The sequence below is a fragment of the Rana temporaria genome, chromosome 3 (genome assembly GCF_905171775.1).
Source record: "Rana temporaria chromosome 3, aRanTem1.1, whole genome shotgun sequence".
NCBI classification, from domain to species: domain Eukaryota; kingdom Metazoa; phylum Chordata; class Amphibia; order Anura; family Ranidae; genus Rana; species Rana temporaria.
In genome coordinates, this window is record NC_053491.1 from 217,041 (window position 1) to 288,070 (window position 71,030).

General features: G+C 57.1%; 2 protein-coding genes across 2 annotated transcripts; one reads left to right on the top strand and one right to left on the bottom strand.

The window, feature by feature from the left end:
* Positions 1 to 5,211: 5,211 nt before the first annotated feature.
* On the top strand, positions 5,212 to 31,118 carry LOC120931048 (MOB kinase activator 1A). Its single transcript, XM_040342172.1, has 6 exons — positions 5,212 to 5,318; positions 6,749 to 6,915; positions 16,888 to 16,981; positions 19,024 to 19,157; positions 26,202 to 26,365; positions 30,287 to 31,118. The coding sequence occupies exons 1-6, from the start codon at positions 5,305 to 5,307 to the stop codon at positions 30,362 to 30,364; spliced, it is 651 nt and encodes a 216-aa protein (XP_040198106.1). The 5' UTR covers positions 5,212 to 5,304; the 3' UTR covers positions 30,365 to 31,118.
* A 14,671-nt stretch (positions 31,119 to 45,789) lies between these two features.
* On the bottom strand, positions 45,790 to 50,810 carry BOLA3 (bolA family member 3). Its single transcript, XM_040341495.1, has 4 exons — positions 50,701 to 50,810; positions 48,850 to 48,973; positions 47,958 to 48,046; positions 45,790 to 46,012 (listed from the first exon to the last, which is right to left on the bottom strand). The coding sequence occupies exons 1-4, from the start codon at positions 50,731 to 50,733 to the stop codon at positions 45,947 to 45,949; spliced, it is 312 nt and encodes a 103-aa protein (XP_040197429.1). The 5' UTR covers positions 50,734 to 50,810; the 3' UTR covers positions 45,790 to 45,946.
* Positions 50,811 to 71,030: the final 20,220 nt, after the last annotated feature.

Genomic DNA, 71,030 nt, shown 5'->3' on the forward strand with positions numbered 1-71,030 from the left:
TGGAAGGAAAGAATCTGGTGGACAAGAGAGAAACTCCATCTTGTACCCCGAGGAAACTACTTTGCAACCCCAACGGTCGGACAGAAGAGACCTCCACCGAGCCGCGAATTCGCAAAGTCTGCCCCCCACCTGAGACACTGGCGGGGGCAGACCTTCAAGCGGAAGCAGGTTTGTCCGCAGGCTTGTTAGGCTTGCGGTACCAGGCGCGCCTCTGCCCCACAGCGGGGGTCTTAGCACCTTTTCCTGCCGCATGAAAAAAACACTTTGGGGTAGTAAAGGAGGGCCGTTGCTTACGGCGAGGCTCCTTGGCCTTCCCAGACTGCGGGACGCCCCAAAAAGCCGCTCACCCTTAAAGGGCAAATCCACCAAGGCCTCCTTGGGAGGATCGGTCTGCAAACCAGCATTTCAGCCACACAAGGCGGCGTAGTACCACCGCATAGGCGGAGGCCCTGGAAAGCAAGGGAAGCGTATCCAGGGCCGACTCACAGACAAACTTCACACCCTGAACCAATTGTTCAGCCAGGTCCTTGCAGGTCTCGGAAGCGTCCCGTTCCTCCAGCTCCTGCAGCAAGACCTTTGCCCGTTCGGTCAGAGTCTGTGACACCAGAGTCCCGGCCATGACCGGTCTCACAGCCGAACCCACTACTGTGAACATGGAGCGGGCCACAGCCTCCACCCTCCTATCAGTGGGGTCCTTAAAGGCAGGAGCCCCTTCCACAAGCAATGTGGTGGCCTTGCTCAGTCTGGACACAGGGGGTCCACTGACGGAGGAGAGACCCATTTTTTCAAAAAGTCCTCCTCAAAGGGATAACGGACCGCAAAGTATTTTGGAATGGCAAAAACGTTTTGCGGCGTGTCCCATTCCTTGTACAACAATTTGTCCAGATATGGAACACAAGGAAAGACTTTTGTGGTGCGCGGCGGCTTGCGGAACCCAAAAGGCAACGTCACCTCAGGAATGATTTGCGGTCTTTTGCAGCGCTATCACCGTCACAAGAGGCCAAGACATTTCTAAGATGGTGCAGTAAAAAACACAGCCCCCCCGCAACACACGGTCCCCGGTGGCAATAAAAAGACCCCAGGAGGCCCCCCCCCCTCTCACAGCCACTACCCAGTAAGGGAAAGGAGGGAGAGGAAGGGAGAGAGAAAAGTAGGGCGGACCCTCAGTCGACCTCCCAGGGGAAAGCACCAGCAAGACCACCTTACCAACGCAAGGGGCCACTACTTACCTGTCCTGCGACCACCGGCTGGAGGTATCCCAGACAGATTCAACGTCCGCGAACGGCATGGCTGTCGGCCAGACACACTGTGACAAAGCCATAGAGACCGGTCATATGTGTGCCCTAGAACCAAAGTTCCCCGGCCGCCCCTGGAGCAATGGGGCCTGTCGTGGACGTCCCAAAGCTGAGCTGAGGGCCGGCACACGCTCGAAGGCCGAACATGGGGGGACTACTAGGGTCGAGGACCCAGCCTGTCACCCAGTCGGCTGCTGATAGAAGAATCACAGGATTCAAAAATGCAGGAACAAAATAATAAAAGCGAGAAAAATCGCAAGAAAAAAATCTCCAGAGTCCAGGACTCCAGAAGGGCCGACCTCTCCTGATGTTAGGCAGAAAAAGACTGGGGCAGAGTGTGGGTTATACCCGGGGAGCCACGCCCCCTGGGAGGAGCTGCTGAGGCAGAGTGTGGGTTATACCCGGGGAGCCACGCCCCCTGGGAGGAGCTGCTGAGGCAGAGTGTGTGTTATACCCGGGGAGCCACGCCCCCTGGGAGGAGCTGCTGAGGCAGAGTGTGTGTTATACCCGGGGAGCCACGCCCCCTGGGAGGAGCTGCTGAGGCAGAGTGTGTGTTATACCCGGGGAGCCACGCCCCCTGGGAGGAGCTGCTGAGGCAGAGTGTGGGTTATACCCGGGGAGCCACGCCCCCTGGGAGGAGCTGCTGAGGCAGAGTGTGTGTTATACCCGGGGAGCCACGCCCCCTGGGAGGAGCTGCTGAGGCAGAGTGTGTTATACCCGGGGAGCCACGCCCCCTGGGAGGAGCTGCACTGAGGAAAGTGTCGTTAACACTTAAAGTGCTTTTTTTCTTCCTAACTCTCCTGGAAGGAAGCAGATATAACCCTAAGGTCAAAGGCTGCTGTGTCCGTCCATGAACGGAAGAGAAATATTTATAGTGAATGAACACAACGTGTGATTCTCACTCAGAAATGATCAGAGAAAAACGATCGTTTACTTCAGTGGTGTGTTTTGGGGGGGAACAAACAACTACCCCCCCGTCAGCTGGTGGCACCTCCCACTCGGGTCACCTGTACCCCCCTCCACCACGAGTCTCCTCCCTCCTCCTAGGCATCCAATAAGATCGCCTTTCCTTTCAGCCAATCGGATGCTCTGCGCCCAAAGCCACTCTTTTTTTAAGCCAATTAGAGCCTCAGGCTCCAATCACCTCCATTGGAATCCTGCATGTAGATTAGGGGGCCGGACACATGGATGGGGGGCGGAGCCTGAATCGGATTCCCGAGATCATCACACAAATCTGATGCTGGGGGCCGCTGTCTGGGGGGCAGGGCGATGATGTCAGCAAGAACAATTTGGCCACACCCACTTTTCGCTGCGGCACCCTATGCAAATCACATTACTCCTCTCCTTCGGGTGTCCCCGCCCACTAAAGCGTTAGGCTTAAAGAAAAGGTGCCAACCCTATGCCCCGCCCCTAATGGGCGGGCCGCCACTAGTTCACTTCCTCTTCTACTCCCCAAAGGCGGAGCCTCGTCTGCCGAGAATGTTCCTCCAATCCGATCCAACTTCATCCAGATCGTCTCATCAAAGTACAGGGCTTTACCCCTCCCACCTCTGAGTGCCCCCTCCCCCATCTGAGTGCCCCTCCCCTCCATATCTGAGTGCCCCTCCCCCATCTGAGTGTCCCTCCCCCTCCCCCATCTGAGTGCCCCCTCCCCCATCTGAGTGCCCCTCCCCCCCATATCTGAGTGCCCCTCCCCCATCTGAGTGTCCCTCCCCCTCCCCCATCTGAGTGCCCCCTCCCCCATCTGAGTGTCCCTCCCCCATATCTGAGTGCCCCCTCCCCCAAACATCTGAGTGCCCCCTCCCCCCCCATATCTGAGTGCCCCTCCCCCCCATATCTGAGTGTCCCTCCCCCCATCTGAGTGTCCCTCCCCCCCCATATCTGAGTGTCCCCTCCCCCAAACATCTGAGTGCCCCTCCCCCCCATATCTGAGTGCCCCCTCCCCCATCTGAGTGCCCCCTCCCCCAAACATCTGAGTGCCCCTCCCCCCCCATATCTGAGTGCCCCCTCCCCCATCTGAGTGCCCCCTCCCCCAAACATCTGAGTGCCCCCTCCCCCCCCATATCTGAGTGCCCCCTCCCCAAATATCTGAGTGCCCCTCCCCCCATATCTGAGTGCCCCTCCCCCCATATCTGAGTGCCCCCTCCCCCATCTGAGTGCCCTTCCCCCCATATATGAGTGCCCCCTCCCCCCATATCTGAGTGCCCCCTCCCCCATATCTGAGTGCCCCCTCCCCCAATATCTGAGTGCCCCTCCCCCATACATCTGAGTGCCCCTCCCCCATATCTGAGTGCCCCTCCCCCATATCTGAGTGCCCCTCCCCCCATATCTGAGTGCCCCCTCCCCCATATCTGAGTGCCCCCTCCCCCCATATCTGAGTGCCCCCTCCCCCCATATCTGAGTGCCCCCTCCCCCCATATCTGAGTGCCCCTCCCCCATATCTGAGTGCCCCTCCCCCCATATCTGAGTGCCCCCTCCCCCATATCTGAGTGCCCCCTCCCCCCATATCTGAGTGCCCCCTCCCCCCATATCTGAGTGCCCCTCCCCCATATCTGAGTGCCCCTCCCCCATATCTGAGTGCCCCCTCCCCTCATATCTGAGTGCCCCTCCCCCATATCTGAGTGCCCCCTCCCCTCATATCTGAGTGCCCCCTCCCCCATATCTGAGTGCCCCCTCCCCCAATATCTGAGTGCCCCCTCCCCCATACATCTGAGTGCCCCTCCCCCATATCTGAGTGCCCCTCCCCCATACATCTGAGTGCCCCTCCCCCCATATCTGAGTGCCCCCTCCCCCATATCTGAGTGCCCCCTCCCCCCATATCTGAGTGCCCCCTCCCCCCATATCTGAGTGCCCCTCCCCCATATCTGAGTGCCCCTCCCCCCATATCTGAGTGCCCCCTCCCCCATATCTGAGTGCCCCTCCCCCCATATCTGAGTGCCCCCTCCCCCATATCTGAGTGCCCCTCCCCCCATATCTGAGTGCCCCCTCCCCCATATCTGAATGCCCCTCCCCCATATCTGAGTGTCCCTCCCCCATATATGAGTGCCCCTCCCCATATCTGAGTGTCCCTCCTCCCCCCATATCTGAGTGCCCCTCCCCCCATATCTGAGTGCCCCTCCCCTCATATATGAGTGCCCCCTCCCCCATATCTGAGTGCCCCTCCCCCATATCTGAGTGCCCCTCCCCCATATCTGAGTGCCCCCTCCCCCAAGAGATATATTCCATTCTATTCTCCTCTGAGGGAAACAATGTAATAGAATTCACAGACAGATTCCTGAGATATTTCGTGTTGTTACCTGAACAGGAAGTGAGGAGAAACTCTGGAGGAAGTTCCTCTCCTGGGCCGGAAGTGACGTCTTATGTTGGCGACACCAGAGAGCGATGAGAAGACGCTCCTCCCTCCAGACTGATACCGGAGACCCCGCCCACACCACTTCCCCAATACACAGAGACCCCGCCCACACCACTTCCCCAATACACAGAGACCCCGCCCACACAACGTCTCCAATACATTCAGACCCCGCCCACACCACTTCCCCAATACACAGAGACCCCGCCCACACACCCCGCCCACACCACTTCCCCAATACACAAAGACCCCGCCCACACTCCCCACACACCCCGCCCACACTACTTCCCCAATACACAGAGACCCCGCCCACACCACTTCCCCAATACACAGAGACCCCGCCCACACACCCCGCCCACGCTACTTCCCCAATACACAAAGATCCCGCCCACACAACGTCTCCAATACATTCAGACCCCGCCCACACCACTCCCCTGACCTCCGAACCAATCACATTTCACTCCTTGCGCACCACCGTCATCTAACGTTCCGCCCATCCTCCTGCAGAGCCGCGCCCATTGTGTAGCGGTTGGCCAACCAACTTCGCTCATGTCCGGAGGGGCGTGGTTTCTGGTGTTTTCTGCTCCCGCGAGATGAGAGTTGGGCGGGGGACCGGAAGTGATCGGTGAGGGAAGAAGATCGGAGGAGAGAACCGAAAACATGAGCTTCTTATTGTACGTACCGGGGGGGAGGGGACTGACAATCGGGGGTGGAAGAGAGAGGGGGGGACTGACACCCTAAGGGGGGGGGACTGACAATCGGGGGTGGAAGAGAGGGGGGGGACTGACACCCGGGGGGGAGAGGGGGGGGTCTGACAATCGGGGGTGGAAGAGAGAGGGGGGGACTGACACCCTAAGGGGGGGGGACTGACAACTGAGGGAAGAGGGGGAGGGGACTGACACCCGGGGGGGAAGAGAGAGGGGGGGTGGGACTGACACTGGGGGAGAGGGAAGAGGGGGGGAGGGGTCTGACAATCGGGGGTGGAAGAGAGGGGGGGACTGAGACACCGGGAGGGGGGAGGGGACTGACACCCGGGGGGGAGGGGGGGGTCTGACAATCGGGGGGGGGGGTGGGACTGACACTGGGGGAGAGGGAAGAGGGGGGAGGGGTCTGACAATCGGGGGTGGAAGAGAGGGGGGGGACTGAGACACCGGGAGGGGGGAGGGGACTGACACCCGGGGGGGGAGAGGGGGGTCTGACAATCGGGGGGGGGGGGGGGACTGACACTGGGGGAGAGGGAAGAGGGGGGAGGGGTCTGACAATCGGGGGTGGAAGAGAGGGGGGGACTGAGACACCGGGAGGGGGAGGGGACTGACACCCGGGGGTGGAAGGGAGAGGGGGGTGGGACTGACACCGGTGAGGGAGGAGTGTCGTATCTCATTGGGGGAGGGGTAGGTGATGTAGGTTTGGAGTCACTCAGATGGTCTTTGTCTCTGCAGTAGATGGTATGGTGGGTGGGGTAGGTATGTAACCCCCGGAGTGACTCTTCTCTTGCTCCCTCCAGTGGAAGGTAGGTGGGGGGGGGTTAGATAGTAGGTTGGATGGTATGATGGGGTAAGTGTGGGGGGTGGATGGTATGGTGGTGGTGGGTGGGGTAGGTAGCCCCCGGAGTGACTAGTCTCCTCTTTATCCCTCCAGTGGAAGGTAGTGGGGGGTGGATGGGGGTAGGTAGGTAGCCCCCGGAGTGACACTCCTCCTCCTCTTTCTCCCTCCAGTGGGGGGTAGATGGGGTAAGTAGTAGGTAGGTAGCCCCCAGAGTGACTCTTCTCCTTTCTCCCTCCTGTGGAAGGTTGGTGGGGGGGGGGTAGTAGGGTGGGGGGTAAGTAGTAGGTAGGTAGTCCCCGGAGTGACTCTTCTCTTTCTCCCTCCAGTGGAAGGTAGATGGGGGGGGGGGTAGGTAGCCCCCGGAGTGACTCCTCCCCTTTCTCCCTCCAGTGGAAGGTAGGTGGGGGGTGGATGGGGGTAGGTAGGTAGCCCCCGGAGTGACACTCCTCCTCTTTCTCCCTGCAGTGGGGGGTAGATGGTGTGGTGGTTAGTAGGGTGGGGTAGGTGTGTGTAGTAGGTAGGTAGCCCCCGGAGTGACTCCTCCCCTTTCTCCCTCCAGTGGGAATCGATCTTCGAAGACCTTCAAGCCGAAGAAGAACATCCCGGAGGGGTCTCACCAGTACGAGCTCCTGAAACACGCCGAGGCCACTCTGGGCAGCGGGAACCTCCGGCAGGCCGTCATGTTACCCGAGGGCGAGGATCTCAATGAATGGATCGCTGTGAACAGTGAGTACCGGGGGAGGGGTTACCTGTATGGGGGGGGGTACAGCACAGAGCGGTGGGGGGGAGGGGTTACCTGTATGGGGGGGTGTACAGCACAGAGTGGTGGGGGGAGGGGTTACCTGTATGGGGGGGGGTACAGCACAGAGCGGTGGGGGGGGAGGGGTTACCTGTTAGGGGGGGTGGGTACAGGGTTGTGTCTCTGGTGTCGGGTCTCGTGGCAGAGGATGGGTTGTGTCTCTGGTGTCGGGTCTCATGGCAGAGGATGGGTTGTGTCTCTGGTGTCGGGTCTCATGGCAGAGGATGGGTTGTCTCTTCTCCCGGGTCTCATGGCAGAGGATGGGTTGTGTCTCTGGTGTCGGGTCTCATGGCAGAGGATGGGTTGTGTCTCTGGTGTCGGGTCTCATGGCAGAGGATGGGTTGTGTCTCTGGTGTCGGGTCTCGTGTCAGAGGATGGGTTGTCTCTCTGGTGTTGGGTCTCATGGCAGAGGATGGGTTGTGTCTCTGGTGTCGGGTCTCATGGCAGAGGATGGGTTGTGTCTCTGGTGTCGGGTCTCGTGGCAGAGGATGGGTTGTGTCTCTGGTGTCGGGTCTCATGGCAGAGGATGGGTTGTGTCTCTGGTGTCGGGTCTCATGGCAGAGGATGGGTTGTGTCTCTGGTGTCGGGTCTCATGGCAGAGGATGGGTTGTGTCTCTGGTGTCGGGTCTCGTGGCAGAGGATGGGTTGTCTCTGGTGTCGGGTCTCGTGGCAGAGGATGGGTTGTGTCTCTGGTGTCGGGTCTCATGGCAGAGGATGGGTTGTGTCTCTGGTGTCGGGTCTCGTGGCAGAGGATGGGTTGTGTCTCTGGTGTCGGGTCTCATGGCAGAGGATGGGTTGTGTCTCTGGTGTCGGGTCTCGTGGCAGAGGATGGGTTGTGTCTCTGGTGTCGGGTCTCATGGCAGAGGATGGGTTGTGTCTCTGGTGTCGGGTCTCATGGCAGAGGATGGGTTGTCTCTCTGGTGTCGGGTCTCATGGCAGAGGATGGGTTGTCTCTCTGGTGTCGGGTCTCATGGCAGAGGATGGGTTGTCTCTGGTGTCGGGTCTCATGGCAGAGGATGGGTTGTGTCTCTGGTGTCGGGTCTCATGGCAGAGGATGGGTTGTGTCTCTGGTGTCGGGTGGCAGAGGATGGGTTGTGTCTCTGGTGTCGGGTCTCATGGCAGAGGATGGGTTGTGTCTCTGGTGTCGGGTCTCATGGCAGAGGATGGGTTGTGTCTCTGGTGTCGGGTCTCATGGCAGAGGATGGGTTGTGTCTCTGGTGTCGGGTCTCATGGCAGAGGATGGGTTGTGTCTCTGGTGTCGGGTCTCGTGGCAGAGGATGGGTTGTGTCTCTGGTGTCGGGTCTCGTGGCAGAGGATGGGTTGTCTCTCTGGTGTCGGGTCTCATGGCAGAGGATGGGTTGTGTCTCTGGTGTCGGGTCTCATGGCAGAGGATGGGTTGTGTCTCTGGTGTCGGGTCTCATGGCAGAGGATGGGTTGTGTCTCTGGTGTCGGGTCTCATGGCAGAGGATGGGTTGTGTCTCTGGTGTCGGGTCTCATGGCAGAGGATGGGTTGTCTCTCTGGTGTCGGGTCTCATGGCAGAGGATGGGTTGTCTCTTCTCCCGGGTCTCATGGCAGAGGATGGGTTGTGTCTCTGGTGTCGGGTCTCATGGCAGAGGATGGGTTGTCTCTCTGGTGTCGGGTCTCATGGCAGAGGATGGGTTGTGTCTCTGGTGTCGGGTCTCATGGCAGAGGATGGGTTGTGTCTCTGGTGTCGGGTCTCATGGCAGAGGATGGGTTGTGTCTCCCGGGTCTCGTGGCAGAGGATGGGTTGTGTCTCTGGTGTCGGGTCTCCTGGCAGAGGATGGGTTGTGTCTCTGGTGTCGGGTCTCATGGCAGAGGATGGGTTGTGTCTCTGGTGTCGGGTGGCAGAGGATGGGTTGTGTCTCTGGTGTCGGGTCTCATGGCAGAGGATGGGTTGTGTCTCTGGTGTCGGGTCTCATGGCAGAGGATGGGTTGTGTCTCTTCTCCCGGGTCTCATGGCAGAGGATGGGTTGTGTCTCTGGTGTCGGGTCTCATGGCAGAGGATGGGTTGTCTCTTCTCCCGGGTCTCATGGCAGAGGATGGGTTGTGTCTCTGGTGTCGGGTGGCAGAGGATGGGTTGTGTCTCTGGTGTCGGGTCTCATGGCAGAGGATGGGTTGTCTCTGGTGTCGGGTCTCATGGCAGAGGATGGGTTGTGTCTCTGGTGTCGGGTCTCATGGCAGAGGATGGGTTGTGTCTCTGGTGTCGGGTCTCATGGCAGAGGATGGGTTGTGTCTCTGGTGTCGGGTCTCATGGTAGAGGATGGGTTGTCTCTCTGGTGTCGGGTCTCGTGGCAGAGGATGGGTTGTGTCTCTGGTGTCGGGTCTCGTGGCAGAGGATGGGTTGTCTCTCTGGTGTCGGGTCTCATGGCAGAGGATGGGTTGTGTCTCTGGTGTCGGGTCTCATGGCAGAGGATGGGTTGTCTCTCTGGTGTCGGGTCTCATGGCAGAGGATGGGTTGTGTCTCTGGTGTCGGGTCTTATGGCAGAGGATGGGTTGTCTCTCTGGTGTCGGGTCTCATGGCAGAGGATGGGTTGTGTCTCTGGTGTCGGGTCTCATGGCAGAGGATGGGTTGTGTCTCTGGTCTCGTGGCAGAGGATGGGTTGTGTCTCTGGTGTCGGGTCTCATGGCAGAGGATGGGTTGTGTCTCTGGTGTCGGGTCTCATGGCAGAGGATGGGTTGTGTCTCTGGTGTCGGGTCTCATGGCAGAGGATGGGTTGTGTCTCTGGTGTCGGGTCTCATGGCAGAGGATGGGTTGTCTCTCTGGTGTCGGGTCTCATGGCAGAGGATGGGTTGTGTCTCTGGTGTCGGGTCTCGTGGCAGAGGATGGGTTGTGTCTCTGGTGTCGGGTCTCATGGCAGAGGATGGGTTGTGTCTCTGGTGTCGGGTCTCGTGGCAGAGGATGGGTTGTGTCTCTGGTGTCGGGTCTCATGGCAGAGGATGGGTTGTGTCTCTGGTGTCATGGCAGAGGATGGGTTGTCTCTTCTCCCGTGTCTCATGGCAGAGGATGGGTTGTGTCTCTGGTGTCGGGTCTCATGGCAGAGGATGGGTTGTCTCTCTGGTGTCGGGTCTCGTGGCAGAGGATGGGTTGTGTCTCTGGTGTCGGGTCTCATGGCAGAGGATGGGTTGTGTCTCTGGTGTCGGGTCTCATGGCAGAGGATGGGTTGTGTCTCTGGTGTCATGGCAGAGGATGGGTTGTCTCTTCTCCCGTGTCTCATGGCAGAGGATGGGTTGTGTCTCTGGTGTCGGGTCTCATGGCAGAGGATGGGTTGTCTCTCTGGTGTCGGGTCTCATGGCAGAGGATGGGTTGTCTCTCTGGTGTCGGGTCTCGTGGCAGAGGATGGGTTGTGTCTCTGGTGTCGGGTCTCGTGGCAGAGGATGGGTTGTCTCTGGTGTTGGGTCTCGTGGCAGAGGATGGGTTGTCTCTCTTGTGTCGGGTCTCATGGCAGAGGATGGGTTGTGTCTCTGGTGTCGGGTCTCATGGCAGAGGATGGGTTGTGTCTCTGGTGTCGGGTCTCATGGCAGAGGATGGGTTGTGTCTCTGGTGTCGGGTCTCATGGCAGAGGATGGGTTGTGTCTCTGGTGTCGGGTCTCATGGCAGAGGATGGGTTGTGTCTCTGGTGTCGGGTCTCCTGGCAGAGGATGGGTTGTGTCTCTGGTGTCGGGTCTCATGGCAGAGGATGGGTTGTGTCTCTGGTGTCGGGTCTCATGGCAGAGGATGGGTTGTGTCTCTGGTGTCGGGTCTCATGGCAGAGGATGGGTTGTGTCTCTGGTGTCGGGTCTCATGGCAGAGGATGGGTTGTGTCTCTGGTGTCGGGTCTCATGACAGAGGATGGGTTGTCTCTCTGGTGTCGGGTCTCCTGGCAGAGGATGGGTTGTCTCTCTGGTGTCGGGTCTCATGGCAGAGGATGGGTTGTCTCTCTGGTGTCGGGTCTCATGGCAGAGGATGGGTTGTGTCTCTGGTGTCGGGTCTCATGGCAGAGGATGGGTTGTGTCTCTGGTGTCGGGTCTCATGGCAGAGGATGGGTTGTCTCTCTGGTGTCGGGTCTCATGGCAGAGGATGGGTTGTGTCTCTGGTGTCGGGTCTCATGGCAGAGGATGGGTTGTGTCTCTGGTGTCGGGTCTCATGGCAGAGGATGGGTTGTGTCTCTGGTGTCGGGTGTCATGGCAGAGGATGGGTTGTCTCTTCTCCCGGGTCTCGTGGCAGAGGATGGGTTGTGTCTCTGGTGTCGGGTCTCATGGCAGAGGATGGGTTGTCTCTCTGGTGTCGGGTCTCATGGCAGAGGATTGGTTGTGTCTCTGGTGTCGGGTCTCATGGATGGGTTGTGTCGGGTCTCGTGGCAGAGGATGGGTTGTGTCTCTGGTGTCGGGTCTCATGGCAGAGGATGGGTTGTGTCTCTGGTGTTGGGTCTCCTGGCAGAGGATGGGTTGTCTCTGGTGTCGGGTCTCGTGGTAGAGGATGGGTTGTCTCTCTGGTGTCGGGTCTCATGGCAGAGGATGGGTTGTCTCTCTGGTGTCGGGTCTCATGGCAGAGGATGGGTTGTGTCTCTGGTGTCGGGTCTTGTGGCAGAGGATGGGTTGTGTCTCTGGTGTCGGGTCTCGTGGCAGAGGATGGGTTGTGTCTCTGGTGTCGGGTCTCATGGCAGAGGATGGGTTGTGTCTCTGGTGTCGGGTCTCATGGCAGAGGATGGGTTGTATCTCTGGTGTCGGGTCTCATGGCAGAGGATGGGTTGTGTCTCTGGTGTCGGGTCTCATGGCAGAGGATGGGTTGTGTCTCTGGTGTCGGGTCTCATGGCAGAGGATGGGTTGTGTCTCTGGTGTCGGGTCTCATGGCAGAGGATGGGTTGTGTCTCTGGTGTCGGGTCTCATGGCAGAGGATGGGTTGTCTCTTCTCCCGGGTCTTGTGGCAGAGGATGGGTTGTGTCTCTGGTGTCGGGTGTCATGGCAGAGGATGGGTTGTCTCTTCTCCCGGGTCTCGTGGCAGAGGATGGGTTGTGTCTCTGGTGTCGGGTCTCATGGCAGAGGATGGGTTGTCTCTGGTGTCGGGTCTCATGGCAGAGGATGGGTTGTGTCTCTGGTGTCGGGTCTCATGGCAGAGGATGGGTTGTCTCTTCTCCCGGGTCTCATGGCAGAGGATGGGTTGTGTCTCTGGTGTCGGGTCTCGTGGCAGAGGATGGGTTGTGTCTCTGGTGTCGGGTCTCGTGGCAGAGGATGGGTTGTGTCTCTGGTGTCGGGTCTCGTGGCAGAGGATGGGTTGTGTCTCTGGTGTCGGGTCTCGTGGCAGAGGATGGGTTGTGTCTCTGGTGTCGGGTCTCATGGCAGAGGATGGGTTGTGTCTCTGGTGTCGGGTCTCATGGCAGAGGATGGGTTGTCTCTTCTCCCGGGTCTTGTGGCAGAGGATGGGTTGTGTCTCTGGTGTCGGGTGTCATGGCAGAGGATGGGTTGTCTCTTCTCCCGGGTCTCGTGGCAGAGGATGGGTTGTGTCTCTGGTGTCGGGTCTCGTGGCAGAGGATGGGTTGTGTCTCTGGTGTCGGGTCTCATGGCAGAGGATGGGTTGTGTCTCTGGTGTCGGGTCTCATGGCAGAGGATGGGTTGTGTCTCATGGTAGAGGATGGGTTGTCTCTCTGGTGTCGGGTCTCATGGCAGAGGATGGGTTGTCTCTCTGGTGTCGGGTCTCATGACAGAGGATGGGTTGTCTCTTCTCCCGGGTCTCGTGGCAGAGGATGGGTTGTCTCTCTGGTGTCGGGTCTCGTGGCAGAGGATGGGTTGTCTCTGGTGTCGGGTCTCATGGCAGAGGATGGGTTGTGTCTCTGGTGTCATGGCAGAGGATGGGTTGTCTCTTCTCCCGTGTCTCATGGCAGAGGATGGGTTGTGTCTCTGGTGTCGGGTCTCGTGGCAGAGGATGGGTTGTCTCTCTGGTGTCGGGTCTCATGGCAGAGGATGGGTTGTGTCTCTGGTGTCGGGTCTCATGGCAGAGGATGGGTTGTGTCTCTGGTGTCATGGCAGAGGATGGGTTGTCTCTTCTCCCGTGTCTCATGGCAGAGGATGGGTTGTGTCTCTGGTGTCGGGTCTCATGGCAGAGGATGGGTTGTCTCTCTGGTGTCGGGTCTCGTGGCAGAGGATGGGTTGTGTCTCTGGTGTCGGGTCTCGTGGCAGAGGATGGGTTGTGTCTCTGGTGTCGGGTCTCGTGGCAGAGGATGGGTTGTGTCTCTGGTGTCGGGTCTCATGGCAGAGGATGGGTTGTGTCTCTGGTCTCGTGCCAGAGGATGGGTTGTGTCTCTGGTGTCGGGTCTCATGGCAGAGGGTGGGTTGTGTCTCTGGTGTCGGGTCTCATGGCAGAGGATGGGTTGTGTCTCTGGTGTCGGGTCTCACGGCAGAGGATGGGTTGTGTCTCTGGTGTCGGGTCTCATGGCAGAGGATGGGTTGTGTCTCTTCTCCCGGGTCTCGTGGCAGAGGATGGGTTGTGTCTCTGGTGCCGGGTCTCATGGCAGAGGATGGCTTGTGTCTCTGGTGTCGGGTCTCATGGCAGAGGATGGGTTGTGTCTCTGGTGTCGGGTCTCATGGCAGAGGATGGGTTGTGTCTCTGGTGTCGGGTCTCATGGCAGAGGATGGGTTGTGTCTCTGGTGTCGGGTCTCATGGCAGAGGATGGGTTGTGTCTCTGGTGTCGGGTCTCGTGGCAGAGGATGGGTTGTGTCTCTGGTGTCGGGTCTCGTGGCAGAGGATGGGTTGTGTCTCTGGTGTCGGGTCTCGTGGCAGAGGATGGGTTGTGTCTGGTGTCGGGTCTCATGGCAGAGGATGGGTTGTGTCTCTGGTCTCGTGCCAGAGGATGGGTTGTGTCTCTGGTGTCGGGTCTCACGGCAGAGGATGGGTTGTGTCTCTGGTGTCGGGTCTCATGGCAGAGGATGGGTTGTGTCTCTTCTCCCGGGTCTCGTGGCAGAGGATGGGTTGTGTCTCTGGTGTCGGGTCTCATGGCAGAGGATGGGTTGTGTCTCTGGTGTCGGGTCTCATGGCAGAGGATGGGTTGTCTCTCTGGTGTCGGGTCTCATGGCAGAGGATGGGTTGTGTCTCTGGTGTCGGGTCTCATGGCAGAGGATGGGTTGTGTCTCTTCTCCCGGGTCTCGTGGCAGAGGATGGGTTGTGTCTCTGGTGTCGGGTCTCATGGCAGAGGATGGGTTGTGTCTCTGGTGTCGGGTCTCATGGCAGAGGATGGGTTGTGTCTCTGGTGACGCGTCTCATGGCAGAGGATGGGTTGTGTCTCGTGGCAGAGGATGGGTTGTGTCTCTGGTGTCGGGTCTCATGGCAGAGGATGGGTTGTGTCTCTGGTGTCGGGTCTCATGGCAGAGGATGGGTTGTGTCTCTTCTCCCGGGTCTCGTGGCAGAGGATGGGTTGTGTCTCTGGTGTCGGGTCTCATGGCAGAGGATGGGTTGTCTCTCTGGTGTCGGGTCTCATGGCAGAGGATGGGTTGTGTCTCTTCTCCCGGGTCTCGTGGCAGAGGATGGGTTGTGTCTCTTCTCCCGGGTCTCATGGCAGAGGATGGGTTGTGTCTCTGGTGTCATGGCAGAGGATGGGTTGTGTCTCTGGTGTCGGGTCTCATGGCAGAGGATGGGTTGTGTCTCTGGTGTCGGGTCTCATGGCAGAGGATGGGTTGTGTCTCTGGTGTCGGGTCTCATGGCAGTGGATGGGTTGTGTCTCTGGTGTCGGGTCTCATGGCAGAGGATGGGTTGTGTCTCTGGTGTCGGGTCTCATGGCAGAGGATGGGTTGTGTCTCTGGTGTCGGGTCTCGTGGCAGAGGATGGGTTGTGTCTCTCCTCCCGGGTCTCGTGGCAGAGGATGGGTTGTGTCTCTGGTGTCGGGTCTCATGGCAGAGGATGGGTTGTGTCTCTGGTGTCGGGTCTCATGGCAGAGGATGGGTTGTGTCTCTGGTGTCGGGTCTCATGGCAGAGGATGGGTTGTGTGTCGGGTCTCACGGCAGAGGATGGGTTGTGTCTCTGGTGTCGGGTCTCGTGGCAGAGGATGCGTTGTCTCTTCTCCTGGGTCTCGTGGCAGAGGATGGGTTGTCTCTTCCCCCGGGTCTCGTGGCAGAGGATGGGTTGTCTCTTCCCCCGGGTCTCGTGGCAGAGGATGGGTTGTCTCTTCCCCCGGGTCTCGTGGCAGAGGATGGGTTGTCTCTTCCCCCGGGTCTCGTGGCAGAGGATGGGTTGTCTCTCTTCTCCCGCGTCTCGTGGCAGAGGATGGGTTGTCTCTTCTCCCGGGTCTCCTGGCAGAGGATGGGTTGTCTCTCTTCTCCCGGGTCTCCTGGCAGAGGATGGGTTGTCTCTCTTCTCCCGGGTCTCCTGGCAGAGGATGGGTTGTGTCTCTTCTCCCGGGTCTCCTGGCAGAGGATGGGTTGTCTCTCTTCTCCCGGGTCTCCTGGCAGAGGATGGGTTGTCTCTCTTCTCCCGGGTCTCCTGGCAGAGGATGGGTTGTCTCTCTTCTCCCGGGTCTCCTGGCAGAGGATGGGTTGTCTCTTCTCCCGCGTCTCCTGGCAGAGGATGGGTTGTCTCTTCTCCCGGGTCTCCTGGCAGAGGATGGGTTGTCTCTTCTCCCGGGTCTCCTGGCAGAGGATGGGTTGTCTCTTCTCCCGGGTCTCCTGGCAGAGGATGGGTTGTCTCTTCTCCCGGGTCTCCTGGCAGAGGATGGGTTGTCTCTTCCCCCGGGTCTCGTGGCAGAGGATGGGTTGTCTCTCTTCTCCCGGGTCTCCTGGCAGAGGATGGGTTGTCTCTCTTCTCCCGGGTCTCCTGGCAGAGGATGGGTTGTCTCTCTTCTCCCGGGTCTCCTGGCAGAGGATGGGTTGTCTCTCTTCTCCCGGGTCTCCTGGCAGAGGATGGGTTGTCTCTCTTCTCCCGGGTCTCCTGGCAGAGGATGGGTTGTCTCTCTTCTCCCGGCTCTCCTGGCAGAGGATGGGTTGTCTCTCTTCTCCCGGCTCTCCTGGCAGAGGATGGGTTGTCTCTCTTCTCCCGGCTCTCCTGGCAGAGGATGGGTTGTCTCTCTTCTCCCGGCTCTCCTGGCAGAGGATGGGTTGTCTCTCTTCTCCCGGCTCTCCTGGCAGAGGATGGGTTGTCTCTCTTCTCCCGGCTCTCCTGGCAGAGGATGGGTTGTCTCTTCTCCCGGGTCTGGTGGCAGAGGATGGGTTGTCTCTTCTCCCGGGTCTGGTGGCAGAGGATGGGTTGTCTCTTCTCCCGGGTCTGGTGGCAGAGGATGGGTTGTCTCTTCTCCCGGGTCTGGTGGCAGAGGATGGGTTGTGTCTCCTCCCGGGTCTGGTGGCAGAGGATGGGTTGTGTCTCTGGTCTCATGGCAGAGGATGGGTTGTCTCTTCTCTCGGGTCTGGTGGCAGAGGATGGGTTGTCTCTTCTCCCGCGTCTCCTGGCAGAGGATGGGTTGTCTCTTCTCCCGCGTCTCCTGGCAGAGGATGGGTTGTCTCTTCTCCCGCGTCTCCTGGCAGAGGATGGGTTGTCTCTTCTCCCGCGTCTCCTGGCAGAGGATGGGTTGTCTCTTCTCCCGCGTCTCCTGGCAGAGGATGGGTTGTCTCTTCTCCCGCGTCTCCTGGCAGAGGATGGGTTGTCTCTTCTCCCGCGTCTCCTGGCAGAGGATGGGTTGTCTCTTCTCCCGCGTCTCCTGGCAGAGGATGGGTTGTCTCTTCTCCCGCGTCTCCTGGCAGAGGATGGGTTGTCTCTTCTCCCGCGTCTCCTGGCAGAGGATGGGTTGTCTCTCTTTTCCCGCGTCTCGTGGCAGAGGATGGGGGGTGGTGGTGTTTCTCTCCAGTTTTAGTGAATTGAACCGGTTGAGTGACGTGTTCTGTAGAACTCACCTCGTGTTTTCTCTTCTTCTCTGTTTTTCAGCCGTAGATTTCTTCAACCAGATAAACATGTTATATGGAACCATCACCGAGTTCTGCACCGAGACCAGCTGTTCGGTGATGTCCGCGGGGCCCAGGTATGTACTGGTGGGGGCCCTCACATGTGAGGCTGGATAGAAAGTGGAAGGTTCAGCCCCTCTTCAGATGTCTCTGTAATGGAACGTCCCGCGCCCCGCCTGAGCGCTTCCGTCATATAACCCCTCCCCCATATCAGATATTATAGCCGCATATTACAACCAAGAACCAGGCAGGACTCGATTGGCTGGAACTGTTTATTTGAACGAGAATGCAGACTTTATACACTTGAGAAGGAAGTGCCCCCCCCCCCCTCCCCCTTCTGATCATATTGCCTCAACAATACAAACTACAACCAGAAACATAGATCAGTGTTTCTCAACGCCAGTCCTCGGGGTGCACCAACAGGTCATGTTTTCAGGATTTCCCTCGGATGAAACTGCTGTGGTAAATACTAAGGCAGTGAAACTGATGAAATCACCTGTGCAAAATAATGGAAAGCCTGAAAACATGACCTGTTGGTGCGCCTTGAGGACTGGAGTTGAGAAACATATAGATTAACATGAGTTGATTACCTAGTCTAGTCTTCTGGGTCAGGCTTGCCGTCTTCTGGGTCAGGCTTGCCGTCTTCTGGGTCAGGCTTGCCGTCTTCTGGGTCAGGCTTGCCGTCTTCTGGGTCAGGCTTGCCGTCTTCTGGGTCAGGCTTGCCGTCTTCTGGGTCAGGCTTGCCGTCTTCTGGGTCAGGCTTGCTGTCTTCTGGGTCAGGCTTGCTGTCTTCTGGGTCAGGCTTGCTGTCTTCTGGGTCAGGCTTGCTGTCTTCTGGGTCAGGCTTGCTGTCTTCTGGGTCAGGCTTGCTGTCTTCTGGGTCAGGCTTGCCGTCTTCTGGGTCAGGCTTGCTGTCTTCTAGCGCAGACACAAAACACATCAGAAGTGTAAAGACGGGACACCTTCACACAATAGCAGACCTACTTGCAGTAAGCACATTAAGGCCGGAGGCCCCAGGCGGGTGACTTGCTGATGACCTGGTAGAGACCATCATGGCCTCCCTAATAATATCCTTTTGTATTGCATAAATGCTTTTAGCTCCCGCAAACGCCGGGGCCCATAGTGAGTGGGTAAGAGGCCAGCATTCTGTCCCCTCCAAGTCTCTGTCCCGGGTGAGTCTGTCAATTTCTCCCCCATCAAAAGTCCACTAACAAGATTCCCCCCCCCCCCCCCCCCCCCCCCCCCCCAGTCTGGACATGCGTTAGTCAGGCAGAGTGAACTTTTATAGTCAGTCTGCATGATCTTCATTCTTGGCTGCAAGGAGAAGTTGTTGTCGGTGAGTGTGGGGCAGAGGTCATTGACTCGGTCCGGCTGTCCGGGTGGTTTGTAACATTCCGGGCCTCAGTCTGCTGCTTCCTGAAGCTGTGGAGAGACTGTAGGCACTAGGCAGATGCCAGCGGTGCTCTGCCCTGTTGCCTGCAATTCAGCTGGGAGTAGAAGCTTCACTACCTCAGCTTCTCACTGGAGAGAGAGGCCAACTGCCCGGCTCCCTGGAACTCCACAGTTGGTGCTGGGCAGAGGTTGGTAGCACTCTGCCCTGTTGCCAGCGATGCAGCTGTGAGTGAAGCATCCCTACATCAGTCTGGGGCTCGGTCTGATGGGGAGAGCAGCCGATCATCCCAGCTCCATGGAGCCACTGTAGGTGTTGGACAGAGGCCAGTAGCACTCTGCCCTGTTGTCAGCCCTTCTGCTGGGTTTTTGTTAGTGGAGACCGCACTTTATACACTTGAGGAGGAGGCCCGTCCCCCCCATCCCCCATCGTATTACCCAAACAATACAAACTGTAACCAGAAACGTTAATTATCCAATCGTTAAACCAGCCGAGGTCACAAGAAATGTGAGATGCGATGTCACATGACCAGATAAAGTAGCGCAGTGCTGAATAGCAGAGACTGGTCCTGAAGGGGGGGGGCAAACCTTCCAGAGGTGAAGGGGTTAAATGTGAATGAGATCCTCATAGAGGAGCAAATGGAATGTTTCCCGATCATGTCTTCCCCCATCCAGTCATAAACCAATGAGAAGCCAGCTATTTATTCTTGCCCTTCCCCCTCTTCTCCAGGTATGAATATCATTGGGCGGACGGCACCAACATAAAGAAACCCATCAAGTGTTCGGCTCCGAAGTACATCGATTATCTGATGACCTGGGTCCAGGACCAGCTGGATGACGAGACGCTCTTCCCCTCCAAGATCGGTAAGAAGAATGTCCTGCGATTCTCTGTCATCTCCTGTGTGTGGCGCTCTTCTTCGCTATCGGGTGACGAGGGCCGCACTTCGGAGGCCGCACTTCGGAGGCCGCACCTCTTCTGTCTGTAACTGTGGGAAGAGGCGGGATTGTCCATGCAGAGGAGACTTTGTGTCTTCTACGATAAAACGCGCTTCCCTGCAGAAGATTAACGCTCCCCTTCCTAAGATCCAGAACTCACGAGGGGCTGTGAGCTTTCCTGATTACAGCAGGGAGTGTCGGACCTCTGCAGAGAGACCCCTGCTTCCACACAGAGCACCAGTGTCCTCTATAGGGGGGGGGTCTTTTTTGCTCAGGCTGTGGCCCCCTTCTAAAGACAACTTGTCTTCACCCCTTCTGTAGTGCTGTCCCTGGAATGGATTTGGTGGAATTGCATTCCATTTTTCGGGAAGTAGGTCCATCGTGTGATCGGGACTCTCCGATCTTTCCATTTATCTTCATGGTTTCCTGCTGCTGAGCCGGAGCGCAGACTCCTCTATTCATTGACTCCTCTCTGTGAATGGATGTCATTGTGTGGACAGAATAGACCATGTGACCTCTACGCTCTACCCCCGACCTCTACGCTCTACCCCCGACCTCTACCCCCGACCTCTACGCTCTACCCCCGACCTCTACGCTCTACCCCCGACCTCTACGCTCTACCCCCGACCTCTACGCTCTACCCCCGACCTCTACGCTCCACCCCCGACCTCTACGCTCCACCCCCGACCTCTACGCTCCACCCCCGACCTCTACCGCTGACCTCTACGCTCCACCTCTACGCTCCACCCCCGACCTCTACCGCTCTACCCCCGACCTCTACCGCTGACTCCTACAGTCCAACATTTTACCCCTGACCCTGCTGACCTCTATGCTCCACCCCTGACCTCTGTTGACTCCTACGCTCCTCCTCCAACCTCTATGCTCCTCCCCTGACCTCCTCTGCAGTCCAACATTCCTCCCCTGACCTCCTCTGCAGTCCAACATTCCTCCCCTGACCTCCTCTGCAGTCCAACATTCCACCCCTGACCTCCTCTGCAGTCCAACATTCCACCCCTGACCTCCTCTGCAGTCCAACATTCCACCCCTGACCTCCTCTGCAGTCCAACATTCCACCCCTGACCTCCTCTGCAGTCCAACATTCCACCCCTGACCTCCTCTGCAGTCCAACATTCCACCCCTGACCTCCTCTGCAGTCCAACATTCCACCCCTGACCTCCTCTGCAGTCCAACATTCCACCCCTGACCTCCTCTGCAGTCCAACATTCCACCCCTGACCTCCTCTGCAGTCCAACATTCCACCCCTGACCTCCTCTGCAGTCCAACATTCCACCCCTGACCTCCTCTGCAGTCCAACATTCCACCCCTGACCTCCTCTGCAGTCCAACATTCCACCCCTGACCTCCTCTGCAGTCCAACATTCCACCCCTGACCTCCTCTGCAGTCCAACATTCCACCCCTGACCTCCTCTGCAGTCCAACATTCCACCCCTGACCTCCTCTGCAGTCCAACATTCCACCCCTGACCTCCTCTGCAGTCCAACATTCCACCCCTGACCTCCTCTGCAGTCCAACATTCCACCCCTGACCTCCTCTGCAGTCCAACATTCCACCCCTGACCTCCTCTGCAGTCCAACATTCCACCCCTGACCTCCTCTGCAGTCCAACATTCCACCCCTGACCTCCTCTGCAGTCCAACATTCCACCCCTGACCTCCTCTGCAGTCCAACATTCCACCCCTGACCTCCTCTGCAGTCCAACATTCCACCCCTGACCTCCTCTGCAGTCCAACATTCCACCCCTGACCTCCTCTGCAGTCCAACATTCCACCCCTGACCTCCTCTGCAGTCCAACATTCCACCCCTGACCTCCTCTGCAGTCCAACATTCCACCCCTGACCTCCTCTGCAGTCCAACATTCCACCCCTGACCTCCTCTGCAGTCCAACATTCCACCCCTGACCTCCTCTGCAGTCCAACATTCCACCCCTGACCTCCTCTGCAGTCCAACATTCCACCCCTGACCTCCTCTGCAGTCCAACATTCCACCCCTGACCTCCTCTGCAGTCCAACATTCCACCCCTGACCTCCTCTGCAGTCCAACATTCCACCCCTGACCTCCTCTGCAGTCCAACATTCCACCCCTGACCTCCTCTGCAGTCCAACATTCCACCCCTGACCTCCTCTGCAGTCCAACATTCCACCCCTGACCTCCTCTGCAGTCCAACATTCCACCCCTGACCTCCTCTGCAGTCCAACATTCCACCCCTGACCTCCTCTGCAGTCCAACATTCCACCCCTGACCTCCTCTGCAGTCCAACATTCCACCCCTGACCTCCTCTGCAGTCCAACATTCCACCCCTGACCTCCTCTGCAGTCCAACATTCCACCCCTGACCTCCTCTGCAGTCCAACATTCCACCCCTGACCTCCTCTGCAGTCCAACATTCCACCCCTGACCTCCTCTGCAGTCCAACATTCCACCCCTGACCTCCTCTGCAGTCCAACATTCCACCCCTGACCTCCTCTGCAGTCCAACATTCCACCCCTGACCTCCTCTGCAGTCCAACATTCCACCCCTGACCTCCTCTGCAGTCCAACATTCCACCCCTGACCTCCTCTGCAGTCCAACATTCCACCCCTGACCTCCTCTGCAGTCCAACATTCCACCCCTGACCTCCTCTGCAGTCCAACATTCCACCCCTGACCTCCTCTGCAGTCCAACATTCCACCCCTGACCTCCTCTGCAGTCCAACATTCCACCCCTGACCTCCTCTGCAGTCCAACATTCCACCCCTGACCTCCTCTGCAGTCCAACATTCCACCCCTGACCTCCTCTGCAGTCCAACATTCCACCCCCGACCTCCTCTGCAGTCCAACATTCCACCCCTGACCTCCTCTGCAGTCCAACATTCCACCCCTGACCTCCTCTGCAGTCCAACATTCCACCCCTGACCTCCTCTGCAGTCCAACATTCCACCCCTGACCTCTGCTGACTCCTACACTCCACCCCCGACCTTTACACTCCACCTCAGACCTCTGCTGACCCCTACAGTCCAACACTTTACCCTTGACCCCTGCTGACTTCTAGACTCCTTCGCAGTACTACAGTCCAACACTCCACCCCCAAAGCCTGCGGGGGGGGGGGGTTAGGGGAAGACTGCAGAGGGGGGGTTGGGGGAAGTCTACAATGGCCTGTTGGAGGAGGGGGTTGGGAAGTCTGTAGGGGGTGCCCCTTGGCATCTTATTGTAGATGGAAGGTCAGCAATACTTTCTCTCCAGTGTACCCAGCAGCTTCTTCCAGGTGCCCGGCTGCCGCTGTTTCTCATTGGCCAGTGGGGGGTGATGTCACTGTTCACAGGATCTCTCCATATAATGTATCATTGCTGATACGGGGGGTGGGGGAGGTGTGATAGAAGAGGAAGTGAAGTCCGGGCCGGCTCTTCATATGGGGATTATTCTCCGTTACACCAAGGCCCCCCCCACGACACGTATACTGTGCTCTGTGGACATTGGGGGGGGGGGACATATAATGATGTATGGGGGGGGGGCAGGACATATAATGATGTATGGGGGGGGGCAGGACCTATAATGGGGGGGGGGGGGAGTGAAGTGTTTACTCGGAGATTGTGGCGAGTCGGTTCCTCTTTTCCTCCCCCGCTGTTATTTATGTTCTTCCTCCTGTCATGTGACCTTTGCTCGCAGTCCGGTGACACGCATGTGGCAGATGTTGGGCACGGCTTTGCGGTGTCACCCGCTCCTCCCGGATTTCATGTGACTTCTCCATCTACAGAGGCGGAACATGTCCTCCATGGGGGGAGGGGATTGGAGGGGCAGCTGTGCATGGCAACCAATCTGCTTCTAACTTTCAAAGCTTCACTGAACGATCGGAAGTTTACAGTGAGGGGGAAAAGTATTTGATCGGCGGCTGATTCTGTGACAAAGAAACGATCGGTCTCTATCATTTTATTGTCGGATTATTATATAACAGGGAGAGAAAAACAAAAAAAATATCCAGAAAATCACATTTCATGAAAGTTCTAAACTGATTTGCATTTTAGAGTGAAATAAGTATGTACACCCCGACCAATCAGCGAGATTTCCGGCTCCCAGGTGTCTTCTCTACAGGAAATGAGCTGAGATTAGGAGAACTCTGTCTCTGTCTCCCTCTCTCCCTCGGAGTGCTCCTGATCTCAGCTTGTTACCTGTATAAAAGACTCCTGTCCACAGAACCAATCAGTTTCCAATCTCTCCACCATGGGAAGACCAAAGATCTGTCGGGGAGAAAATTGGAGATCTACACAAGGCTGGAATGGGCTACAAGACCCTCGCCAAGCAGCTCGGTGGGCGGAGACAACAGTTGGGGGGAGGAGACAACAGCTGGTGGGAGGAGACAACAGCTGGTGGGATTTATTCACAAATGGAGGAAACACAAAATAACGATCACTCTCCTCGGTCTTAGGGGTTGCCACCTCATTCTTTAAACCCGATCACACATGAATTACACGGGTTCTGAGGATTTAATGCAGATGAGGCACCAAGTGAGTTAAATCTCCACCTTCATCATCCTCAGAACCTGTGTACTTCATGGCTACATTCTCCCCCCACTTCAATTCTTTGGTCCCCAAAGAGGGGGGGGGGATATTGAACATTAATGAAGAAATGGAGGTGATCGGGTTTAAAGGGATGAGGTGACAACCCTACTCAGTCTGGGGCTCCATACAAGATCTCCCCTCGGGGAGGATCAATGATCAGGAGAACGGAGAGGAATCCGCCCAGAACTACCCGGGAGGATCTTGTCACTGATCTCAGCCGGGACCATCGTCACCAAGGAAACAATCGGTGACACACTACACCGGGAGGGACTGAAATCCTGCAGCCCCCGCAAGGCCCCCTGCCCAGGAAATCACATGTACAGCCCGTCTGATGTCTGATAATGAAGATCTGAATGATTCCGAGGAGAACTGGGGGGAGGGGTTGTGGTCAGAGGAGACCAAAATCAAGATCTTTGGTATCAACTCGCTGTGTTTGTAGGAGGAGGAGCCTATGACCCCCAAGAACACCATCCCCCACTGTCATACATGGAGAACACCATCCCCCACTGTCATACATGGAGGTGGAAACATGCTTTGGGGGGGTGTTACGAACCCTCGTCCTCAACAGGACTATGTCCGCTGTCAATGCTTCCTCTATCCAGAACTTGTTTAGCCCCCCCCCCCCCCCACAGTCACCAGCCGTACTTCAGTGTAAGGTAAAACATCAGACTGTTATTAGAACAAGAATACAGACTTCTGTACAGTAGAAGAGGAGGTCCCCCCCCCCTCCGGCTCATATTACTCTAAGAATACATCTGTGACCAGAAACATAAACATAAATTAACATGAGCTAATTAACTAATCCTGTCCAGACTCCGCGATATGACCATTCAGGTCCTAGCCTTGATGTCTCCTGGCTCCCGAACTACAATCCACATTATCATACATATCAACAAAGAACTCCTTCACACAATAGCAGAGTGTCCTCCATCAAGTCTTGGAGGAGAACCTTCTTCCCTCAGACAGAACACTGAAGATGGGTGGGGGACGGGTCTTCCAGCATGACAATCACCCAAAACATATCGCCAAGGCAACAAAGGAGGGGCTCAAGAAGAAGCACATGAAGGATCATGGAGTGTCTCTCTCTGTTATACAACAACCATTAAAATTCCAGACTGATCGTATCTTTGTCACAAAGTCAGCAGCCAATCAAATACTTCCCCCCCCCCCCTCACTATAGAGATCTGGCTACCATGTACAGCTGCTGAAGATTTGATGGAAGTCCCCTGTGTGCCCCCCAGTGGTGGGGGGGAGGGGGCGGTATGTATTGAGGTGCTGCAGGGGGTTGGGATCCCAGTGATTGGCTGAATGTAGACTTCTGAGTCTCTACCTTTCATAGAATAATGGGGGGGGGGGTGCTTTCCTTTTCTGCCATGGCCCCCCAGAGAAGTGTCATCCCAGCAGTTGAGATCACAGGTCAGGATGGGCAGGTCCGTCCTCTTTAGTGTGGGGGGGTCCGCCCTCTTTAGTGGGGGGGGTGGTCCGCCCTCTTTAGTGTGGCTGGGGTCCGCCCTCTTTAGTGTGGGGGGGGGGGGTCTGCCCACTTTAGTGTGTGGGAGGTGGGGGTCCGCCCTCTTTAGTGTGTGGGGGGGTCGCCCTCTTTAGTGTGTGGGGGGAGTCCGCCCTCTTTAGTGTGTGGGGGGAGTCCGCCCTCTTTAGTGTGGGGGGGGGTCCGCCCTCTTTAGTGTGGGGGGGGGTCCGCCCTCTTTAGTGTGGGGGGGGTCCGCCCTCTTTAGTGTGTGGGGGGTCCGCCCTCTTTAGTGTGTGGGGGTCCGCCCTCTTCAGTGTGTGTGTGGGGGGGGGGGGGGTCCACCTTCTTTAGTGTGGGGGGGGGGGTCCGCCCTCTTTAGTGTGGGGGGGTCCGCCCTCTTTAGTGTGGGGGGGGGGGGGTCCGCCCTCTTTAGTGTGGGGGGGTCCGCCCTCTTCAGTGTGTGGGGGGGGGTCCGCCCTCTTTAGTGTGGGGGGGGGGTCCGCCCTCTTTAGTGTGGGGGGGGGGGGGGTCCGCCCTCTTTAGTGTGGGGGGGGGGGGGGGGGGGTCCGCCCTCTTTAGTGTGGGGGGGGGGGGTCCGCCCTCTTTAGTGTGGGGGGGGGGTCCGCCCTCTTTAGTGTGGGGGGGGGGTCCGCCCTCTTTAGTGTGTGGGGGGGGGGGGGTCCACCCTCTTTAGTGTGTGGGGGGGGGTCCGCCCTCTTTAGTGTGGGGGGGGGGGTCCGCCCTCTTTAGTGTGTGGGGGGGGGGGTCCACCCTCTTTAGTGTGTGGGGGGGGGGGGTCCACCCTCTTTAGTGTGTGGGGGGGGGTCCGCCCTCTTTAGTGTGTGGGGGGGGGTCCGCCCTCTTTAGTGTGGGGGGGGGGGGTCCGCTCTCTTCAGTGTAAGGCAGTGATTGGTCTCCATCCTCACCCTCTTCTCTCATTGGCTCTCCCCAGGTGTTCCCTTCCCCAAGAACTTCATGTCTGTGGCAAAGACCATCCTGAAGCGCCTCTTCCGGGTTTACGCCCACATCTACCACCAGCACTTCGACTCCGTCATGCAGCTGCAGGAAGAAGCTCATCTCAACACTTCCTTCAAACATTTCATCTTCTTCGTTCAGGTGAGAGGAACGATCGTCTCCCCCCCCCCCCCACACCCAACATCCCTTCCCCCCCCCCCCCCCTTACATAGAAATGAAGGGTCTATAATTTCTCTCATAGGTGTATTTTATATGATGGAGACAGAATATCAACCAAAGATCCAGAGAGATCACATGATACAAATGTTATACATGGAGGAGAATAAGTATGTGTCCCCCTTAGTAGTTGGGGGAGGTTCCTTAGTAGTTGTGGGAGGTTCCTTGTTGGGAAGCGCAGAGGTCGGACGTTTCTTGTAGTTGGGGGAGGTTCCTTGGTAGTTGGGGGAGGTTCCTTGGTAGTTGGGGGAGGTTCCTTGGTAGTTGGGGGAGGTTCCTTGGTAGTTGGGGGAGGTTCCTTGTTGGGAAGCACAGAGGTCGGACGTTTCTTGTAGTTGGGGGAGGTTCCTTAGTAGTAGTAGTTGGGGGAGGCCCCTTGGTAGTTGGGGGAGGCCCCTTGGTAGTTGGGGGAGGGTCCTTGGTAGTTCCCTCAGTAGTTGGGGGAGGTCCCTTAGTAGTTGGGGGAGGTCCCTTAGTAGTTGGGGGAGGTTCCTTGTTGGGAAGCACAGAGGTCGGACGTTTCTTGTAGTTGGGGGAGGTTCCTTAGTAGTAGTAGTTGGGGGAGGCCCCTTGGTAGTTGGGGGAGGCCCCTTGGTAGTTGGGGGAGGGTCCTTGGTAGTTCCCTCAGTAGTTGGGGGAGGTCCCTTAGTAGTTGGGGGAGGTCCCTTAGTAGTTGGGGGAGGTTCCTTGTTGGGAAGCACAGAGGTCGGACGTTTCTTGTAGTCGGTGATCAGGTCTCCACACATCTCAGGAGGGATTTTCTCTTCTTTACAGATCTTCTCTAAATCCTCAAAGTTTCAGCTCCTCCATACATTTTCTATGGGATTAAGGTCTGGAGACCGGCTAGGCCACTCCATCACCTTCATGTGCTTCTTCTTGAGCCCCTCCTTTGTTGCCATGGCGATATGTTTTCGGTCATTGTCATGCTGGAAGACCCATCCCCCACCCATCTTCAGTGTTCTGTCTGAGGGAAGGAGGTTCTCCTCCGAGATCTTACAATACGTGGCCCCGCCCATTGGCCCCTCAATGCGGCAAAGTCGGCCTGGACCTTTATCAGAGGAACCCCCCAAATCCTCATGTTTCCCCTCCCCCTTCATGCAGAGCTCTGCGGCTGGAGGACTTATCAATGAGAACACAAGTGTTGTGATCGCTGCTCTCAGTCCATTGACTGCCCCGCCCACTGACCACATTTCTATTGGATCACGCACTTCTATGCAGGATTTATTGGTTGTACATATGTGGGGGTCGTGTTTTATATTTTGTGTGGAAGTCAGATTTGGCCTTTAGTGGGTTTTGTGACGTCCTCGGGAGGCGCGGCTCTCTCGCTTTGTGACGTCCTCGGGAGGCGCGGCTCTCTCGCTTTGTGACGTCCTCGGGAGGCGCAGGTCTCTCGCTTTGTGACGTCCTCGGGAGGCGCAGGTCTCTCGCTTTGTGACGTCCTCGGGAGGCGCGGGTCTCTCGCTTTGTGACGTCCTCGGGATGCGCGGGTCTCTCGCTTTGTGACGTCCTCGGGATGCGCAGGTCTCTCGCTTTGTGACGTCCTCGGGAGGCGCAGGTCTCTCGCTTTGTGACGTCCTCGGGAGGCGCAGGTCTCTCGCTTTGTGACGTCCTCGGGAGGCGCAGGTCTCTCGCTCTGACGTCACATGATCTTCTTTTCTCTCTCCGAGTTCTAGTTGAATATTTTTGCTGCAGTTTAATTGGGTCGGTCGCTCGCTCTGCCATCCGAGGGTTAATGAGACAGCGCTCCGCGTTCTACAGGAACGATTACATCAGAGTCTGTAGAATGGGAAGTGGTTCAACTTCCTGGAGTCTCCGCCGATCTCTTGTGTAATCGATGAATGACGTTGTGTGTTCTTCTTATACCAGCCTAGAGCGCCCCCTCATCTGTACAATTCCCCCGACATTCACCGGCCTAGAGCGCCCCCTCATCTGTACAATTCCCCCGACATTCACCGGCCTAGAGCCCCCCTTGTCTGTACAATTCCCCCGACATTCACCGGCCTAGAGCCCCCCCCTCGTCTGTACAATTCCCCCAACATTCACCAGCCTAGAGCCCCCCCCCCTCGTCTGTACAATTCCCCTGACATTCTTATTGGAGATTTACCTCGCGGTGACGTCATTCAGTCCTCTAGCTCCACCCCCTCCCCCCTCCTAATGAACCTTTCATTGGTTTACATTTTACTAAATGGGCAGCAAGTGTGCAAAGCGGAGATCAAACCCGTCCTACAACCCCCAACACCCCCAAAATATGCCGACTCCATGTCCCCCCCCCCCCCCCCAAGAAGTGTCGGCCCATCAGCAGAGTCTCCCTCTCCCCCCCTTGACCAATCCTGTGTCCCATGCTATACGATGAAGTACAACCCGGGGCCAATACTCCCAGCCCCCCCCCTTCTGGACTGCTTATTACAGACCTGATGGATGTAGTAGTTGTCAACTTTTTTTTTTTTTTTTTTTTTTTTTAAGGGGGGAGGGGCATCATTTTAGGGTCACCCATGCGCCACCCCCTTTTCAACAATGTCATAACATTATCCTGGTCAGAGACTGCGGACGTAGTCCAGTCCCCAGCACAAGTAATGGAGAACGGCCGACGGGCCCAGCAAAACTACAGCAGTGATCCCTCCGGGGGGGGGGGGGAACTCTGGTCAGTAGTGTGGCATGTCTGTACCCTGGCAGTGGCTCAGTCTTTCTTTCTCTCTCTGGGGGGGGGGGGACTCTGGTCAGTAGTGTGGCATGTCTGTACCCTGGCAGTGGCTCAGTCTTTCTTTCTCTCTCTGGGGGGGGGGGGGGGGGGGGACTCTGGTCAGTAGTGTGGCATGTCTGTACCCTGGCAGTGGCTCAGTCTTTCTCCCTCTGGGGGGGGGGACTCTGGTCAGTAGTGTGGCATGTCTGTACCCTGGCAGTGGCTCAGTCTTTCTCCCTCTGGGGGAGGGGGGACTCTGGTCAGTAGTGTGGCATGTCTGTACCCTGGCAGTGGCTCAGTCTTTCTCCCTCTGGGGGAGGGGGGACTCTGGTCAGTAGTGTGGCATGTCTGTACCCTGGCAGTGGCTCAGTCTTTCTCCCTCTGGGGTGGGGGGGGACTCTGGTCAGTAGTGTGGCATGTCTGTACCCTGGCAGTGTCTCAGTCTTTCGCCCTCTGGGGGGGGGGGGGGCACTCTGGTCAGTAGTGTGGCATGTGTGTACCCTGGCAGTGGCTCAGTCTTTCTCCCTCTGGTGGGGGGACTCTGGTCAGTAGTGTGGCATGTCTGTACCCTGGCAGGGGCTCAGTCTTTCGCCCTCTGGGGGGGGGGGGGCTCTGGTCAGTAGTGTGGCATGTCTGTACCCTGGCAGTGGCTCAGTCTTTCTCCCTCTGGTGGGGGGACTCTGGTCAGTAGTGTGGCATGTCTGTACCCTGGCAGTGGCTCAGTCTTTCTCCCTCTGGTGGGGGGACTCTGGTCAGTAGTGTGGCATGTCTGTACCCTGGCAGTGGCTCAGTCTTTCTCCCTCTGGTGGGGGGACTCTGGTCAGTAGTGTGGCATGTCTGTACCCTGGCAGTGGCTCAGTCTTTCTCCCTCTGGTGGGGGGACTCTGGTCAGTAGTGTGGCATGTCTGTACCCTGGCAGTGGCTCAGTCTTTCTCCCTCTGGTGGCGCTGGGCAGCGTTGCTCTTTGGTGGGTGTCACCCGGGTGCCCGCACCCCCATCCGATTGCCCATGGTTGTCATGTCGGTGTTCATTCACCTAGAGGGGAGCGAAGAATTCACCAATCCCCCGTCCTGTTATTCAGTTCAAGATTTTTTATATAAAATTGTTTTTTATTCTTTTATAAATTTTATATTTCCGCTTTTAATTTTTTTTCTTTTTCTTTGAAGGAATTTAATCTGATTGACCGGCGGGAGTTGGCCCCACTCCAGGAACTGATCGAGAAGTTGGGATCGAAGGACAGATAGAGGGACGGCAGAGCCGCGTCTTTCCTGTGAAGGGGGCGCCTCCCACCCCCTGGAAACCATCGCCTGATTGGACGGCCACTTACCACTGACCTGGGGGGTGGGGGGCGCTCCGCTGGAAGTCTTCCCTTTACATAGAGATTGCCTTACCTTATTTTTGTATGAACTTTTATAGAAATGCTTTTAAAGGAACACTCCGCCCCCATCCCCCATCCCGTCATTTCAGGGAGGAAAAGGTCCCCAAGGACTCGGCCGCCTCCTATAACGCCACTCGCCGCGCTTCCCCCGCCGCTTCTCATTTTATATTGTTTTTTATGATCTCTCCTGGAAGTTGTGATATTTTTCCTTCGATTGCCTTTTTATCATCTTTTAGTGTGGAAGAGCGGAATGCGGTTTACACAAGAGCCGGGGGAGGGGCGGGGGTGTATTAAGTGCCGCCCAGCCCCCCGCCGCTGTACAAACGCTCACCAATGGGAAGCACCAGCAACCTTTTCCTGTAGGGTGGGCGTGGTTCTTGGCGCGTCGCTCGGCCACATTCGTGTTTTTATTTTTATGAAATTTTAGCCGAGTTCCAGAAGGAATTTTTATTTTTTATGTTTTTTTTTTAGTTTTATTTGAATCCATTTCTTCCATTTTTCTCTCAGCAACGCAGAAGATCTATTTTATCATTTCCATTGCAGAAAGCGCAAGCAACTGGGCTGCAGAAACCAAGAAATTGCTGTTTTATGGATATAGAAATAAAAATCTAACCAGAAAATGCGCGGTGTGGCGTCTTCTTCATCTGTGATCACTTCAGGGTCATAACCCAGGACCCCTTTCCTGATTGGCTGATAGACACTCCATCGGGGGGGGGGGGGGGGGAGTGACAAGTCCCCACAGACCATCAATCTGTCACTAAACCCCCCAAATCCTGAGCCTCATACAGGAGGGAAGGAGGAGCTTGGGATGGGTGGGGGTGGGGTACCATGATGGCATTTTCGGGTCGGTGAAAAGTCGGACCTCCCGCCGAACTTTCTCCTCATTGGATAAACTTCTTCCACGGGTCAGAACTCCTCCTCCTCTGTATCGGCGAGTACTTGAAGTATTTGTACTTCCCGATCAGAGGAACCTCGGATCACGATAATAATCCGTTCCTGGAGAAGCTTGTAATCCAAAGCACTCGCATATCAAAGCGACTTTCCCCATAGAAGTCAATGGAAAATAATTAATTCATTCTGCATTGACTTCAATGGGATGCAATACCGCATGTGGCCAGAGGGGGGCGCCGAAAAGGCCAGAGGACTCTTTGGCTTGTTTCCAGCGCCCCCGTACCTCAGGCCAAAAGAGGTACTGCAGGCCTATGTTTGGCTTTTCTCGGCTCCTGCGCCCCCTGTACCTCAGGCCAAATAAGGTACTGCAGGCCATTTTAGCTTGATTTCTAAATAAACAAAGAAAAGCCGCGCCACAGAAACAGTCTATTTGGGTACACAGTCTGTGAGAGTATAGTTAGTCTGTAATTGATTGGATGGTAATTGTATATTCATGGATTGATTCGGATACACTCCTGACAATGATGGCTCCTACAGTCCACAACCCAGTGATGCAATATACAAAGTGACCCTCCCCCGGAAAGAGAAGCCGCTAGGCAAGCAGTTAGGGCGGATGGCTAAAACCCAGCCCAGGCCTTTAGTCCTTGAAGTTTTCACCAGGAAGCCCTCCGTCCTCCGAGTGTGATATTCTCAGCTCCACCGTTTAGATGCAAACAAGAGAAGAAGCGCACATAGCGTGATACTGCGACATACAAATCCTGGCACTGCGACATACAAATCCTGGCACTGCGACATACAAATCCTGGCACTGCGACATACAAATCCTGGCACTGCGACATACAAATCCTGGCACTGCGACATACAAATCCTGGCACTGCGACATACAAATCCTGGCACTGCGACATACAAATCCTGGCACTGCGACATACAAATCCTGGCACTGCGACATACAAATCCTGGCACTGGTAACTCTAACAGTCCGCACCACCTAGCGACAACTGTGCATAAAGTGACCCTCCGCCGGACACAGAGGCCGCTTACCAGAAGGCAAACGGTTCAGGCGGATGGCTATGACCCAGCCCAGGCCTTTACTCCTTGTGGTGGGAAGTCCTCCGTCCCCTAAGCGTGAAGTTTTCAACTCCCCCGTTTAGATGTGAAAAGGAAAGCGCACATAGCGTAACTCTGAGACAGTACTTCTAATTAAAAAAGGATAAAAATATACTCACAATATGTTGCCAGCCGGCATAACAGGAGCCCTCTCCTTGGCGCGGTGACGTCATAGCCATCCGCCTGAACCGTTTGCCTTCTGGTAAGCGGCCTCTGTGTCCGGCGGAGGGTCACTTTATGCACAGTTGTCACTAGGTGGTGCGGACTGTTAGAGTTACCAGTGCCAGGATTTGTATGTCGCAGTGCCAGGATTTGTATGTCGCAGTGCCAGGATTTGTATGTCGCAGTGCCAGGATTTGTATGTCGCAGTGCCAGGATTTGTATGTCGCAGTGCCAGGATTTGTATGTCGCAGTGCCAGGATTTGTATGTCGCAGTGCCAGGATTTGTATGTCGCAGTGCCAGGATTTGTATGTCGCAGTATCACGCTTTGTGCGCTTCTTCTCTTGTTTGCATCTAAACGGTGGAGCTGAGAATATCACACTCGGAGGACGGAGGGCTTCCCACTTCAAGGAGTAAAGGCCTGGGCTGGGTGATAGCCATCCGCCCTAACTGCTTGCCTAGCGGCTTCTCTTTCCGGGGGAGGGTCACTTTGTATATTGCATCACTGGGTTGTGGACTGTAGGAGCCATCATTGTCAGGACTGATCCGAATCAATCCATGAATATACAATTACCATCCAATCAATTACGGACTAACTATACTCTCACAGACTGTGTACCCAAATAGACTGTTTTGTGGCGCGGCTTTTCTTTGTTTATTTTTCCTTTGTGATTCACACGCCAGCTGCTGCCTAGGGTCAGAGGGGGGGGGGGGGGACACCAGCGCGGTTTTTGTTTTGTGTGTTAGCTTGATTTCTGCTTGTCTTGCGAGTCAACACTCACAAACCGAGTCAGAATTAAAAAAAAAAAAAAGTTGCTTGCAAATCAAAACGCTCTTAAACTGAGGTTCCATTATTATAATGTGACACTGATGGGCACTGAAGAGGCCGCAATGATGACACCCCTGACTCTGCGAGCAAGCTGAAGATTGTTCCGTCCGAATCAGCGACCCGTCATATTCGGTAACGGAAGCGACGCCCTAAAATAAAAAATTGTGCCTTTTATAGTACAAAAAGAGCAAATCTCTCCGTCACACAAAATGACCCCCTTACAGGAGCGATTATGTTTTTTTACCCCCCATTATGTTACTAAACCTCTCAGGCCTGGGTCACACCTCTGTGTTTTTGTAGAAACGCACTTCAGATCATTTCCATGTCTTCCTGTGGGACGCGGTCACATCCTGGATTTTTCTCTTCCATTCATAGACGGACACAGCCTTCTTTGACAGTAGGGTTATATCCGCTTTCACTAGGAGAAGGAGGCTGTGTCCGTCTATGAATGGAAGAGAAATGGATTTTACGGGGAGTACAAAAATCCTATTTTTTTCAGCTGCTACGTATTTGGAAAGGGGCGGAGACTTGTACTATTTAGTTTTTTTAGTTCCCTAGACTTCAACGGAGAAGCTGCAGAAAAGCATTTTTGCGGCAATTTGTGTTTTTTAATCGGCCCGACAACAAATTGGGCCAAAAAAATGCAAATCGCCGCAAAATTCCTTTTTTCTTTTTAAGGTTATTAATCGAAACAATAATCGGCCAACTAATCGATTCTGAAAACAATCATTGCAGCCCTAGTGCCCGGCTCCACCCAGCTTACCTGCCTCTGCTGCCAGCGCGTTTCGCTTCCGGGAGCGACACCTCTTCATTCCGAGGTACCTGGGCAATGCCCGAGGTCAGTGTAACCCTATATACAGGCGAGTATCGCAGGCCCCTCCCATGTGTAGACGGGCGAATATAGCAGGCTCCTCCCATGTGTAGACGGGCGAGTATCACAGGCTCCTCCCATGTGTAGACGGGCGAGTATCGCAGGCTCCTCCCATGTGTAGACGGGCGAGTATCGCAGGCTCCTCCCATGTGTAGACGGGCGAGTATCGCAGGCTCCTCCCATGTATATACAGGCGAGTATCGCAGGCTCCTCCCATGTGTAGACGGGCGAGTATCGCAGGCTCCTCCCATGTGTAGACGGGCGAGTATCGCAGGCTCCTCCCATGTGTAGACGGGCGAGTATCGCAGGCCCCTCCCATGTATAGACGGGCGAGTATCGCAGGCTCCTCCCATGTGTAGACGGGCGAGTATCGCAGGCTCCTCCCATGTGTAGACGGGCGAGTATCGGAGGCTCCTCCCATGTATATGCGGGCGAGTATCGCAGGCTCCTCCCATGTGTAGACGGGCGAGGATCGCAGGCTCCTCCCATGTGTAGACGGGCGAGTATCGCAGGCTCCTCCCATGTGTAGACGGGCGAGTATCGCAGGCTCCTCCCATGTGTAGACGGGCGAGTATCGCAGGCTCCTCCCATGTATAGACAGGCGAGTATCGCAGGCCCCTCCCATGTGTAGACGGGCGAGTATTGCAGGCTCCTCCCATGTATAGACAGGCGAGTATCGCAGGCTCCTCCCATGTATAAACGGGTGAGTATCGCAGGCTCCTCCCATGTATATGCAGGCGAGTATCGCAGGCCCCTCCCATGTGTAGACAGGCGAGTATCGCAGGCTCCTCCCATGTATATGCAGGCGAGTATCGCAGGCCCCTCCCATGTATAGACGGGCGAGTATCGCAGGCCCCTCCCATGTGTAGACGGGCGAGGATCGCAGGCTCCTCCCATGTGTAGACGGGCGAGGATCGCAGGCTCCTCCCATGTGTAGACGGGCGAGGATCGCAGGCTCCTCCCATGTGTAGACGGGCGAGGATCGCAGGCTCCTCCCATGTGTAGACGGGCGAGGATCGCAGGCTCCTCCCATGTGTAGACGGGCAAGGATCGCAGGCTCCTCCCATGTGTAGACGGGCGAGGATCGCATTCTCCTCCCATGTGTAGACGGGCGAGGATCGCAGGCTCCTCCCATGTGTAGACGGGCGAGTATCGCAGGCTCCTCCCATGTGTAGACGGGCGAGTATCGCAGGCTCCTCCCATGTGTAGACGGGCGAGTATCGCAGGCTCCTCCCATGTGTAGACGGGCGAGTATCGCAGGCCCCTCCCATGTGAAGACGGGCGAGGATCGCAGGCCCCTCCCATGTGTAGACGGGCGAGTATCGCAGGCTCCTCCCATGTGTAGACGGGCGAGTATCGCAGGCTCCTCCCATGTGTAGACGGGCGAGTATCGCAGGCCCCTCCCATGTGTAGACGGGCGAGGATCGCAGGCTCCTCCCATGTGTAGACGGGCGAGTATCGGAGGCTCCTCCCATGTGTAGACGGGCGAGGATCGCAGACTCCTCCCATGTGTAGACGGGCGAGGATCGCAGGCTCCTCCCATGTGTAGACGGGCGAGGATCGCAGGCTCCTCCCATGTGTAGACGGGCGAGTATCGCAGGCTCCTCCCATGTGTAGACGGGCGAGTATCGCAGGCCCCTCCCATGTGTAGACGGTCGAGTATCGCAGGCCCCTCCCATGTATAGACGGGCGAGTATCGCAGGCCCCTCCCATGTGTAGACGGGCGAGGATCGCAGGCTCCTCCCATGTGTAGACGGGCGAGTATCGCAGGCTCCTCCCATGTGTAGACGGGCGAGTATCGCAGGCTCCTCCCATGTGTAGACGGGCGAGGATCGCAGGCTCCTCCCATGTGTAGACGGGCGGGTATCGCAGGCTCCTCCCATGTGTAGACGGGCGAGTATCGCAGGCTCCTCCCATGTATAGACGGGCGAGTATCGCAGGCTCCTCCCATGTATAGACGGGCGAGTATCGCAGGCTCCTCCCATGTGTAGACGGGCGAGTATCGCAGGCTCCTCCCATGTGTAGACGGGCGAGGATCGCAGGCTCCTCCCATGTGTAGACGGGCGAGGATCGCAGGCTCCTCCCATGTGTAGACGGGCGAGGATCGCAGGCTCCTCCCATGTGTAGACGGGCGAGTATCGCAGGCTCCTCCCATGTGTAGACGGGCGAAGATCGCAGGCTCCTCCCATGTATAAACGGGTGAGGATCGCAGGCTCCTCCCATGTATATACAGGCGAGTATCGCAGGCCCCTCCCATGTGTAGACGGGCGAGTATCGCAGGCTCCTCCCATGTATAGACAGGCGAGTATCGCAGGCTCCTCCCATGTATAAACGGGTGAGTATCGCAGGCTCCTCCCATGTATATGCAGGCGAGTATTGGAGGCTCCTCCCATGTATATGCAGGCGAGTATCGCAGGCCCCTCCCATGTATAGACGGGCGAGGATCGCAGGCTCCTCCCATGTGTAGACGGGCGAGGATCGCAGGCTCCTCCCATGTGTAGACGGGCGAGGATCGCAGGCTCCTCCCATGTGTAGACGGGCGAAGATCGCAGGCTCCTCCCATGTGTAGACGGGCGAAGATCGCAGGCTCCTCCCATGTGTAGACGGGCGAGGATCGCAGGCTCCTCCCATGTGTAGACGGGCGAGGATCGCAGGCTCCTCCCATGTGTAGACGGGCGAGGATCGCAGGCTCCTCCCATGTGTACACGGGCGAATATAGCAGGCTCCTCCCATGTGTACACGGGCGAGTATCGCAGGCTCCTCCCATGTGTACACGGGCGAGTATCGGAGGCTCCTCCCATGTATATGCAGGCGAGTATCGGAGGCTCCTCCCATGTATATGCGGGCGAGTATTGCAGGCTCCTCCCATGTGTAGACGGGCGAGGATCGCAGGCTCCTCCCATGTGTAGACGGGCGAGTATCGCAGGCTCCTCCCATGTGTAGACGGGCGGGTATCGGAGGCTCCTCCCATGTGTAGACGGGCGAGTATCGCAGGCTCCTCCCATGTGTAGACGGGCGAGGATCGCAGGCTCCTCCCATGTATAGACAGGCGAGTATCGCAGGCTCCTCCCATGTGTAGACAGGCGCGTATCGCAGGCTCCTCCCATGTGTAGACAGGCGAGTATCGCAGGCTCCTCCCATGTATATGCAGGCGAGTATCGCAGGCTCCTCCCATGTGTAGACGGGCGAGTATCGCAGGCTCCTCCCATGTGTAGACGGGCGAGTATCGCAGGCTCCTCCCATGTGTAGACGGGCGAGTATCGCAGGCTCCTCCCATGTGTAGACGGGCGAGGATCGCAGGCTCCTCCCATGTGTAGACGGGCGAGGATCGCAGGCTCCTCCCATGTGTAGACGGGCGAGTATCGCAGGCTCCTCCCATGTATATGCAGGAGAGTATCGGAGGCTCCTCCCATGTATATGCGGGCGAGGATCGCAGGCTCCTCCCATGTGTAGACGGGCGAGGATCGCAGGCTCCTCCCATGTGTAGACGGGCGAGGATCGCAGGCTCCTCCCATGTGTAGACGGGCGAGGATCGCAGGCTCCTCCCATGTGTAGACGGGCGAGGATCGCAGGCTCCTCCCATGTGTAGACGGGCGAGGATCGCAGGCTCCTCCCATGTGTAGACGGGCGAGTATCGCAGGCTCCTCCCATGTGTAGACGGGCGAGGATCGCAGGCTCCTCCCATGTGTAGACGGGCGAGGATCGCAGGCTCCTCCCATGTGTAGACGGGCGAGGATCGCAGGCTCCTCCCATGTGTAGACGGGCGAGTATCGCAGGCTCCTCCCATGTGTAGACGGGCGAGTATCGGAGGCTCCTCCCATGTGTAGACGGGCGAGTATCGCAGGCTCCTCCCATGTGTAGACGGGCGAGCATCGCAGGCTCCTCCCATGTGTAGACGGGCGAGCATCGCAGGCTCCTCCCATGTGTAGACGGGCGAGTATCGCAGGCTCCTCCCATGTGCAGACGGGCGAGTATCGCAGGCTCCTCCCATGTGTAGACGGGCGAGTATCGCAGGCTCCTCCCATGTGTAGACGGGCGAGTATCGGAGGCTCCTCCCATGTGTAGACGGGCGAGTATCGCAGGCTCCTCCCATGTGTAGACGGGCGAGCATCGCAGGCTCCTCCCATGTGTAGACGGGCGAGAATCGCAGGCTCCTCCCATGTGCAGACGGGCGAGTATCGCAGGCTCCTCCCATGTGTAGACGGGCGAGTATCGCAGGCTCCTCCCATGTGTAGACGGGCGAGTATCGGAGGCTCCTCCCATGTGTAGACGGGCGAGTATCGGAGGCTCCTCCCATGTGTAGACGGGCGAGTATCGGAGGCTCCTCCCATGTGTAGACGGGCGAGTATCGCAGGCTCCTCCCATGTATAGACAGGCGAGTATCGCAGGCTCCTCCCATGTGTAGACAGGCGAGTATCGCAGGCTCCTCCCATGTGTAGACGGGCGAGTATCGCAGGCTCCTCCCATGTATAGACGGGCGAGTATCGCAGGCTCCTCCCATGTATATGCAGGCGAGTATCGCAGGCTCCTCCCATGTGTAGACGGGCGAGTATCGCAGGCTCCTCCCATGTGTAGACGGGCGAGGATCGCAGGCTCCTCCCATGTGTAGACGGGCGAGTATCGGAGGCTCCTCCCATGTGTAGACGGGCGAGTTTTGCAGGCTCCTCCCATGTGTAGACGGGCGAGTTTTGCAGGCTCCTCCCATGTGTAGACGGGCGAGGATCGCAGGCTCCTCCCATGTGTAGACGGGCGAGGATCGCAGGCTCCTCCCATGTGTAGACGGGCGAGTATCGCAGGCTCCTCCCATGTGTAGACGGGCGAGTATCGCAGGCTCCTCCCATGTGTAGACGGGCGAGTATCGCAGGCTCCTCCCATGTGTAGACGGGCGAGTATCGGAGGCTCCTCCCATGTGTAGACGGGCGAGTATCGGAGGCTCCTCCCATGTGTAGACGGGCAAGTATCGCAGGCTCCTCCCATGTGTAGACGGGCGAGCATCGCAGGCTCCTCCCATGTATAGACAGGTGAGTATCGCAGGCTCCTCCCATGTGTAGACAGGCGCGTATCGCAGGCTCCTCCCATGTGTAGACAGGCGAGTATCGCAGGCTCCTCCCATGTATATGCAGGCGAGTATCGCAGGCTCCTCCCATGTGTAGACGGGCGAGTATCGCAGGCTCCTCCCATGTGTAGACGGGCGAGTATCGCAGGCTCCTCCCATGTGTAGACGGGCGAGTATCGCAGGCTCCTCCCATGTGTAGACGGGCGAGCATCGCAGGCTCCTCCCATGTATAGACAGGTGAGTATCGCAGGCTCCTCCCATGTGTAGACAGGCGCGTATCGCAGGCTCCTCCCATGTGTAGACAGGCGAGTATCGCAGGCTCCTCCCATGTATATGCAGGCGAGTATCGCAGGCTCCTCCCATGTGTAGACGGGCGAGTATCGCAGGCTCCTCCCATGTGTAGACGGGCGAGTATCGCAGGCTCCTCCCATGTGTAGACGGGCGAGTATCGCAGGCTCCTCCCATGTGTAGACGGGCGAGTATCGCAGGCTCCTCCCATGTGTAGACGGGCGAGGATCGCAGGCTCCTCCCATGTGTAGACGGGCGAGTATCGCAGGCTCCTCCCATGTGTAGACGTGCGAGTATCGGAGGCTCCTCCCATGTGTAGACAGGTGAGTATCGCAGGCTCCTCCCATGTGTAGACAGGCGCGTATCGCAGGCTCCTCCCATGTGTAGACGGGCGAGGATCGCAGGCTCCTCCCATGTGTAGACGGGCGCGTATCGCAGGCTCCTCCCATGTATAGACGGGCGCGTATCGCAGGCTCCTCCCATGTGTAGACGGTCGCGTATCGCAGGCTCCTCCCATGTATAGACAGGCGAGTATCGCAGGCTCCTCCCATGTGTAGACAGGCGCGTATCGCAGGCTCCTCCCATGTGTAGACAGGCGAGTATCGCAGGCTCCTCCCATGTATATGCAGGCGAGTATCGCAGGCTCCTCCCATGTGTAGACGGGCGAGTATCGCAGGCTCCTCCCATGTGTAGACGGGCGAGTATCGCAGGCTCCTCCCATGTGTAGACGGGCGAGTATCGCAGGCTCCTCCCATGTGTAGACGGGCGAGGATCGCAGGCTCCTCCCATGTGTAGACGGGCGAGTATCGCAGGCTCCTCCCATGTGTAGACGGGCGAGTATCGCAGGCTCCTCCCATGTGTAGACGGGCGAGTATCGGAGGCTCCTCCCATGTGTAGACAGGTGAAACTTGAACAATGAGAATATTGTGCAAAAGTTGATTTATCTCACATAAAAGGTGAAAGTGACACATGAGACCCATTCCAGGGAAAGCAGGAGAGTCCCGGCCGGGATTTGTCATCTTTGTGACTTCCAGATCCTGAGAACCCCAAATCCACAATCTCCGAAAATTCCATCCAATCAACAAATCACGGAATGTACAGAGAAGGATGTGGGACCGGTGAGAAGTAAACGCTGCGTATGTACTCAGGACTTGGCTGGGGCCCCGAAATTGGGGTCACTGGTAGAAATTATAACCCCCCACATTGGGGTCACTGGTAGAAATTATAACCCCCCACATTGGGGTCACTGGCCGGCCACATTGGGGGGTTATTACTGATCAGTGTCCCCCCCCCCCCCATAATAAAAAGCTTTTTTTCTGCAGCAGCCAAGAAATTCAAACAAATGATTTCCTATCACGTGTCATCACAGCCTATATAAAGCAGTGAGGTCACAGTGGGCAGAGTCACATGACAACAGAAGCCCAGATGTTTCAGCAGTGGGAGGAGTCTTGTGTCATCACAGCCTATATAAAGCAGTGAGGTCACAGTGGGCAGAGTCACATGACAACAGAAGCCCAGCTGTTTCAGCAGTGGGAGGAGTCTTGTGTCATCACAGCCTATATAAAGCAGTGAGGTCACAGTGGGCAGAGTCACATGACAACAGAAGCCCAGCTGTTTCAGCAGTGGGAGGAGTCTTGTGTCATCACAGCCTATATAAAGCAGTGAGGTCACAGTGGGCAGAGTCACATGACAACAGAAGCCCAGATGTTTCAGCAGTGGGAGGAGTCTTGTGTCATCACAGCCTATATAAAGCAGTGCTCGGGGGTGGAGCTCAGACTGCGGTAGAGATCGGAGAGAGAAGGAAGGAGTTTTATATTCTCTGCAGTTTTTCCTCGTTATTTGATAATATAATAATGTGGATGATTTGGGTAACGAGCGTTTCTCAGACGCGTAATCTTCTGAACACCAACAAAGAAGGAAATCTATTTGTCAGGCTGGGAGTTTGGATCTTCCAGCACCTGAAATTCCCACCGATCTTTGCTATTGGTAAGTCACCCCCTCCCCCCACACACACATATATATATATATATATATACACAGCATATATAAATATATATACGGTATACGCCGATAAATACGGTACATTTAACATGAGAGTCTATGGAAGGGGTGCCCAGTTTTGAAAAATCGGTGCTCCCCCACCATAGGTCTCCCAGACAACAAACTTTGTACACTTGTAGAGGGAGAGTGGGGCTACATGTGTGCCAAGTTCCGGGTCCAGGGGATCTACGACCGGGCTAGTCCTCCTCTCCAACACTAACATTGGGGCCAGGGGGGCCAAGAAACTCTACAGAGACTGGCAGCTGCTCTATGAGTCTGGTAAGAGGCAGACACACCTCCATCCAATCACAGAGAGGCAGACACACCTCCATCCAATCACAGAGAGGCAGACACACCTCCATCCAATCACAGAGAGGCAGACACACCTCCATCCAATCACAGAGAGACGGGCACACCTCCATCCAATCAGAGAGACGGGCACACCTCCATCCAATCACAGAGAGACGGGCACACCTCCATCCAATCACAGAGAGACGGGCACACCTCATACAATCACAGAGAGACAGGCACACCTCCATCCAATCACAGAGAGGCAGACACACCTCCATCCAATCACAGAGAGACAGACACACCTCCATCCAATCACAGAGAGACGGGCACACCTCCATCCAATCACAGAGAGACGGGCACACCTCCATCCAATCACAGAGAGACGGGCACACCTCATACAATCACAGAGAGACAGGCACACCTCCATCCAATCACAGAGAGACGGGCACACCTCCATCCAATCACAGAGAGACAGACACACCTCCATCCAATCACAGAGAGACGGGCACACCTCATACAATCACAGAGAGACGGGCACACCTCATACAATCACAGAGAGACAGACACACCTCCATCCAATCACAGAGAGACGGGCACACCTCCATCCAATCACAGAGAGACGGGCACACCTCCATCCAATCACAGAGAGACAGACACACCTCCATCCAATCACAGAGAGACGGGCACACCTCCATCCAATCACAGAGAGACAGACACACCTCCATCCAATCACAGAGAGACAGACACACCTCCATCCAATCACAGAGAGACGGGCACACCTCCATCCAATCACAGAGAGACGGGCACACCTCCATCCAATCACAGAGAGACAGACACACCTCCATCCAATCACAGAGAGACGGGCACACCTCATACAATCACAGAGAGACAGACACACCTCCATCCAATCACAGAGAGACAGACACACCTCCATCCAATCACAGAGAGACAGGCACAATCCTCCATGTGATTGCAGTCGGGGGAGGATTGGCCTGTAGGAGGAGCTCTGCAAACATTACAGCAGGTTGGATGTAGCGGTACATTCATAGACAGACTGGTAGGCCCCTCCCCTCTGTGTCTCCCCTCCCCCCACCCCCTCTGTGTCTCCCCTCCCCCCTCCGATCCCCGGCGCTGAGCCTCAGGAAAGGAAAGTTGGGTCCGGAAATGTGACGTCCAACAGCCTCAGATAAATCTGGATGAGAGGCGATGACTGCCAAGGGGTGAGTGAGCTCACCATCCATCCCTGTCTGTGACTGAAGTCTCCTTCCTCAATGCCAGGCGCTCCCCCTGCCCCCTCCTATGCCAGGCACTCCCCCGCCCCCTCCAATGCCAGGCACTCCCCCGCCCCCTCCAATGCCAGGCACTCCCCTCCTCAATACCAGGAACTCCCCCCGCCCCCTCCAATGCCAGGCACTCCCCCCGCCCCCTCCTATGCCAGGCACTCCCCCGCCCCCTCCAATGCCAGGCACTCCCCTCCTCAATACCAGGAACTCCCCCCGCCCCCTCCAATGCCAGGCACTCCCCCCGCCCCCTCCAATGCCAGGCTCTCCTCCCCGCCCCCTCCAATGCCAGGCGCTCCCCACGCCCCCTCCAATACCAGGCACTCCCCCGCCGCCTCCAATGCCAGGCGCTCCCCCCCGCCCCCTCCAATGCCAGGCACTCCCCCGCCGCCTCCAATACCAGGCGCTCCCCACGCCCCCTCCAATACCAGGCACTCCCCCGCCGCCTCCAATGCCAGGCGCTCCCCCCCGCCCCCTCCAATGCCAGGCGCTCCCCCGCCGCCTCCAATGCCAGGCACTCCCCCCCGCCCCCTCCAATGCCAGGCGCTCTCCCCCGCCCCCTCCAATGCCAGGCTCTCCCCCCCGCCCCCTCCAATGCCAGGCGCTCCCCCCGCCCCCTCCAATACCAGGCACTCCCCCGCCGCCTCCAATGCCAGGCGCTCCCCCCCCGCCCCCTCCAATGCCAGGCACTCCCCCGCCGCCTCCAATACCAGGCGCTCCCCACGCCCCCTCCAATACCAGGCACTCCCCCGCCACCTCCAATGCCAGGCGCTCCCCCCCGCCCCCTCCAATGAAAGGCGCTCCCCCCGCCGCCTCCAATGCCAGGCACTCCCCCCCGCCCCCTCCAATGCCAGGCGCTCTCCCCCGCCCCCTCCAATACCAGGCTCTCCCCCCCGCCCCCTCCAATGCCAGGCGCTCCCCCCGCCCCCTCCAATGCCAGGCACTCCCCCGCCGCCCCCTCCAATGCCAGGAACTCCCCCCCGCCCCCTCCAATGCCAGGCACTCCTCGCGCCCCCTCCAATGCCAGGCACTCCCCCCCGCCCCCTCCAATACCAGGCACTCCCCCGCCCCCTCCAATGCCAGGCACTCCCCCCCGCCCCCTCCAATGCCAGGAACTCCCCCCCCGCCCCCTCCAATGCCAGGCACTCCTCGCGCCCCCTCCAATGCCAGGTACTCCCCCCCCGCCCCCTCCAATACCAGGCACTCCCCCGCCCCCTCCAATGCCAGGCACTCCCCCCCCGCCCCCTCCAATGCCAGGAACTCCCCCCGCCCCCTCCAATGCCAGGTGCTCTCCCCGCCCCCTCCAATGCCAGGCACTCCTCCCGCCCCCTCCAATGCCAGGCACTCCTCCCGCCCCCTCCAATGCCAGGCGCTCCCCCACCAATGCCAGGCACTCCCCCCCGCCCCTCCAATGCCAGGTGCTCTCCCCGCCCCCTCCAATGCCAGGCACTCCTCCCGCCCCCTCCAATGCCAGGCGCTCCCCCACCAATGCCAGGCACTCCCCCCCGCCCCTCCAATGCCAGGCGCTCCCCCACCCCCTCCAATGCCAGGCGCTCCCCCCCCCCCCTCCAATGCCAGGCGCTCCCCCCACCCCCTCCAATGCCAGGCGCTCCCCCCACCCCCTCCAATGCCAGGCACTCCTCCCGCCCCCTCCAATGCCAGGCACTCCTCCCGCCCCCTCCAATGCCAGGCGCTCCCCCACCAATGCCAGGCACTCCCCCCCGCCCCTCCAATGCCAGGCGCTCCCCCCGCCCCCTCCAATGCCAGGCGCTCCCCCACCAATGCCAGGCACTCCCCCCCGCCCCTCCAATGCCAGGCGCTCCCCCACCCCCTCCAATGCCAGGCGCTCCCCCCACCCCCTCCAATGCCAGGCGTTCCCCCCGCCCCCTCCAATGCCAGGAACTCCCCCCGCCCCCTCCAATGCCAGGCACTCCCCCCCGCCCCTCCAATGCCAGGCGCTCCCCCACCCCCTCCAATGCCAGGCGTTCCCCCCGCCCCCTCCAATGCCAGGCACTCCCCTTCAATGGCAGGCACTCCCCCCACCCCCTCCAATGCCAGGCACTCTCCCCCACCCCCTCCAATTTCAGACACTTCCCTTCCTCCTGCCCAGGACAATTTTCACCTTTTAATGACAATTACTCCGTCATAAAACACGGAACACATTTTTTTTGCAAATAAGTAATTTTTCTCCTTCACTGATCCCGCCCCCCCCCCCCCCCCCCTTCGAGAGGAAACGCCTCTGATTGGCTCTCCTCCTCTCATGTCAGTGTGAGGAGAGGAATGGAGAGGGAGGAGACTTCTTCATACAGTAAATGGGGGAGGAGACACGAGGGGGAGGAGACTTCTTCATACAGTAAATGAGGGAGGAGACACAAGGGGGAGGAGACTTCTTCATACAGTAAATGGGGGAGGAGACACGAGGGGGAGGGGATGTCGGGGTAACAAACTCCTTGAGGAAGAATAAAGTGACTCCGCCCATCAAGTTGATACATTTATTCTAATATACAGGAAGTGAGAGAGGCGAGTTGTGCGCAGGCGCGGCGTTCTGCGAGATCAGAGTGCAAAGTGCTGTCATGGTAACCCTTCGATGCCCAACGTCCTCCGGGAAGGTGGGAGGGTCCTATAAAGTCTCTTGTCATTGGCTGGGGACGGAGGTGAAGATCCTCAGGCCGTGCATCGACTTTATCTCGTCCCGCAACGCCTGAAAGAGGAAAACTCATCAATGGCGGGAAATGACCCAACAGCTTAGCCCCGCCCCCTTCCTCCTCCCACAACCGTCCATAGACACGCCCCGCCCCCTCCTCTCACAACCGTCTATAGACACGCCCAGCCCCGCCCCCTCCTCCCACAACAGTCCATAGACACGCCCAGCACAACTCAGCCCCACCCCCTCCACAACCGTCCATGGACACGCCCAGCCCCCTCCTCCAACTGTCCATAGACACGCCCAGCACAGATCAGCCCCACCCCTCCTCCCACAACCGTCCATAGACACGCCCCACCCCGTCCTCCCACAACCGTCCATAGACACACCCCGCCCCCTCCTCCCACAACCGTCCATGGACACACCCAGCCCCGCCCCCTCCTCCCACAACCGTCCATAGACACACCCAGCCCCGCCCCCTCCTCCAACCGTCCATAGACACACCCAGCACAGATCAGCCCCACCCGCTCCACAACCATCCATAAACACACCCAGCCCCGCCCCCTCCTCCCACAACCGTCCATAGACACGCCCAGCCCCCTCCTCCCACAACCGTCCATAGACACACCCAGCCCCGCCCCCTCCTCCCACAACCGTCCATAGACACACCCAGCCCCGCCCCCTCCTCCCACAACCGTCCATAGACACACCCAGCCCCACCCCGTCCTCCCACAACCGTCCATAGACACACCCCGCCCCCTCCTCCCACAACCGTCCATGGACACACCCAGCCCCACCCCCTCCTCCCACAACCGTCCATAGACACACCCAGCCCCGCCCCCTCCTCCAACCATCCATAGACACACCCAGCACAGATCAGCCCCACCCCCTCCTCCCACAACCGTCCATGGACACACCCAGCCCCGCCCCCTCCTCCCACAACCGTCCATAGACACACCCAGCCCCACCCCGTGCTCCCACAACCGTCCATAGACACACCCCGCCCCCTCCTCCCACAACCGTCCATGGACACACCCAGCCCCGCCCCCTCCTCCCACAACCGTCCATAGACACACCCAGCCCCGCCCCCTCCTCCAACCGTCCATAGACACACCCAGCACAGATCAGCCCCACCCGCTCCACAACCATCCATAAACACACCCAGCCCCGCCCCCTCCTCCCACAACCGTCCATAGACACGCCCCGCCCCCTCCTCCCACAACCGTCCATAGACACGCCCTGCCCCCCTCCTCCCACAACCGTCCATAGACACGCCCAGCCCTGCCCCCTCCTCCCACAACCGTCCATGGACACACCCAGCCCCGCCCCCTCCTCCAACCGTCCATAGACACACCCAGCACAGATCAGCCCCACCCGCTCCACAACCATCCATAAACACACCCAGCCCCGCCCCCTCCTCCCACAACCGTCCATAGACACGCCCCGCCCCCTCCTCCCACAACCGTCCATAGACACGCCCAGCCCTGCCCCCCTCCTCCCACAACCGTCCATAGACACGCCCAGCCCTGCCCCCTCCTCCCACAACCGTCCATAGACACACCCAGCCCCGCCCCCTCCTCCCACAACCATCCATAAACACACCCAGCCCCGCCCCCTCCTCCCACAACCGTCCATAGACACGCCCCGCCCCCTCCTCCCACAACCGTCCATAGACACGCCCAGCCCTGCCCCCCTCCTCCCACAACCGTCCATAGACACGCCCAGCCCTGCCCCCTCCTCCCACAACCGTCCATAGACACACCCAGCCCCGCCCCCTCCTCCCACAACCGTCCATAGACACGCCCAACCCTGCCCCCTCCTCCCACAACTGTCCATAGACACGCCCAGTACAGATCAGCCCCGCCCCCTCCACAACCGTCCATGAACACACCCAGCCCCATCATCGACTTGAAATTTACAGGTGCGCTAAAAACGCATCACCACCCCTCCTCCAATCATACAAGCTCTGGGCGGGGTGACCCCGCCTCCATTCAGGTCTCACCTCGTTGATCAGGTGATGTTGTTGGACGATTCGTTTCTCCCGGAAATCTTCACTTTCCACATGAATCTCGTACATCGATCCGCATCCGCCTGCAACACATCCAACGCGCCAATCACACGCAGAGAACACGGGGGGGGAGGGGTCTCATGGGGGGGGAGGGGTCTCATGGGAGGGGAGGGGGGAGCACATTGTGGGACTGCAAGACCTCTGATATGACCTGCAGGACCACCCAACACATTGTATGCACAGGGGCCCCGGGCCCCCCGTACACCGGACCTATGTGAGGGCCCCCCCCCATACACCGGACCTATGTGAGGGGCCCCCCCATACACCGGACCTATGTGAGGGGCCCCCCCCATACACCGGACCTATGTGAGGGGCCCCCCCGTACACCGGACCTATGTGAGGGCCCCCCCCCCATACACCGGACCTATGTGAGGGGCCCCCCCCGTACACCGGACCTATGTGAGGGGCCCCCCCGTACACCGGACCTATGTGAGGGCCCCCCCCCATACACCGGACCTATGTGAGGGCCCCCCCCCATACACCGGACCTATGTGAGGGGCCCCCCCCGTACACCGGACCTATGTGAGGGGGCCCCCCGTACACCGGACCTATGTGAGGAGGGGCCCCCCCCATACACCGGACCTATGTGAGGGCCCCCCCCCCGTACACCGGACCTATGTGAGGGGCCCCCCCCCGTACACCGGACCTATGTGAGGGCCCCCCCCCGTACACCGGACCTATGTGAGGGCCCCCCCCCATACACCGGACCTATGTGAGGGGGCCCCCCGTACACCGGACCTATGTGAGGGGCCCCCCCGTACACCGGACCTATGTGAGGGGCCCCCCCCGTACACCAGGCCAGGTTTTATAAAACGTTATCAGTTACCTGAAATGTCCACAACACGAACGTGAGCCGCCCGGGGGAATCGATCCTTCAGCACCTGAGCGATCCTCTGTTCCCCCTCCGTCCTCCCCGACACCAAACGCCTGACAGCGACCATCACACCCGCCTGCAAGAGACCAATGTGTGCGACAAGAGAGCGTCAGAGACTGCAGACATAATACAGGAGATGATCAGAGACTGCAGACATGATACAGGAGATGATCAGAGACTGCAGACATAGTACAGGAGATGATCAGAGACTGCAGACATAGTACAGGAGACGGTCAGAGACTGCAGACATAATACAGGAGATGATCAGAGACTGCAGACATAGTACAGGAGATGATCAGAGACTGCAGACATAATACAGGAGATGATCAGAGACTGCAGACATAATACAGGAGATGATCAGAGACTGCAGACATGATACAGGAGATGATCAGAGCCTGCAGACATAGTACAGGAGATGATCAGAGACTGCAGACATAGTACAGGAGATGATCAGAGACTGCAGACATGATACATGAGATGGTCAGAGACTGCAGACATGATACATGAGATGGTCAGAGACTGCAGACATAGTACAGGAGATGGTCAGAGACTGCAGACATAGTACAGGAGATGATCAGAGACTGCAGACATAGTACAGGAGACGGTCAGAGACTGCAGACATAGTACAGGAGATGATCAGAGACTGCAGACATAGTACAGGAGATGATCAGAGACTGCAGACATGATACATGAGATGGTCAGAGACTGCAGACATAGTACAGGAGATGATCAGAGACTGCAGACATAGTACAGGAGATGATCAGAGACTGCAGACATAATACAGGAGATGGTCAGAGACTGCAGACATGATACAGGAGATGATCAGAGACTGCAGACATAATACAGGAGATGGTCAGAGACTGCAGACATCGTACAGGAGATGGTCAGAGACTGCGGACATAATACAGGAGAGGATCAGAGACTGCAGACATGATACAGGAGATGATCAGAGACTGCAGACATAGTACAGGAGATGATCAGAGACTGCAGACATAATACAGGAGATGATCAGAGACTGCAGACATAGTACAGGAGATGATCAGAGACTGCAGACATAATACAGGAGATGATCAGAGACTGCAGACATAGTACAGGAGATGATCAGAGACTGCAGACATGATACAGGAGATGATCAGAGACTGCAGACATAATACAGGAGATGGTCAGAGACTGCAGACATAATACAGGAGATGATCAGAGACTGCAGACATAGTACAGGAGATGATCAGAGACTGCAGACATAATACAGGAGATGGTCAGAGACTGCAGACATAATACAGGAGATGATCAGAGACTGCAGACATGATACAGGAGATGATCAGAGACTGGAGACATGATACAGGAGATGATCAGAGACTGCAGACATAATACAGGAGATGGTCAGAGACTGCGGACATGATACAGGAGATGGTCAGAGACTGCAGACATAGTACAGGAGATGGTCAGAGACTGCAGACATAGTACAGGAGATGGTCAGAGACTGCAGACATAATACAGGAGATGATCAGAGACTGCAGACATGGTACAGGAGATGATCAGAGACTGCAGACATAGTACAGGAGATGATCAGAGACTGCAGACATAGTACAGGAGATGATCAGAGACTGCAGACATAGTACAGGAGATGATCAGAGACTGCAGACATAATACAGGAGATGGTCAGAGACTGCAGACATAATACAGGAGATGATCAGAGACTGCAGACATAATACAGGAGATGGTCAGAGACTGCAGACATAGTACAGGAGATGATCAGATATGAGGTCCTCTAGTGGCCCCTGAGGGCCACAGCCTCCCCCTCACCTGGCTCCTCTGTAGTTGTCGGGCCGCCCACATCTCTTCTCTCCTCAATGTCAGCGCTCCGCCGCCATATACACAGCCGGGGAGTCGCACACTGATGACGTCACTCGGGGGGTGGACAGAGCGGCCATGTTTGTTGAGGGCGCGGCCAATCCCAGAGCTCAGATTTGTTTTTTTAATAATTGAGTTTTATATTTTTCTATTCTCCGCTTCATTACCGTATTATGGGCGTGTTCTCAGAAAGGATGACGTCATATGGGGCGAATTCTAACGGCGGGGTTGTCGTGGATCGTTACTGTGAGGGCGAAATGACGTCACATCTGTGCGCCTCCCTTTACTGAGAAGAGGAGCCGAATAGCGGCGATCTGATGAATGACCAGCAGGTGGCGCTCCGACCATTGTGACCGCAAGAGGAACACCGAGGCGTTATGTCTGATAACTCCGCCCCCTGTGCTAACTCCGCCCCCTGGTAATAACACCGCCCCCTGTGATAACTCCGCCCCCTGTGATAACACCGCCCCCTAGTGATAACTCCGCCCCCTGTGATAACTCCGCCCCTGGTAATAACACCGCCCTCTGTGATAACTCCGCCCCCTGTGATAACACCGCCCCTAGTGATAACACCGCCCCCTCGTAATAACACCGGCCCCTGTGATAACACCGCCCCCTGTGATAACTCCGCCCCCTGTGATAACACCGCCCCCTGTGATAACACCGCCCTCTGGTAATAACTCCGCCCCCTGGTAATAACTCCGCCCCCTGTGATAACACCGCCCCCTGTGATAACTCCGCCCCCTGTGATAACACCGCCCCCTGTGATAACACCGCCCTCTGGTAATAACTCCGCCCCCTGGTAATAACACCGCCCCCTGGTGATAACACCGCCCCCTGGTGATAACACCGCCCCCTGGTAATAACTCCGCCCCCTGGTAATAACACCGCCCCCTGTGATAACACCGCCCCCTGTGATAACACCGCCCCCTGGTCATAACACCGCCCCCTGTGATAACACCGCCCCCTGGTAATAACTCCGCCCCCTGGTAATAACCCCGCCCCCTGTGATAACACTGCCCTCTGGTAATAACACCGCCCTCTGTGATAACTCCGCCCCCTGTGATAACACCGCCCCCTGTGATAACACCGCCCTCTGGTAATAACACCGCCCCCTGTGATAACTCCGCCCCCTGGTAATAACACCGCCCCTTGTGATAACTCCGCCCCCTGTGATATCTCCGCCCTCTGTGATAACACCGCCCCCTGTGATAACACCGCCCCCTGTGATATCTCCGCCCTCTGTGATAACACCGCCCCCTGTGATAACTCCGCCCCCTGTGATATCTCCGCCCTCTGTGATAACACCGCCCCTTGTGATAACTCCGCCCCCTGTGATATCTCCGCCCTCTGTGATAACACCGCCCCCTGTGATAACACCGCCCCCTGGTAATAACTCCGCCCCCTGGTAATAACACCGCCCCTTGTGATAACACCGCCCCCTGTGATATCTCCGCCCTCTGTGATAACACCGCCCTCTGTGATAACTCCGCCCCCTGGTAATAACTCCGCCCCCTGGTAATAACACCGCCCCTTGTGATAACACCGCCCCCTGTGATAACTCCGCCCCCTGTGATAACACCGCCCCCTGGTAATAACTCCGCCCCCTGGTATTAACACCGCCCCTTGTGATAACACCGCCCCCTGTGATAACTCCGCCCCCTGTGATAACACCGCCCTCTGGTAATAACACCGCCCCCTGTGATAACTCCGCCCCCTGTGATAACACCGCCCTCTGGTAATAACACCGCCCCCTAGTGATAACTCCGCCCCCTGTGATAACTCCGCCCCCTGTGATAACACCGCCCCCTGTGATAACACCGCCCCCTGTGATAACACCGCCCCCTGTGATAACACCGCCCCCTGTGATAACTCCGCCCCCTGTGATAACACCGCCCCCTGTGATAACTCCGCCCCCTGGTAATAACACCGCCCCCTGGTGATAACACCGCCCCCTGGTAATAACTCCGCCCCCTGTGATAACACCGCCCCCTGTGATAACTCCGCCCCTGGTAATAACACCGCCCCCTGTGATAACACCACCCCCTGTGATAACTCCGCCCCCTGTGATAACACCGCCCCCTGTGATAACACCGCCCCCTGTGATAACACCGCCCCCTGTGATAACACCGCCCCCTGGTAATAACACCGCCCCCTGTGATAACACCGCCCCCTAGTGATAACTCCGCCCTCTGGTCATAACACCGCCCCCTGTGATAACACCGCCCCCTGTGATAACACCGCCCCCTAGTGATAACTCCGCCCTCTGGTCATAACACCGCCCCCTGTGATAACACCGCCCCCTGTGATAACACCGCCCCCTGTAATAACACCGCCCCCTGTGATAACTCCGCCCCCTGTGATAACACCGCCCCCTGTGATAACACCGCCCCCTGGTAATAACTCCGCCCCTGGTAATAACACCGCCCCCTGTGATAACTCCGCCCCCTGTGATAACACCGCCCTCTGGTAATAACACCGCCCCCTAGTGATAACTCCGCCCCCTGTGATAACACCGCCCCCTGTGATAACACCGTCCCCTCGTGATAACTCCGCCCCCTGTGATAACACCGCCCCCTGTGATAACCGCCCCCTGTGATAACACCGCCCCCTAGTGATAACTCCGCCCTTTGGTCATAACACCGCCCCCTGTAATAACACCGCCCCCTGTGATAACACCGCCCTCTGGTGATAACTCCGCCCCCCTGTGATAACACCGCCCCCTGTGATAACTCCGCCCCCTGGTAATAACACCGCCCCCTGGTAATAACACCGCCCCCTGTGATAACACCGCCCTCTGTGATAACACCGCCCCCTGGTAATAACACCGCCCCCTGTGATAACTCCGCCCCCTGTGATAACACCGCCCTCTGGTAATAACACCGCCCCCTGGTAATAACACCGCCCCCTGTGATAACACCGCCCTCTGTGATAACTCCGCCCCCTGTGATAACACCGCCCCCTGTGATAACACCGCCCCCTAGTGATAACTCCGCCCCCTGTGATAACACCGCCCCCTGTGATAACACCGCCCCCTGGTCATAACACCGCCCCCTGTGATAACACCGCCCCCTGGTAATAACTCCGCCCCCTGGTAATAACACCGCCCCCTGGTGATAACACCGCCCCCTGGTAATAACCCCGCCCCCTGTGATAACACCGCCCCCTGGTAATAACACCGCCCCCTGTGATAACTCCGCCCCCTGGTAATAACACCGCCCCTTGTGATAACACCGCCCTCTGTGATAACTCCGCCCCCTGTGATAACACCGCCCTCTGTGATAACACCGCCCCTTGTGATAACACCGCCCTCTGTGATAACTCCGCCCCCTGTGATAACACCGCCCCCTGTGATAACACCGCCCCCTGGTAATAACTCCGCCCCCTGGTAATAACACCGCCCCCTGGTGATAACACCGCCCCCTGGTAATAACCCCGCCCCCTGTGATAACTCCGCCCCCTGGTAATAACACCGCCCCTTGTGATAACACCGCCCCCTGTGATAACTCCGCCCCCTGTGATAACACCGCCCTCTGTGATAACACCGCCCCCTGTGATAACACCGCCCCCTGGTAATAACTCCGCCCCCTGGTAATAACACCGCCCCTTGTGATAACACCGCCCCCTGTGATAACTCCGCCCCCTGTGATAACACTGCCCCCTGTGATAACACCGCCCCCTGGTAATAACTCCGCCCCCTGGTAATAACACCGTCCCCTGTGATAACTCCGCCCCCTGTGATAACACCGCCCTCTGGTAATAACACCGCCCCCTAGTGATAACTCCGCCCCCTGTGATAACACCGCCCCCTAGTGATAACTCCGCCCCCTGTGATAACACCGCCCCCTGTGATAACACCGCCCTCTGGTGATAACACCGCCCCCTGTGATAACACCGCCCCCTAGTGATAACTCCGCCCCCTGTGATAACACCGCCCCCTGTGATAACACCGCCCTCTGGTGATAACACCGCCCCCCCTGTGATAACACCGCCCCCTAGTGATAACTCCGCCCCCTGTGATAACACCGCCCCTTGTGATAACACCGCCCCCTAGTGATAACTCCGCCCCCTGTGATAACACCGCCCCCTGTGATAACACCGCCCCTGGTAATAACACCGCCCCCTGTGATAACACCGCCCTCTGGTGATAACACCGCCCCCTGTGATAACACCGCCCCCTGTGATAACTCCGCCCCCTGTGATAACACCGCCCCCTGTGATAACTCCGCCCCCTGTGATAACACCGCCCCCTGTGATAACACCGCCCTCTGGTGATAACACCGCCCCCTGTGATAACACCGCCCCCTGTGATAACACCGCCCCCTGTGATAACACCGCCCCCTGTGATAACACCGCCCCCTGTGATAACACCGCCCCCTAGTGATATCTCCGCCCTCTGTGATAACACCGCCCCCTGTGATAACACCGCCCCCTGTGATAACTCCGCCCCCTGTGATAACACCGCCCCCTGTGATAACACCGCCCCCTGTGATAACACCGCCCCCTGTGATAACACCGCCCCCTGTGATAACTCCGCCCCCTGTGATAACACCGCCCCCTGTGATAACACCGCCCCCTAGTGATAACTCCGCCCTCTGGTCATAACACCGCCCCCTGTGATAACACCGCCCCCTGTGATAACACCGCCCCCTGGTAATAACACCGCCCCCTGTGATAACACCGCCCCCTAGTGATAACTCCGCCCTCTGGTCATAACACCGCCCCCTGTGATAACACCGCCCCCTGTGATAACACCGCCCCCTAGTGATAACTCCGCCCTCTGGTCATAACACCGCCCCCTGTGATAACACCGCCCCCTGTGATAACACCGCCCCCTGTAATAACACCGCCCCCTGTGATAACTCCGCCCCCTGTGATAACACCGCCCCCTGTGATAACACCGCCCCCTGGTAATAACTCCGCCCCTGGTAATAACACCGCCCCCTGTGATAACTCCGCCCCCTGTGATAACACCGCCCTCTGGTAATAACACCGCCCCCTAGTGATAACTCCGCCCCCTGTGATAACACCGCCCCCTGTGATAACACCGTCCCCTCGTGATAACTCCGCCCCCTGTGATAACACCGCCCCCTGTGATAACCGCCCCCTGTGATAACACCGCCCCCTAGTGATAACTCCGCCCTTTGGTCATAACACCGCCCCCTGTAATAACACCGCCCCCTGTGATAACACCACCCTCTGGTGATAACTCCGCCCCCCTATGATAACACCGCCCCCTGGTAATAACACCGCCCCCTGGTAATAACACCGCCCCCTGTGATAACACCGCCCTCTGTGATAACACCGCCCCCTGGTAATAACACCGCCCCCTGTGATAACTCCGCCCCCTGTGATAACACCGCCCTCTGGTAATAACACCGCCCCCTGGTAATAACACCGCCCCCTGTGATAACACCGCCCCCTGTGATAACACCGCCCCCTAGTGATAACTCCGCCCCCTGTGATAACACCGCCCCCTGTGATAACACCACCCTCTGGTAATAACACCGCCCCCTGGTAATAACACCGCCCCCTGTGATAACTCCGCCCCCTGTGATAACACCGCCCCCTGTGATAACACCGCCCCCTAGTGATAACTCCGCCCCCTGTGATAACACCGCCCCCTGTGATAACACCGCCCCCTGGTCATAACACCGCCCCCTGTGATAACACCGCCCCCTGGTAATAACTCCGCCCCCTGGTAATAACACCGCCCCCTGGTGATAACACCGCCCCCTGGTAATAACCCCGCCCCCTGTGATAACACCGCCCTCTGGTAATAACACCGCCCCCTGTGATAACTCCGCCCCCTGGTAATAACACCGCCCCTTGTGATAACACCGCCCTCTGTGATAACTCCGCCCCCTGTGATAACACCGCCCCCTGTGATAACACCGCCCCTTGTGATAACACCGCCCTCTGTGATAACTCCGCCCCCTGTGATAACACCGCCCCCTGTGATAACACCGCCCCCTGTGATAACACCGCCCCCTGGTAATAACTCCGCCCCCTGTGATAACACCGCCCTCTGTGATAACACCGCCCCTTGTGATAACACCGCCCTCTGTGATAACTCCGCCCTCTGTGATAACACCGCCCCCTGTGATAACACCGCCCCCTGTGATAACACCGCCCCCTGGTAATAACTCCGCCCCCTGGTAATAACACCGCCCCTTGTGATAACACCGCCCCCTGTGATAACTCCGCCCCCTGTGATAACACCGCCCCCTGTGATAACACCGCCCCCTGGTAATAACTCCGCCCCCTGGTAATAACACCGTCCCCTGTGATAACTCCGCCCCCTGTGATAACACCGCCCTCTGGTAATAACACCGCCCCCTAGTGATAACTCCGCCCCCTGTGATAACACCGCCCCCTAGTGATAACTCCGCCCCCTGTGATAACACCGCCCCCTGTGATAACAACGCCCTCTGGTGATAACACCGCCCCCTGTCATAACACCGCCCCCTGTGATAACACCGCCCCCTAGTGATAACTCCGCCCTCTGGTCATAACACCGCCCCCTGTGATAACACCGCCCCTTGTGATAACACCGCCCCCTGTGATAACTCCGCCCCCTGTGATAACACCGCCCCCTGTGATAACACCGCCCCCTGGTAATAACTCCGCCCCCTGGTAATAACACCGTCCCCTGTGATAACTCCGCCCCCTGTGATAACACCGCCCTCTGGTAATAACACCGCCCCCTAGTGATAACTCCGCCCCCTGTGATAACACCGCCCCCTAGTGATAACTCCGCCCCCTGTGATAACACCGCCCCCTGTGATAACAACGCCCTCTGGTGATAACACCGCCCCCTGTCATAACACCGCCCCCTGTGATAACACCGCCCCCTAGTGATAACTCCGCCCTCTGGTCATAACACCGCCCCCTGTGATAACACCGCCCCCTGTGATAACACCGCCCCCTAGTGATAACTCCGCCCTCTGTGATAACACCGCCCCCTGTGATAACACCGCCCCCTGTGATAACTCCGCCCCCTGTGATAACACCGCCCCCTGTGATAACACCGCCCCCTGTGATAACACCGCCCCCTCGTAATAACACCGCCCCCTGGTAATAACTCCGCCCCCTGTGATAACACCGCCCCCTGGTAATAACACCGCCCCCTGTGATAACACCGCCCCCTGTGATAACACCGCCCCCTGGTAATAACTCCGCCCCTGGTAATAACACCGCCCCCTGTGATAACTCCGCCCCCTGTGATAACACCGCCCTCTGGTAATAACACCGCCCCCTAGTGATAACTCCGCCCCCTGTGATAACACCGCCCCCTGTGATAACACCGTCCCCTCGTGATAACTCCGCCCCCTGTGATAACACCGCCCCCTGTGATAACACCGCCCCCTAGTGATAACTCCGCCCTTTGGTCATAACACCGCCCCCTGTAATAACACCGCCCCCTGTGATAACACCGCCCTCTGGTGATAACTCCGCCCCCCTGTGATAACACCGCCCCCTGTGATAACACCGCCCCCTGGTAATAACTCCGCCCCTGGTAATAACACCGCCCCCTGTGATAACTCCGCCCCCTGTGATAACACCGCCCTCTGGTAATAACACCGCCCCCTGTGATAACACCGCCCCCTGTGATAACACCGCCCCCTAGTGATAACTCCGCCCCCTGTGATAACACCGCCCTCTGGTGATAACACCGCCCCCCTGTGATAACACCGCCCCCTAGTGATAACTCCGCCCCCTGTGATAACACCGCCCCCTGTGATAACACCGCCCTCTGGTGATAACACCGCCCCCTGTGATAACACCGCCCCCTAGTGATAACTCCGCCCTCTGGTCATAACACCGCCCCCTGTGATAACACCGCCCCCTGTGATAACACCGCCCCCTAGTGATAACTCCGCCCCCTGTGATAACACCGCCCCCTGTGATAACACCGCCCTCTGGTGATAACACCGCCCCCTGTGATAACACCGCCCCCTGTCATAACACCGCCCCCTGGTCATAACACCGCCCCCTGTGATAACACCACCCCCTGTGATAACACCGCCCCCTGTGATAACTCCGCCCCCTGTGATAACACCGCCCCCTGTGATAACACCGCCCCCTGGTAATAACTCCGCCCCCTGGTAATAACACCACCCCCTGTGATAACTCCGCCCCCTGTGATAACACCGCCCTCTGGTAATAACACCGCCCCCTAGTGATAACTCCGCCCCCTGTGATAACACCGCCCCCTGTGATAACACCGCCCCCTGGTCATAACACCGCCCACTGTGATAACACCGCCCCCTGTGATAACACCGCCCCCTGTGATAACACCGCCCCCCTGTGATAACACCGCCCCCTGTGATAACACCGCCCCCTGTGATAACACCGCCCCCTGTGATAACACCGCCCCCTAGTGATAACTTTGCCCCCTGTGATAACACCGCCCCCTGTGATAACACCGCCCCCTGTGATAACACCGCCCCCCTGTGATAACACCGCCCCCTGTGATAACACCGCCCCCTGTGATAACACCGCCCCCTGCGATAACACCGCCCCCTGGTAATAACTCCGCCCCCTGTGATAACACCGCCCCCTGTGATAACTCCGCCCCTGGTAATAACACCGCCCCCTGTGATAACACCGCCCTCTGTGATAACACCACCCCCTGTGATAACACCGCCCCCTGTGATAACTCCGCCCCCTGTGATAACACCGCCCCCTGTGATAACACCGCCCCCTGTGATAACTCCGCCCCCTGTGATAACACCGCCCTCTGGTAATAACACCGCCCCCTAGTGATAACTCCGCCCCCTGTGATAACACCGCCCCCTGTGATAACACCGCCCCCTAGTGATAACTCCGCCCCCTGTGATAACACCGCCCCCTGTGATAACAACGCCCTCTGGTGATAACACCGCCCCCTGTCATAACACCGCCCCCTGTGATAACACCGCCCCCTAGTGATAACTCCGCCCTCTGGTCATAACACCGCCCCCTGTGATAACACCGCCCCCTGTGATAACACCGCCCCCTAGTGATAACTCCGCCCTCTGTGATAACACCGCCCCCTGTGATAACACCGCCCCCTGTGATAACTCCGCCCCCTGTGATAACACCGCCCCCTGTGATAACACCGCCCCCTGTGATAACACCGCCCCCTGGTAATAACACCGCCCTCTGTGATAACACCGCCCCCTGGTAATAACACCGCCCCTGGTGATAACACCGCCCTCTGTGATAACACCGCCCCCTGTAATAACACCGCCCCCTGTGATAACACAGCCCCCTCGTAATAACACCGCCCCCTGGTAATAACACCGCCCTCTGTGATAACACCGCCCCCTGGTAATAACACCGCCCCTGGTGATAACACCGCCCTCTGTGATAACACCGCCCCCTGTGATAACACCGCCCCCTGTGATAACACCGCCCCCTGGTAATAACACCGCCCTCTGTGATAACACCGCCCCCTGGTAATAACACCGCCCCTGGTGATAACACCGCCCCCTGTGATAACACCGCCCCCTGTGATAACTCCGCCCCCTGTGATAACTCCGCCCCCTGTGATAACACCGCCCCCTGTGATAACACCGCCCCCTGGTAATAACTCCGCCCCTGGTAATAACACCGCCCCCTGTGATAACACCGCCCTCTGTGATAACACCGCCCCCTGTAATAACACCGCCCCTTGTGATAACTCCGCCCCCTGTGATAACACCGCCCCCTGTGATAACACCGCCCCCTGGTAATAACTCCGCCCCTGGTAATAACACCGCCCCCTGTGATAACTCCGCCCCCTGTGATAACACCGCCCTCTGGTAATAACACCGCCCCCTAGTGATAACTCCGCCCCCTGTGATAACACCGCCCCCTGTGATAACACCGTCCCCTCGTGATAACTCCGCCCCCTGTGATAACACCGCCCCCTGTGATAACCGCCCCCTGTGATAACACCGCCCCCTAGTGATAACTCCGCCCTTTGGTCATAACACCGCCCCCTGTAATAACACTGCCCCCTGTGATAACACCGCCCTCTGGTGATAACTCCGCCCCCCTGTGATAACACCGCCCCCTGTGATAACACCGCCCCCTGGTAAAAACTCCGCCCCTGGTAATAACACCGCCCCCTGTGATAACTCCGCCCCCTGTGATAACACCGCCCCCTGGTAATAACACCGCCCCCTAGTGATAACTCCGCCCCCTGTGATAACACCGCCCCCTGTGATAACTCCGCCCCCTGTGATAACACCGCCCTCTGGTAATAACACCGCCCCCTAGTGATAACTCCGCCCCCTGTGATAACACCGCCCCCTGTGATAACACCGTCCCCTCGTGATAACTCCGCCCCCTGTGATAACACCGCCCCCTGTGATAACCGCCCCCTGTGATAACACCGCCCCCTAGTGATAACTCCGCCCTTTGGTCATAACACCGCCCCCTGTAATAACACTGCCCCCTGTGATAACACCGCCCTCTGGTGATAACTCCGCCCCCCTGTGATAACACCGCCCCCTGTGATAACACCGCCCCCTGGTAAAAACTCCGCCCCTGGTAATAACACCGCCCCCTGTGATAACTCCGCCCCCTGTGATAACACCGCCCTCTGGTAATAACACCGCCCCCTAGTGATAACTCCGCCCCCTGTGATAACACCGCCCCCTGTGATAACACCGCCCCCTAGTGATAACTCCGCCCCCTGTGATAACACCGCCCTCTGGTGATAACACCGCCCCCCTGTGATAACACCGCCCCCTAGTGATAACTTTGCCCCCTGTGATAACACCGCCCCCTGTGATAACACCGCCCTCTGGTGATAACACCGCCCCCTGTGATAACACCGCCCCCTAGTGATAACTCCGCCCTCTGGTCATAACACCGCCCCCTGTGATAACACCGCCCCCTGTGATAACACCGCCCCCTAGTGATAACTCCGCCCCCTGTGATAACACCGCCCCCTGTGATAACACAGCCCTCTGGTGATAACACCGCCCCCTGTGATAACACCGCCCCCTGTCATAACACCGCCCCCTGGTCATAACACCGCCCCCTGTGATAACACCACCCCCTGTGATAACACCGCCCCCTGTGATAACTCCGCCCCCTGTGATAACACCGCCCCCTGTGATAACACCGCCCCCTGGTAATAACTCCGCCCCCTGGTAATAACACCGCCCCCTGTGATAACTCCGCCCCCTGTGATAACACCGCCCTCTGGTAATAACACCGCCCCCTAGTGATAACTCCGCCCCCTGTGATAACACCGCCCCCTGTGATAACACCGCCCCCTGTGATAACACCGCCCCCTGGTCATAACACCGCCCCCTGTGATAACACCGCCCCCTGTGATAACACCGCCCCCCTGTGATAACACCGCCCCCTGTGATAACACCGCCCCCTGTGATAACACCGCCCCCTGTGATAACACCGCCCCCTGGTAATAACACCGCCCCCTGTGATAACACCGCCCCCTGTGATAACACCGCCCTCTGTGATAACACCGCCCCCTGTGATAACACCCCCCCCTGCGATAACACCGCCCCCTGGTAATAACTCCGCCCCCTGGTAATAACACCGCCCCCTGTGATAACTCCGCCCCCTGTGATAACACCGCCCTCTGGTAATAACACCGCCCCCTAGTGATAACTCCGCCCCCTGTGATAACACCGCCCCCTGTGATAACACCGCCCTCTGGTGATAACACCTCCCCCTGTGATAACACCGCCCCCTGTGATAACACCGCCCTCTGGTGATAACACCGCCCCCTGTGATAACTCCGCCCCCCTGTGATAACACCGCCCCCTGTGATAACACCGCCCCCTGTGATAACACCGCCCCCTAGTGATAACTCCGCCCCCTGTGATAACACCGCCCCCTGTGATAACACCGCCCTCTGGTGATAACACCGCCCCCTGTGATAACTCCGCCCCCCTGTGATAACACCGCCCCCTGTGATAACACCGCCCCCTGTGATAACACCGCCCTCTGTGATAACACCGCCCCCTGTGATAACACCGCCCCCTGTGATAACACCGCCCTCTGTGATAACACCGCCCTCTGTGATAACACCGCCCCCTCGTAATAACACCGGCCCTCTGTGATAACACCGCCCCCTGTGATAACACCGCCCTTTGTGATAACACCACCCCCCTCGTAATAACACCGCCCTCTGTGATAACACCGCCCTCTGTGATAACACCGCCCCCTGTGATAACACCGCCCTTTGTGATAACACCACCCCCTCGTAATAACACCGCCCTCTGTGATAACACCGCCCCCTGTGATAACACCGCCCCCTGTGATAACACCGCCCCCTGTGATAACACCGCCCTTTGTGATAACACCACCCCCTCGTAATAACACCGCCCTCTGTGATAACACCGCCCTCTGTGATAACACCGCCCCCTGTGATAACACCGCCCTCTGTGATAACACCGCCCCCTGTGATAACACCGCCCTCTGTGATAACACCGCCCCCTGTGATAACACCGCCCCTGGTAATAACACCGCCCCTGGTAATAACACCGCCCTTTGTGATAACACCACCCCCTCGTAATAACACCGCCCCCTGTGATAACACCGCCCCCTGTGATAACACCGCCCTCTGTGATAACACCGCCCTCTGTGATAACACCGCCCTTTGTGATAACACCGCCCCCTCGTAATAACACCGCCCTCTGTGATAACACCGCCCTCTGTGATAACACCGCCCTCTGTGATAACACCGCCCCCTGTGATAACACCGCCCCCTGGTAATAACACCGCCCTCTGTGATAACACCGCCCCCTCGTAATAACACCGCCCCCTGTGATAACACCGCCCCCTGGTAATAACACCGCCCCCTGTGATAACACCGCCCCCTGTGATAACACCGCCCCCTGTGATAACACCGCCCCCTGGTGATAACACCGCCCCCTGGTAATAACACCGCCCCCTGTGATAACACCGCCCTCTGGTAATAACACCGCCCCCTGTGATAACACCGCCCCCTGTGATAACACCGCCCCCTCGTAATAACACCGCCCCCTGTGATAACACCGCCCCCTGTGATAACACCGCCCCCTGTGATAACACAGCCCCCTCGTAATAACACCGCCCCCTGTGATAACTTCGCCCCCTGGTAATAACTCCGCCCCCTGTGATAACACCGCCCTCTGGTAATAACTCCGCCCCCTGTGATAACACCGACCCCTGTGATAACTCCGCCCCCTGGTGATAACACCGCCCCCTCGTAATAACACCGCCCCCTGTGATAACACCGCTGTGATACATTTGCCTATATGTCTCAGTGTACTGCTCCCTGCTAGCCATGGGTAGAGGTAGAAAGGAATTTCATGTGTGATTCATTCCTCTGACAGGTTATTGACGTGCTAATGTCCCCTCACTATTCTAAAGGTTAATTGATCTATTGTGTTGTGTAAAGAAGATCTGTGGTTACCCTTAAAAGATGTGTATTGTATCATCAGGCTAAATGATTAGAGAAGTAGTATGTTAATTATTCTGATTGCTTCAGTGTATTAATTAACTCCACTGATGTCTTTATCTAAAGAAACGTGTCTGCATGGTCGGCTCCGACTTGTCTCCTATAATCTGTATGGGAAACCCCACTGTGTGAGGGGGGGCGTTCCTAACAGGCTGTAACCACATATAAGCTGAGTTTTTGTGTCATTAAAGTGTCTTGTTCCAGCATCCAGTCTTGACTCATGTGTGGGGAATCCTGTGATGTTCTTGTATGGAGAGGAGGGAATGTTTGACGGGGATATCATACCGATACCGTCACAATTGGTTGGTAGCAGTGGGATTTTCCCTTCTACTCTCCTTTACACCCGGGATTCCAAGCAGACACTGGAAGAACTACTGGAAGTTCGTGGAAGGATTGCTAGCAACAAAACCAAGCGGGTCATCATAGCAGAATCAATGGAGCTAGACCAGGAGGACGTGATTGCAGCAACGCCAGCAGTACAAGAGATGGAGACACCAGTGATTCAGGAGGAGGAATCGCCAGCCAACAAGCTAATGAGAGAGAAGCTAGCGTGGTTCGGCCCGAACCCAACGCCGGATGTGGTGCTGAAAGTGATGGACCTGTTAGCGGAGGAGGCCAAACAAATAAGAGACGCGGAGCTACAGAAGGATAAACAAATAAGAGACGCAGAACTACAGAAGGCTAAAGAAATAAGAGACGCAGAACTACAGGAGGATAAACAAATAAGAGACGCAGAACTACAGAAGGCTAAACAAATAAGAGACGCAGAGCTACAGTTAAAACTGGCAGCAGTCCAACAAGCAGCCGCACCTTCTCCGAACAGTGAGTACAGCACAGCAGACGCAAGGAAGATTCCGTTTAGCGCTTTTAAAGCTTTTGATGAAAAGGACTGTGAGATTGATAACTACCTGGCGGATTTTGAGAGACAATGTAACCTGCACCGAATAGCTAGAAGAGAGTGGGTTGCAATATTGTCAGGCAAACTGTCAGGCAAAGCTTCTGATGCTTTCCGGACCGTGCCAGATCAGGATATCCATAGCTACGCCAGGGTTAAAGAAGCGCTCCTGGCTCGTTATGCAGTAACCCCAGAGTCCCACCGACAGAAGTTCAGGGACTCACGCAAAACCACGAAAGACTCTTACGCGGAATGGGCATGCCAGTTGTCCCGGTCGGCCTCTAACTGGGTTAACAGCAGCCAGGCCACCACCGCAGAGGACATTTTGCAACTAATGCTCCTGGAGCAATTTTACAATCACATCCAGACGGATGTCAAAGATTGGGTGAGAGATCGCAGGCCCATGACTCTACCAGAGGCCGCGAAGTTGGCGGATGAATATGCGGATACTCGCAAGACAAACCAGGTCACACCACGGGTACAACCTCCACAACCAACGGCGCCCTCACACCCACCAGCCGCTAGATACCAACCGCCTAACAGACCGATGACATCTAGCCCTCGCTACCCACGCCAGGAGGACAACGAACAACGCTGCTTCCGGTGCAAACAGTTGGGTCACTTCAAGCAGAATTGCCCCATGAATGACAACACCAGGTCAAATTGGTCTCAACCTGGGTACCGCCCACCAGCAGCAGCCCATTGAGTAGACTCGGCTTGGGATCCCCAGGAGCTGGGTCAGGAAGAACCATTGGGCACCCCTTACGAAGCCCTCATGGTACAATCTGTTATTACGGACAACAGGGAACACCATTGTCAGCTGGTCATGGGCGACAGCCATGAGCCGGAGGGGCCTTGGAGGGAGCTGGGCAGAAAGAGGCACCGCCAGCTACCCTCCAAGAAGAAGAGGTCCTGGAAGTCATATAACCAGCGGACCTGGGAGGAGAAGAAGCGACTGGAGGAGATGGAATCGCAGCGGGCGCCCCAGATGCGGGCCGAGATGTTCGCCAAGGGCCCACCGGTGGCCCCTTACACCACCACCCAGTTCCTGATGATGAAGGACCACGTGGAGAGCCTGCAGGACATGAGCAAGCAGGATCTGATCCGTGAGTACATAGAGCTGGAGGAGTGCATAAGCCGCATGGAGGAGGAGAACAACCACCTGAGGTCACAGCGGGCTGACCCCCCCAGGCTCCATGAACTGGAGATGGAGCTGGAGAAGCTCAAAGAGGAGAACCGGCGGCTGCGGAGGGAGCAGGGGGTGGCTGACCTTATGGGGCTCTGAGGCCCCTCTCCCCCCCCCCCCCCTAGACTCTGAGCACCAGTGCTACAGCATTTCAACAAATATAACTTTTTCTTTTTATGAATCTCCTGTGATTGTCACTTCAGAGCCATAACCTGCCCCCTCCCATAGCGGGACACCTAGACGGCGGCGCACAGACCCATTCGCTGGCTTCACACTGACTTCTGGTGACTTTGCAGATCGCACAAAGACTTGGGGACTGACCGGCGTGTGATCTGACGACCCGGTGACATACCTGAGTCTGAAGCAGTTGTCAAGGGAGGTCAGTCATGCCAAACGGAGTTAACCTCGGACTAAAATCTCTAAACCCGTCAACCCTACTGGACCAGGAAAGGTCCAACCGGATTTGCCGGAGCAGGGAGCAAAAGGGGGGCCATTGTGATACATTTGCCTATATGTCTCAGTGTACTGCTCCCTGCTTGCCATGTCTGTAGAGGTAGAAAGGAATTTTATGTGTGATTCATTGCGCTGACAGGTTATTGACGTGCTAATGTCCCCTCACTATTCTAAAGGTTAATTGATCTATTGTGTTGTGTAAAGAAGATCTGTGTTTACCCTTAAAAGATGAGTATTGTATCATCAGGCTAAATGATTAGAGAAGTAGTATGTTAATTATTCTGATTGCTTCAGTGTATTAATTAACTCCCCTGATGTCTTTATCTAAAGAAATGTGTCTGCATGGTCGGCTCCGACTTGTCTCCTATAATCTGTATGGGAAACCCCACTGTGTGAGGGGGGCGTTCCTAACAGGCTGTAACCACATATAAGCTGAGTTTTTGTGTCAATAAAGTGTCTTGGTTCCAGCATCCAGTCTTGACTCATGTGTGGGGGATCCTGTGATGTTCTTGTATGGAGAGGAGGGAATGCTTGACGGGGATATCATACCGATACCGTCACAACCGCCCCCTGTGATAACTCCGCCCCCTGGTGGTAACACCGCCCCCTGTGATAACACCGCCCCCTGTGATAACTCCGCCCCTGTGATAACTCCGCCCCCTGGTGATAACACCACCCCTGTGATAACTCCGCCCCCTGTGATAACACCGCCCCCTGTGATAACACCGCCCCCTGTGATAACACCTCCCCCTGGTAATAACACCGCCCCCTGTGATAACACCGCCCCCTGTGATAACACCGCCCCTGTGATAACACCGCCCCCTGTGATAACACCGCCCCCTGTGATAACACCGCCCTCTGTAATAACACCGCCCCCCCTGTGATAACACCCCCCCCTGTGATAACACCGCCCCCTGTGATAACACCGCCCCCTGTGATAACACCGCCCCCTGTGATAACACCGCCCCCTGTGATAACACCGCCCTCTGTGATAACACCGCCCCCTGTGATAACACCGCCCCCTGTGATAACACCGCCCTCTGTGATAACACCGCCCCCTGTGATAACACCGCCCCCCTGTGATAACACCGCCCCCTGTGATAACACCGCCCCCTGTGATAACTCCGCCCCCTGTGATAACACCGCCCCCTGTGATAACACCGCCCCCTGTGATAACTCCGCCCCTGGTAATAACACCGCCCTCTGGTAATAACACCGCCCCTGGTGATAACACCGCCCCCTGTGATAACTCCGCTGTGAAGGATATGTCAGCGTAAATCTCCCTGCTTGGTTAAATTGTGGGTTAGAGGTAAAATGGATTCATGTGTTACAAGCTATTGACATGTTAATGACCCGTCTGCAGCTAGCTCCTTGTTTCAAAGGGATGTTAATTAGAGGTGACTCATGTTATGTATTCTGATTGCTTCATTATGCGGTGCCAGGCTGCCCAGCTAATGTGTTCTGTACACCTTGTAATTAACTTCCCTGATGTCATTATTTAAAGAAAATGTGTCTCAGGTCGGCTCCGAATTGTCTGGCTATATTCTGTATGAGAAACTCCAGAGTGGGTGAAAAGGGGGTGGAGCTCCCTGTGATGGACTTTTTACCTATATGCTTCAGGTTAATCCTCCCTGCTTGTTTAAGGCTGTTAAGTGTAATTACTCTTCTGCAGCTAGCCCTGTTTCAAATGTTAATTGTTCTAGCCCTGTGTTTACTGGTTACTGTGATTAGATAAGTGGCTTGTGTTAATTATGCTGATTGCTTCATTGTGATAATTATCTCTCTATATGCGGTGCCGACTCGGCTAGCTACTGAGTAGTTCAAAGAAATATCTTTATTTCAAAGGAGCTGTATTGAAGACCCCCCACTGTGTGAGGGGGGGCGGAGATTTGTCATTGTAACAGTTGTAACCACATATAAGCTCTGGTTTCTTACCATTAAAACTCTGTGTTGTTCAAGCAGTAAGCTGGTCTCATGTGTGGCTTTCTGGGCGATTCCAGGGATATCCCTCCTCGTGGAATATTGGGGTGATTTTCGTTATGGGAAGAAGGGAACGTTGACGGGGATATCATACCGATACCGTCACAAATTGGTTGGCAGCAGCGGGATCTTCCCTTCTACTCTCCTTCACACCCGGATTCCAAGCAGACACTGGAAGAACTACTGGAAGGATTGCTAGCAACAAAACCAAGCGGGTCATCATAGCGGAATCAATGGAGATAGACCAGGAGGACGGGATTGCAGCAACGCCAGCAGTACAAGAGATGGATACACCAGTGATTCAGGAGGAGGAATCGCCAGCCAACAAGCTAATGAGAGAGAAGCTAGCGTGGTTCGGCCCGAACCCAACGACAGATGTGGTGCTGAAAGTGATGGACCTGTTAGCGGAGGAGGCTAAACAAATAAGGGACGCAGAACTACAGAAGGCTAAACAAATAAGGGACGCAGAACTACAGTTAAAACTGGCAGCAGTCCAACAAGCAGCCGCACCTTCTCCGAACAGTGAGTACAGCACAGCAGACGCAAGGAAGATTCCGTTTAGCGCTTTTAAAGCTTTTGATGAAAAGGACTGTGAAATTGATAACTACCTGGCGGATTTTGAGCGACAATGTAACCTGCACCGAATAGCTAGAAGAGAGTGGGTTGCAATATTGTCAGGCAAACTGTCAGGCAAAGCTTCTGATGCTTTCCGGACCGTGCCAGATCAGGATATCCATAGCTACGCCCGGGTTAAAGAAGTGCTCCTGGCTCGCTATGCAGTAACCCCAGAGTCCCACCGACAGAAGTTCAGGGACTCACGCAAAACCACGAAAGACTCTTACGCAGAATGGGCATGCCAGCTGTCCCTGTCGGCCTCTAACTGGGTTAACAGCAGCCAGGCCACCACCGCAGAGGACATTTTGCAACTAATGCTCCTGGAGCAATTTTACAATCACATCCAGACGGACGTCAAGGATTGGGTGAGAGATCGCAGGCCCATGACTCTACCAGAGGCCGCGAAGTTGGCGGATGAATATGCGGATACTCGCAAGACAAACCAGGTCACACCACGGGTACAACCCCCACAACCAACGGCGCCCTCACACCCACCAGCCGCTAGATACCAACCGCCTAACAGACCGATGACATATAGCCCTCGCTACCCACGCCAGGAGGACAACGAACAACGCTGCTTCCGGTGCAAACAGTTGGGTCACTTCAAGCAGAATTGCCCCATGAATGACAACACCAGGTCAAATTGGTCTCAACCTGGGTACCACCCACCAGCAGCAGCCCATTGTGTAGACTCGGCTTGGGATCCCCAGGAGCTGGGTCAGGAAGAACCATTGGTACAATCTGTTATTACGGACAACAGGGAACACCATTGTCAGCTGGTCATGGGCGACAGCCATGAGCCGGAGGGGCCCTGGAGGGAGCTGGGCAGAAAGAGGCACCGCCAGCTACCCTCCAAGAAGAAGAGGTCCTGGAAGTCATATAACCAGCGGACCTGGGAGGAGAAGAAGCGACTGGAGGAGATGGAATCACAGCGGGCGCCCCAGATGCGGGCCGAGATGTTCGCCAAGGGCCCACCGGTGGCCCCTTACACCACCACCCAGTTCCTGATGATGAAGGACCACGTGGAAAGCCTGCAGGACATGAGCAAGCAGGAGCTGATCCGTGAATACATGGAGCTGGAGGAGTACATAAGCCGCATGGAGGAGGAGAACAACCGCCTGAGGTCACAGCAGGCTGACCCCCCCAGGCTCCATGAACTGGAGATGGAGCTGGAGAAGCTCCAAGAGGAGAACCGGCGGCTGCGGAGGGAGCAGGGGGTGGCTGACCTTATGGGTCTCTGATTCCCCTCCCCCCCCCGGACTCTGAGCACCAGTGCTACAGCATTTCAACAAATATAACTTTTCCTTTTTATGAATCTCCTGTGATTGTCACTTCAGAGCCATAACCTGCCCCTCCCATAGCGGGACACCTAGACGGCGGCGCACAGACCCATTCGCCGTCTTCACACTGACTTCTGGTGACTCTGCAGATCGCACAAAGACTTGGGGACTGACCGGCGTGTGATCTGACGACCCGGTGGCATACCTGAGTCGGAAGCAGTTACCAAGGGAGGTCAGTCACGCCAAACGGAGTTAACCTCGGACTAAAAGCTCTAAACCCGTCAACCCTACTGGACCAGGGAAGGTCCAACCGGGTTTGCCGGAGCAGGGAGAAAAAGGGGGGCCATTGTGAAGGATATGTCAGCGTAAATCTCCCTGCTTGGTTAAATTGTGGGTTAGAGGTAAAATGGATTCATGTGTTAC

What these genes read in the sequence shown, in the direction of transcription:
- LOC120931048 (XM_040342172.1), top strand. An exon ending in GCTCTTCCCCTCCAAGATCG is followed by an intron (nt 19,158 to 26,201) that starts GTAAGAAGAATG and finishes GGCTCTCCCCAG; the next exon opens with GTGTTCCCTTCCCCAAGAAC. An exon ending in ATTTCATCTTCTTCGTTCAG is followed by an intron (nt 26,366 to 30,286) that starts GTGAGAGGAACG and finishes TTTTCTTTGAAG; the next exon opens with GAATTTAATCTGATTGACCG.
- BOLA3 (XM_040341495.1), bottom strand. Translation starts at nt 50,733, where the DNA reads ATGTGGGCGGCCCGACAACTACAGAGGAGCCAG. An exon ending in GACAACTACAGAGGAGCCAG is followed by an intron (nt 48,974 to 50,700) that starts GTGAGGGGGAGG and finishes GGTCTCTTGCAG; the next exon opens with GCGGGTGTGATGGTCGCTGT. An exon ending in AACATCACCTGATCAACGAG is followed by an intron (nt 46,013 to 47,957) that starts GTGAGACCTGAA and finishes TTCCTCTTTCAG; the next exon opens with GCGTTGCGGGACGAGATAAA.